At 34.0% G+C, this 72,089-nt stretch overlaps 2 protein-coding genes and 1 pseudogene across 2 annotated transcripts; 1 reads left to right on the top strand and 2 right to left on the bottom strand.

Moving 5' to 3' along the window:
• Positions 1–11,292: 11,292 nt before the first annotated feature.
• Positions 11,293–14,593, top strand: LOC129895432 (protein EXPRESSION OF TERPENOIDS 1-like). The gene is made up of 2 exons (XM_055971152.1): positions 11,293–12,215; positions 14,067–14,593. The coding sequence occupies exons 1-2, from the start codon at positions 11,684–11,686 to the stop codon at positions 14,477–14,479; spliced, it is 945 nt and encodes a 314-aa protein (XP_055827127.1). The 5' UTR covers positions 11,293–11,683; the 3' UTR covers positions 14,480–14,593.
• A 34,126-nt stretch (positions 14,594–48,719) lies between these two features.
• LOC129896084 (peroxidase 72-like) lies at positions 48,720–51,544 on the bottom strand. The gene is made up of 4 exons (XM_055971906.1): positions 51,329–51,544; positions 50,834–51,025; positions 50,232–50,397; positions 48,720–49,135 (listed from the first exon to the last, which is right to left on the bottom strand). Exons 1-4 carry the CDS (start codon positions 51,542–51,544, stop codon positions 48,720–48,722), a joined length of 990 nt encoding a protein of 329 aa, XP_055827881.1.
• Positions 51,545–52,832: 1,288 nt separating this feature from the next.
• LOC129895900 (peroxidase 72-like) lies at positions 52,833–70,855 on the bottom strand (annotated as a pseudogene).
• Between the last annotated feature and the right edge of the window lie 1,234 nt (positions 70,856–72,089).

The raw sequence follows: 72,089 nt of genomic DNA, 5'->3' as shown, positions 1-72,089 counted from the left end.
TAAATATCGAATACCGAGCGGTATAATTATAAATCCCAAATACCAAAACTAAAATACCAAATTTTAAACTTGAGTACCGAATACTGAACTGAATTACCGAATACTAAAATAGCTAATTCGGTTCAGTAATTCAATTTTTGATATTTTATGCGCAGCCCTAGGTTTTTGGTTGCTAGAGAGTTTTCGCATTGTGATTTTCATAAATAACCGAGGTAGGGATAATGGCTACATAGAACTCGAGTGAGATGGAGAGTATGGTTGTGAGATGGATATGCCTCATGCTGAAATACAGTTAGACTAGGACTAGTGATGGTTGGGTGAAAACATTGAGTGGTTAAGGTTGTTAAATGAGAATTGTCATAGTGAATGAACAGTAGTGAGGTGGGTTCATAACCCAGAAGTCTTAAGTTATATCTAGAATGGTAGTGAAACTCTGAAGTTTAGAGTGGATACAATGATAATGTTTAATTAGTATGATATCTCTTTGTACTTGTTGGGTTGGGATGGATACAATGATAAAGTTTAATTAGTATGATATCTCTTATTTTTCTGTTCATATATTATGCGATACGTATCAGATTGAACGATGATGTCTACCAGTACATGTTGTTTATACTGATACTACTCTTGCTATGCCATTTGACATAGTCTGGTCGTAGGGTCAGTTATGTCTCTTAGGTGAAGACGAAGGCGATATTCTAGCAACTTCTATGTTTTCTTTGTTTTGGTGAAAACTGAGTCATTGGTCTTTATTTTATTTCTACTCTTAACAACTCTTATACCTGTTTAGACTAGTATCCTTGGGATTTTTTGTATAACCTTGTAAAAGTTAGATTTAATATAGTTTTCTTTAGAAATTTTGGTTTAATTATCCAAGTCTTTGATTTAACTTCTGCAATATTTTTTTCTAAAATGGTTAAGAGTTCTCCTACTTAGAGTGTATAGTGGATCCCCGCATAACCCAATGGGTTGGGTCGTGATAATTTGGTATCAGAGCCTAGGTTACCTATCTTTTTATACAAGAGCAAGTGTGGAATAGACTCCTGCGGATTAGTGTGTTGATGTCCACATCTAATCTTCAGGAAGCTATGAAGCATTTTAGGAAGTAGTTCCATTCTTTCTCTCTTATTCGTGCGGTCTGTCGCTTGTGGTATGGATTGAGTCTATTGATATCTTTGGATTCCAATTGGTATCTCGACGAAGTAAATTAGATGTCGTAGTCGGAGCTGAATGTATACAAGTAAAGAAAACTGGAACCAAGAAGGTTCCAATTGGTATCTTGCCTTAGAGGCGGTGAGAATACATAGATGATCAACTAGTAGTCATCTATGAAGTGGACTTCATTGATAGATTTTAAACTTGCTTGAGTTATGTAGTTGAATATTTGATTATGTGTGTATTAACTCCTAATTAAAGTGTGAAACATCTTTTCCTACATGCTGAAATTATGTGGTATATGTTTAATAGTAATTTTGAGACCTTAATGTCAGAAAAGAGTCATAAATGAATTATGCGCATTAGTCTTGTGAAAGCTCAAGGCAATTAAAAAAATGGATTCTGAAGTGTTAATTAATTTACTCATGTGAGGGAATGTGGCATGTAAATAGTGCATGGACTTACTATTGGTAATAATTGGTAAAGAAAATTGACAAGTGGAGACTGTGGAGAAACTCTGGTTTTGGGATAGTCGGAACTTGGTTGGAAATCAGGTGAGAAAAAGATATAGTCTTGTCCATTAGTCCAATAGTGATCATAAAAGATCCTTAGCATATTTCGTAACTGAGCTAAAATAATATGTTGTTGAATTGTGTTTATATGATATAATGGGTTGAACCATTAGCTTGAGTTAATAGGAACTTGATGCTGCAAGTACTTTAAATGATGCCCTGTTTATTTTGATGTTTGTGGTCTAAAGGGGAGTGACAATCTCCTATGTATAGTGCTGGGTTCGACTCTGGATAGTCCATGTCAAGATTCTCGTGGAAAAAAAATCAAAGGGGTAAATTTTAACCTTGGGAGTCTAAGTGGAAATATAGGGCAGGAAAAATGCCCAAGGGAATTCTCGAAGGCTACTGTCTAGGCGAATCCCACACCAGCGGGAATATCCCGCCAGAGCGGGCTCAGAAAAAGGGTCCCCTAGTTTTCCCTATTTTGTGAGGAACTCCTAAGCACTTTTGCCTATCTCTAATGTCAATATACTGACAACAAGGATTGAATATCCTTAAAAATGATGGTATTGATATGTACGAAGATGCAAGGAAATTAAAAGGCATCCAGTTCTTACAAAAATAGAAGAAATAGTAAAAAAAGCAGTAAATTATTTGTTTCTTATCCAAATGGGGCAAACCAATCCGATAACATGTCTAACAGGAAGGAGGGAGAGTGTCTTCATCAGAGTCCAGCCTCTCTGAAGGGTACTCTGCAGCCCAAGTCTCGTTGAGAAAATTGAACTCGCCAAAATCTCCGAGCTCCTAGGTAGGGATATCTCTCCCAGGAGCGACGCATGAGAAGATGGACTTAATGGTCTTCCACATCCGTATCATAAAGCAGTCTCTCTCTATGCTCTTCCTTCTCTCTCACTGCAACTGACGGCGAAGCATCTCCATCTCCATGGTTGTAATTAGTGGCACTAGGGTAGGAGTCTGGGCAAAGTGGCCTCTTAGTCGCCTCCGAACCGCAACTAAGTCCTCCTCCAAGTGAGGGTCGACTATTGGCTATAACTGAGTGGGAGAGGCAGCATCCTCGTTCTAGTCCCCTGAAGCTGCTGCTCGACTTCTCTCAGCTCTGTTAGTCCTCTGCTTCTTTGGTACCCGGGAGGAGGCTCTCCTGATAAGAAAGGGGTGGAAAGGGTGATCCATGGGGAGTATCTCATCTGAGTCCAACAGTGGCACCCCAACTGTCTTGCACATGGCAGTGATCAGGTCCGATAGGAAGAAGGCTTTCTTTTTGCTGCGGTAGAAAATCTTCCACTCTGACATAATCTGAGCCCCCACATTCAGGCGTATCCCCTGAATGTCACAAGCCACCACTAGAGCTCATAGAAAAGTCACATCCGTGCGGTTACTAGAAGGGCGGATCTTACTGGCAACCAAGTATATCCACATCTTAGCATCGTCAGTCCAGTCAATGCTAGTAATACCCTCTGTATTGGGACAATAGAATCTGCTCTGACGCTCTGGGACCACTAGCGTGCCTGTAACCACTCTAAGTTCATCTCCCTTAACTTGGCCTTATACCTAGCATTGGAGGCCTCGGGTAATCAAACACAACATTAATATAAGCAGGAATCAGGGGATGTCCACTCCTCGAATGTAAATGGAGGGTTTGGGGTCGTCCTAGAGAACTGTAGGGAGTATGGCATAGAGCTCCCTCCCCCAATCGGTGTGTGCTGAGGGAAGGGATTCAGTCAAAGGACCCTACCTGAACTCCTCCAGTCGGGCATAGAAGATAGGTATCTTGTCCGCCACTCCTAGCATGAGGAAGCCCCTATCAGAAAGGAATTTATTATTTCTAAAGTCGCGGTTCCTTTTTCGAGAGGCACTATCAGGGAACCGGGCAAAGGGGAGGTTGGCATCGTCGTGGTGAGCCATAGTGAGGTGCCTGCAAATTCGCAAAATTTCAGTTTGAATCAAATAGTGTAAGTGTGAAATCAGAGGTTAAAGGGGGAAAAAGGCCTCTATGGCGAGGCCATTGCCTGGAAAAATCCCACCAGAGCGGGCTTTATCCTGGATGAACACCAGACGCGATCCATGGCGCCTCCTTAACCCAATTCACAAATTTCTTCTAATTTTTTTCAGATCAGTACTCCTAAGTGTCCTAACAACATTATTTACAAAGGAAGTTGGTTCAAAAACTCCTAATAATTAGTGTAATCAAGGTTTGGGCCAAGAAAAACCTTTCAACTTCCACCCCCACATTCTAGTAAGATTTGGGTGAAATTTTTTGTTAACCTTACACCCAAGACATCAGGGAGACATTGTGGACGTTAGGGAAAGGTCCATGCTATGTTAATCTAGTAATGCAAACAATTTATTTCAAAAGAGTTGAAAACTACCCTATGGGACATTGATTCTACGAATTCTTAGCATGATTAAGCATTAGCATGTACATGATAGCCTTAAATTAAAGTTAAGGGAAAGTTTTTTATTGTAACCAGACGGTCGGAGTGGATAGTTTAAGAGAGTTTTGGCAAATTTTGAGGGAGGGAATGTGAAGAATAGGAGAAACCATTCTTCTCCCATCCTTTATTGATCGCTCTCATCCCTCTAGAGCGGCAGTGTCCTGCTCCAGTGGAAGTAAACCCACCAAAGCTGGATAAGGCGGGGCAGAGTGGTTTGCAAATGGGTCCACTTCTTTTAGGTAATTCTTATCGAGCGTGTGGTCGAGGTAATTTCTTTTGCCCGTAATTCAGAGGGCGTGAACTTCTACCTTATGCCCTAAACAGTAATGTATAATTTAAAGTGTGCCCCGATAAGTTAGTGCCTTATTCTCGTGTGTCGTTCGGGGATGAACGAAGGATAAATTGGTATCTATTATAACGACCTGAACCGTTGTTAATTATGATTAAAAAGAAATCTCAATAAATTACTTAACTGGGTCCCACCATCCTACCAGAGCAGGATGATCCCGCTTGAGCAGCGCCGCCAGAGCGGGAGTATAGCTGCTAGAGCGAGAGGTCGTGGGACAAAATTTAAGTCACGAATTTTTTATTTTCTCTACTTCTCCTAAGTGGAAGTTAGAGGCGAGGAGTTTCTACAAAACCCTCCAAAAAGGATACTTTTGACCTGTGGAGAAGAGGGGAGGGAGTTTCAGCTTTCGGAAGGCTCCAACCGGTGAAATTCAATCTGGTCCTGCCTGCAGAACACCTGGAATCAAGGAACTCAATAATATTATCTCTCCACAATTGCTTGGCTCCCAAGTAGGCTAGACTTCTCTTTTCTGAGTAGTAAATCTATACCCACTATGTAGTATAGAAAGAAATTTAGTGAGAAACCATATAACTAAACTGTGGGTAATGGGTTACGGGAAAAAAATTGATAGTATTAGTGTCTTATTCGAATGCGACCTGGTGAAAGGTGTTGTAATGATTGAAAAGTGTTGCTGGTGTTGGTATTTTGCATATAGACGGTTATTTCATAATGGGCATAGTATAGTGTATAGGAATACAAAATTAAGTAGAGATTGATAGTAAACCCTAAGGGTTTGGTGATATGGGTGTTGGTTAGGTTCCCAAAAATGTCTTAAGGGTGTAACTGTGTTATATATGATATGCTTAAATATGTACCGATAAGGGAAAATAAGTTAGTTTTATATAAATGATTACTTGTTGGCATGTTTGTGATGAACTTGTTCTTGGTGATAAAATATTTTAAATACTGAATGTATTTGTGATTGTGGTATATTTGGATTAGGTGTCACCTTCCGATACATAATTGGACCAGATGTCATATTCTAACACATAATTAAATTGGGTATTACGTTCCGATACATATTTGGATCGGGTGTCACGTTCCGACATAAAATTGATTATTTGTAGATACCCTGAGATGACCCTTATATGAGGTTATAACATGTGTGATATTTCTGAATAGGGTTGAACTTGAAGATATCTGTATTTCTATATACTAATAAAGTTAGTTGTAAAGGAGCCATGGACTAAGGATCCATAAGTGAACTCTTGATGTTGAGGGGTGTTAGTTATGACGAATGATGATCTTGAAACAACTTATTGGTGGATAAGAGAATGGGCCCTGTTAGGCCTGGATGTGATCTATATAATATAATCGTATTCTATATTTATACACTTAGAAGCTGAGGTTTCTGGTTTCCAAAGAGTTTTACCATTGTGATTTCCATAGATAACTGAGGTAGGGATAGTGGCTACTTAGAACTCGGGTGAGTTAGAGAGTGTGGTTGTGAGATGGATATGCCTCATGCTAAAATACAGTTGGACTAGGACTAGTAATGGTTGGGTGAAAATATTGAGTAGTTAAGATTGTTAGATGGGGACTGTTACAGTGAATGAACAGTAGTGAGGTGGGTTCATAATCCACAAGTTTAAGTTGTAGCTAGAATGGTAGTGGAACTCTAAAGTTTAGAATGGGGAACACCTTAAGGTGAGAGTAAGGAGTGTACTTGTTGGGTTGGGATAGATACAATGATAAAGTTTAATTACTATGATATCTCTTACTTTTCTATTCATATATTATGCGGTGGAGCAGCATAAGGAGAGGAAGAGGGACTTGCATATGGTATTCATCAACCTAGAAAAGGCTTATGATAAAGTCCCAAGAGAAATACTATGGACATGTTTGGAGGCTAAAGGTGTACCTATGGCATACATTAGGGTGATCAAGGACATGTACGAGGGAGCCAAAACCAGGGTAAGGACAGTAGGAGGGGACTCAGAGCACTTCCCAGTGGTGATGGGGTTGCATCAAGGATCAGCTCTTAGTCCTTTTTTATTTGCCTTGGTGATAAATGGATTGACGCGACAAATTCAAGGTGCGGTGCCATGGTTTATGCTTTTCGCGGATGACATAGTCCTGATCGATGAGACTCGCCGCGGAGTTAACGCTAAGCTGGAGGATTGGAGACATACCTTGGAGTCTAAAGGGTTTAAGTTGAGTAGGACAAAGACAGAGTACTTAGAGTGCAAGTTCAGTGAGACACCTCAGGAGGTTGGCGTTGAAGTTAGGCTTGGTGCTCAGGCCATCTAAAAAAGAAGTAGTTGCAAGTATCTTGGGTCTATCATGCAAGGCAGCGGGGAGATTGACGATGATGTCACACATCGTATTGGGGTAGGGTGGATGAAATGGAGGCTCGCTTCCGGAGTGCTATGTGACAAGAATGTGCCACCAAAACTTAAGGGCAAGTTCTATAAAGTGGTGGTTAAACCGGCTATGCTGTATGGGGCGGAGTGTTGGCCAGTTAAGACTTTTCACATTCAAAAGATGAAAGTTGCTGAGATGAGAATGCTGAGATGGATGTGTGGGCACACCAGGAGCGACAGGATTAGAAATGAGGCTATTCGGGACAAGGTAGGAGTGGCTTCGGTGGAAGACAAGATGCGGAAAATGCGACTGAGATGGTATGGACATGTGAAGAGGAGAGACACAGATTCCCCAGTGCGGAGGTGTGAGAGGCTGGCCATGGATGGTTACAGAAGAGGTAGGGGTAGGCCGAAGAAGTATTGGGGAGAGGTGATTAGACAGGACATGGCGCAGTTACAGCTTACGGAGGACATGACCTTAGATAGGAGGGTGTGGAGGACCCACATTAGGGTAGAAGGCTAGTTCATAGTCTCGTTATTCTTCTCTATTCATAGGTGTAGTAGTGCATTACGATCTCTTGCGCTTTGTCTTCTGATTTCTGTTATTTCTGTTATTATTTATTACTTTCTATGCTTTGATTACTCAATTTTACCTGTGACGCTTTCATTATTTATTTAATCGTTATTTGTTATTAGTATTTAGTTATTTGTATTTATTTGTTATCTATTCGTTATTTGCTTGTTGTTTTTCTCATAAAGCTTTTAATTTTCTATTCTTATCTAACATTTTTTTATGCATTTTGCTTTTACTGAGCCAAGGGTCTCCAGGAAACAGCCGTCCTACCTTGGTAGGAGTAAGGTCTGCGTACATTCTACCCTCCCCATACCCCATGTTGTGGGATTTCACTGGGTTGTTGTTGTTGTTGTATATTATGCAGTGGTTATCAGATTGAACAATGATGCCTACCAGTACGTGTTATTTATATTGATACTACTTTTGCTATGCCACTTAGCTTAGTCTGGTTGCAGGATCAGTTATGTCTCTTAGGTGAAGACGAAGACGATATTCTAGCAGCTTCTATTTTTTCTTTGTTTTGGTGGAAGCTGGGTCATTGGTCTTTATTTTATTTCTATTCTTAACAACTCTTGTACCTGTTTAGACCAGTATCCTTGGAGTTTTTTGTATAACCTTGTAAAAGCTAGATTTAATATTGTTTTCTTTACAAATTTTGGTTTAATTGTCCAAGTCTTTGATTTAACTTCTGCAATATTATTTTTCTAGAACGGTTAAGGGTTCTCCTACTTAGGGTGTATAGTAGGTGTCCGCACGGCCCGGTGAGTTGTGTTGTGACACCCGTGCACACGAACCATATATGCTACATCACTAATTCGATGTTTCGGACCCAATAGAATCGTCATAATTCGAATTTGAGGTCTCCTTGACCTGAAATTCGTTTAGTCGCCACCAAACTAGTTTAGGTTTCAAAAGATTAAAACCTCCTCAAAGCTTCCAAAAAATATACTGAAACTGAATCCAACGGAGTCGTCGGAATTCCATTCCAAGCCTCCGAACTCTGAATGTTGACCAAAGTCAATTTTAGGATAAAAAACATAGCAAATTCCAACTTAGGACCTCAAATCCATGATACCACTCCAAATCTGATTTCTTCAACTCTGCTAGGCCAAATTCCACATTCCGAGCTGATAAAATTGACAGAATTTCATTTCGAGATTCGAAACTCCGAATGATATCGGAAACCACTATTTGGTAATTTGAGCCTTCAAAACTCAAAATTTTTCAAAAACCTCAACTTTTCAAGGGACACCTTCAAAAGTATTCTAATAAACAAGTCTCAAAATCTAAGTATTATCCACTGTGTTAAATCAAGAACGGTAGGGGCTGTTTTTTCATACTTACTTACTATATACATACATATGTACAAAATGGGAAGGTTGGAAGTCACATTCAAATCTTAGTTTAGAAATTAAAGTGAATGAACAATAAGTAGATTTTTGGCCCCCTCTCATTGGCACACAGATTAAAACTAGTTAAAAGGTTATTTTTCTGTCAATTTTGCAGGTGTAGCTTATTAATGCAATTGATGTTGGTTGTTTTTTACATGCATTGATACAACTTTCATCCTAATATGACGTAGAGTTAAAATTTTGAATTTATGAGTTCTGAATTTTAGAAATATAATTTTTAGATTCTTGATAAATTGTGCATATGTATTAAATGAATTTTTAAACACAAATAATACAAAGCTTAAGCTAAATCTACTGAGTTATGTTAGCCTGATGGACAGAACGTGTAGTAAACTTAATTAGCTTAGAATTAATAATATATAAAATAAAGATTAGGATTGTAAAGTTCAATCCTAATTAAATAGAAAAAATATAATGAACTTACAATATTACTAATATAACTTATATTTTCTACTTTAATTTATCATTATTCAAGATTTACGAAATATAAATTGAGACAAAAAAATTACGAAATAGTAAACTAATTATAAGAGGTCATAAAAAGCTTACTATCCATTAAGACATGTTTTCTTATAATGTTTAATATTATATTCTTGGGGCTCTTTAATACTTAGATTAAATACTACACATCATTTCCTTATCAACAACAATAACATAATTAATATAACTTCACAAATAAAAAAGTCTGAAGAGAATAACATGCAGTTTTGCACAAAGTCTTACTTTTATCTTGTGAAATATCTAAATTAAATTTTGTCCATGATACAATAAACTTGACTTTTTCCGCCAAATTAAAAAATAATTAAAAAAATAAAAAAGAAATCTAGGAATAAATTTCACAAAAATGAAATAAAATATGAAGTGATAAATCTCATTATAAAGAGTTAAAGAAAATGGTCCCCTCAAATTCACTTGTAAAACCTCTAATGATGAATATTTTGAAAGTGATTCCCTAAAAAATAGGGGGATAAAAAGAAGTGTAAATAATTACACTATTTAAATGATTGCATTATCACTAGCATCTTTAGTTATTTGGCTTTCAACTAGTATTTCCAAACTTTATGTTAAGAGATAAAGGAGCAGTTGGAGCAGCATATTTCACAAAGGACAACTTAAAGAACCCCACCCAAAATTCAAGTCTAATAAATACTCACCCCCCTTTTTTATGACTTATTTTATATCATAATTTTTTTTTAAAATCGTATTAAATTAAATAAAAATTTATAGAAATTTCATTAGTTTAGAAGCTAATTATTTGGAGACATGTTAGTTTGCAATATTACGAATCTTATAATCAGATTTTGAACGTCGGATGCATATTTTTGGTTCAAGATATATGTATCTCGAATACATGTGGTCAAAATTAGGTGTAATTTGTTCTAGATACACCGTATTCAAATGGATTTACATTTATCTGATATGCATAGACAAATCTCGTTCGCCTCTCTCCCATCTCGCTCGCCTCTCTCCCATCTCTTTTGCGTATCTGATATTCCAAATACATGTATCTAGTGTGATTCGAATATATCTGAGGTACATAGACAAATTTCACTCGTTTCCATTCTGTTCTCGCTCGCCTCTCTATTTTAATGTCTGATAGCAAAAAATATATATATCTAGGTATATTTAATTTGAAATTTTCTATAAAAAATATTAATTAATAAGATAATATATAATTATTTCAAGCTATAGAGAAAATTAATAAATATAATAAGAATATTTATATAATTAAGTAATTTTTCCAAATTCCATATATATTGAAAAGAGAAGAGAAAGTAAAAATAAATTAAAACAAAGAGAATTAGTACATAACCAAATTAGTGTGGCTGCAAGCAGCACAGGGACAAAAGCCAGAGAGTGCAGAAAGGAAAGAAAAGAAAAAAGAGAAAATTAAATCTGCTGCTGTTTTTCTAAGGCCATTGGCGGCGGCATCACAATTTTATTTTATTTTTATAGGAACAAGAAAATAAGGAGGAAATTATAATATGGAGAATTAAATTCTGATTAATAGGATGAAATTTCACGTAGTTAATCCATTGAGTTACTCTTTTTTTTTTTAATTATTAAATTTTGATTTGACATATTTATTAAGTAAATAATAATTAGTATAGTAACTTTATCATTTTATCCCTATTAATTGTTAGTATTTTAAATATATTTATTCACTATATTTTTCAAAGACATTAATTTAATATTAATAAATTAAGAGTATAATAAGAAGAAAAAAATTATTTTTTTTAATTTGTCAAAATTGACAAATAAAGAGAAAAATTAAATTTAAAAATATTTAACAAGTATATAAAAACTGAGGGAGTCTTAAGATTTTCCGCATCCCAATTTTTAGGTACTTTTTTTATTCAAATTTATGTGATGTAATTTGATACGAAAAATCTTAATTTCTATATGAATAAAATATTAATAGTGTTATTAAATATCTGCCTATAAAAAATTATCTTTTTGAAACTGATTACAAAAATGTTTCATAAAAATTGAGACGAGAGGAGTACTAAATTATAAATGTTCACTTCTCCGCAATTACTCTCAGTTTCACACACTTACATAGTTGAGACTCAACTTTTTTTTTTCTTTCTAAAGACGTAAAAATTAAGGGAGAGTGAGTGAGAAAAAGACCACTATTTCTTAATTTCTCCTCTCTTTTTTTTCCCCAACCCACAAATCAAGAAAATCAAGATTACCTTATGAAAAACCAAAGCTTTTGTATTCTAAAGAAAGTACGATTGGAAGGCTAAAACTTAAAGAAATCGACGAGAAGGCATCGCCAAAATTGAAGCTTGCGGCATAATAATACAACAAAAGTCCTCTCATTCTTCTAAGAGCTCGTTCTTGATTCTATGGGGATTGTATCGTAAGTAGTGTAGCCATCCTTTGTACTATGGATTGTGAGTCACAATTAAATATAAAAAAATGGCCGGATTCTTTTCACTAGAAAGAGGAGGAGGAGGAGAAGAAACAAGCAACCAAGAATATCATCATCATCAAGAAACCACTAGTACTCACAATTGGTTCTTGTACAAAAATCATGATCATGAATTATCAACATACAAAGGTTTCGAACTATGGCAACAACAACAACAACAACAATCTCATAACGACGATGAGCAAAATTACCAAATTCTTCGAAACCCGATTATTAATCCATTTGGATTAGATATTGGGCCTAGTCATGATCATAATCATGGGCCTAATATGATGATGAGAAGTAGTACTATTACAATAAGTTGCCAAGATTGTGGGAACCAAGCTAAGAAAGATTGTCAACATATGAGATGTAGGACTTGTTGTAAGAGTAGAGGTTTTCAATGTCAAACACATGTGAAAAGTACTTGGGTTCCAGCAGCTAAAAGAAGAGAAAGACAACAACAACTTGCTTCTTTGCAACAACAAGAAGAAGATAATAACAAGCCCAAAAGACAAAAAGATGATCCAATTAATACTGGTAAAGTTTTTTTTTATCTTTCTTAATTTTCCTCTTCTTTTTTTTTCCAATTATCATTCGTTGCCAAAAGTTTCGTCATAAATTCTGACAAGGGAATTCAAAAATATTTGAAAATATCATACTTGGATTCCCCTTATGTTGAGGGGATCCAAGATTTTATTATACTCTCATCTTAATCCCTCGTTTTCTTTAATCGTTCTTCACTATAGTGATGGAGCTAAAAGTTTCGTCATTTTTCTATTGTTATCTTAATTCCTCATTTTCTTCAATTATTCTTCTCTCCAATGATGAAGCTAAAAGTTTTGCCACAAATTATGAAAAGGGAATTAAAAAAAAAAATAGAGAACATTACATTTGGATTTTTCCTTATGTTGAAAGGATCTAAGATTTTACTCTTATCTTAATTTCTCATTTTTTTTAATCGTTTTTTACTATAGTGTCAGAGTTAAAAGTTTCGCCACAAATTTTGTTAAAAGAACTAAAAATGTAACACTTGGATTTTCCTTGTGTTGTGGGGATCCAGGATTTTATATTCTTATCTTAATTCCTCATTTTTCATCAATCATCTTTTACTGTCGTCAGAAATTCTATGAAGAAAATTTAAATGCACCACATTTTGAGATTTAAACATATATGTTCCTTACGTCAAAGTGAATTCAAAATTTTGTATTCTTACATATAAAAGAAATTATTCTTACCCTAGAATTAGGAGATTGAATATGTTACCATTCTACCTATAAATTTGGTATTATAAATTTATAATAGCGTTACCATTCTACCTATAGATTTGGTAACATTTAATAATTTTAATTTAAAATTCATTTTTATGTTATAAAATTTACTTAATAAATATAAATAAATTTAATAAATTATTTTTTAAAAAAATCAAAAATTCATGTAGTGAAGTATGATTGACATTATTATGGTGATCAAAACTGAAAAAAACCTAACCTCCCATTTGCAGTAACAGTAAATTCCATCAGCTTTTTTCCCTTTTTTATTTGTCTTTATCTTTCTCATCATCACTGTATCTTGGTATTCCTGACAAAAGAATTTGTCCGTGATTAAAATTTATTGATTCGATTAAATCAGATTCACGCTATAGAAAGTAAGAGCGTAACTAAAATGTTATGTTATGTAAGGGTAATTTTGGTTTAAACCCTTTATATTTATTGAGCGCAATTTACTAAGTACTGGCGGAACCAGGATTTTGATTAAGAGGGTTCAAAATCTGAATAAGTAAACACACGAGCTAGTCGAAGGGGGTTCGACATCTACTTTATATACATAAAAAATTATTTTAATCATGTATAAATAGTATAATTTTCTGTCGAAAGGGGTTCGGATGAAACCTCTCGGCACAAGGTGGCTCCACCATTGCTACTGAGTACATATAATAATCTTTAGAACCAATAAACTTTAAATTTTTGATCCATTTTCTAATAAAGACGGAGTCAGAATTTGAAATTTATGAATTCAAAATTTTAGTCCTTTTGAATAATTGGATTCTAAATTGTTAATTAATACATATTAATTGAATTTCTTAGGATAAATATAAGATTTAAACTGTAGTTATTAATTCTACTTAACTCATTTTCCACACTCTAGCTCCGCCTATGATTTTTGATAGAAAATTACTATAAAAGTTATAATGCTTTTTATATTATAAACTTTTATTTTAAAGGCTTGAACTTTAGACTTCTAATAAAGGATATTCGTAAATGTACATGGTTTTATTTTGTCTAAACTTGGGACAATTCCATTTTACATGTAATAATGTTTACTTAACTAAACATGTTTTGCTTATTAATTAATTATCTAATGTTTTTGTTTTCTTTTTGATGTTTTTAGGGTTAGAAGTTGCAACCAATTTTCCATTAAAAGTAAATTCAACAGCTGTGTTTCAACGTGTTAGAATGAGCTCAATTGAAGAAAATGAAGATCAAATAGCATATCAAGCTGTTGTTAATATTAATGGACATATATTCAAAGGAATTTTATATGATCAAGGTGATAATAATCATGAGTACAATTATATGAATGGTGGTGACAGCTCATCGGGTGGCGATCCCGGGCCACGACAGCATAATCTTAATATTATTGGCACCACCGCCACATCAGCCGCGGCTGCATATGGTGGTGGTGGTGATTCCGTGGCGGCCACGGAAGGGTTACAATTTCTAGAAACTTCTCTATACTCTAGTGCTCCCCTAATTAACACTTTTGTGGTTGGTACGCAATTTTTTCCAACTCCAAGATCTTGAGATTAATTAATTACTAGTAATATTTTCGACAAAAAAATATTTGACATTTGACAAATTTTGTTTTTGTAATGAGACCTTGTTAATTAGATTTAATTAGTTACTCTTAATTACTTGAAGGATTGCATTGTTTGGATGGTGTAGTAGGGAAATTTAATCTCTACTTAAGGTTCATTAGTGTCATTCTTTACTTTATTTATGTCTTGTTGCACTACTTTTCTTTTTCACATAGATGACATTTGGCATAAGTTATGCGGAATCTATGTATTAGTAATATATGAATAAAATAATTAATTAAAATGACAAAATTAACTATTTATCCCGACAATCATGCATGTTATATAATTTAGTCACACTAGCACACTTCAAAATAGTACGAGAGCACATAGAGGTACGTTCAATTTTCACTATTACCGTTGATCAAATTTAATAGAAAAATTTCACGCGTTTGACAAATAAAAAGAAAAGAAGAATCGGGCTAATTACTAACACGTGAAGAAGCGTGTTAAGATATATAATATAATTAAGTAACTAAATTGTGTTATATTTCTAATAGATTAAACTTTTAATCGTATTGTAGGTGCATGTTTGAATTTTGCTAATAGGCTTTTGTGAATTTTGAACTTCGAAATTCTCCCCATTAACGCGTAGATAGAACTAATTTTCCACTTGAAATATATATAATAAGTTGACTTTGTTGTAGTATATATAAAAGAGATTGCTTGTTTCTTAGGACAATCTACAATGAAAATCTTTTCATCCTTATTTTCAGCATGCATGAATCATGTTCAAGTTTGAAATTTTGTTACAACCAAAATAAAAAATAAAAAAAATTGTTTGAAATTTTGGATAACACAATCTTCCTTTCTCCCCACATGTATATTGAAATGCCTTTTCTGTTGAAAAGTTGTGTCCATCGTATCTTGAATGAGCTATCCTTTATAAATGAGGATCTAACTTTTATATACTCTTTCCGTCTCAAATTATTTGTCGTTCTCAAATTATCTGTTATTTTTCCCATTTACATTCCCCGTAAGAAATATTACTACCGCCGTTTCAATTTGTGTGACCTACTTTCTTTTTTATTCCATTTAAAAAAGAATGACCGTTTTAGCAACTATTTAATTTCATCTACACATGACATGTTTAAGACCACTTTATTAAATGTCATTTTAGTACATTAGACATATCTTTAATTTTAGATCACAAGATTCAAAAATTGTCACGACCCGATTTCTCAGGTCATAATGACACCTACCATAACCCCTGATAGGTAAGCCAAACCCCCATAATTCGGAACTGCAAGTAATGGGTATAAGGAAGAAATATTAAACAGAACTAAGAGAATCAAACAAAAATCAAAATAAGGAGAAATTAGATAAATATATACAAAATACAAAAAACTGAATCACTCCCAGAACCTGGAAGTCACTAGTACAGAATTGATGCCAAAATTAAACGAATACAAGTCCCAAAAGTGAACCAAAAATATATACAACACCGGCTAGTCTCAAAAGTACAAAAGACGGGCCATCCAAGTCGAAGGAGACAGAAATGATCTTAGAACGACACATGCTCACCCTGATCTCCGAAACTTTATTTTTCAAATAATTAATTTTACTTTTTTGTAAAAATAATCATAACCTTTTAAGTAATATATATATATATATATTGTAAAGAATATGTGAAATAACACTTATATTTTGAATGTACTTAAATACAACTTCAAAATTAAAGAGTCATCAATTGAAAAATATATATATCCTCCACATTTTAAAACTTTGATTAAACATATATTATCCTCTAATTCCACATTTCATAAAGTGCTTATATTATATAAACTAGATAGGCATCTTTTTGGTAATATTTTGAGTTGTAGATTTTAGGTTTGAGAAAGTTACCCTTGATGAGATTCTTTCGCTACGATTGGTATAGAAGTCCTATCCACGGGGACGGATCTACAATACATATTACGAGTTGGACAAAATTCACTAATTATAATATAAATTAACTTTGTATTTGTGTTAGGAAATTCAATAATATATTAATATATAAAAAAAGATTATGTCGACAATGGCTATTAAATCTAAGATTTTTAAAGCATGAGCGCATCACTGAAAAAAAATATATTAAATGGAAATCGATAACTAATCATCAAAGAAAAAACCTCAACATTCAACTAAGTGCCTTCTTGTAATATGAATGGCAGAATATAATAATATATCAATATAAAAAGATATATACATAAAATATCTAATTTTATAAAGAAATTGCTAATTTACGTGTCCCAAATTTTGCCTAAAGTGAATGAGTATGAATTCAAAATCAATAAATTTAAAATTTTGCATTAGCCTTTGTTGTACTATTATTTAGATGAAAATACATTCACTTTTTTTTTCTTCTCTATTATGCCATTATGCACTACTAGTACATTTATCATTCTAGTAGTGAGATGTTTAAAAATTCTTTATATTATCAGTTTATATAACATAAATGCTTGGTATAGTTGGCAAGTAAAAATACTTATATCAAAGAGAAAGGAACAATTTACTTGCAAGTAGTACTTAATTTCACATATCTGCCAAAGTATTTAAGGACTCCTTTTCACATATATATTAAAACTATAGACTTTTTCATCGATAAATGAGAAATTTGTATTATAAAAAATATTTTTTTTATATCTATTTTATCAAATTAGTTCACTGAGAAAAGCATGGTAGAAAAACACATTATCATTGAAATTTAAGAATTTTTTAAATTTTTTCGTGTGATAACATTATAATTTTTTCTTTTTTTTCACTCATTCAATTAAAATATCTGTGAAACTAGCCATCAAATATTTTTCGGTGGGAAAATAGTGTGTGTGTGTGGGGGGGGGGGGGGGGGTTGAACAATATATTAGAGTTCAAAAATATAGGTTAATTATTATTTTTACCAAGTTTTTGACTATTTAATGTTAGCTAAATTTACTTTTAATTAACTTATAAACTCATTATTTTATTTAACATACTTGTGGGAATCAAAATGGTTGCATGCATTAGCAAGTAGAACTGTGACACACCAAGGGGTGGATGTATAGTATTAGTATAATCGAGTTTTAATGAACTCAATAATTTTAGTTTAGATTTTTTTTAATCGTATTTTATAAGCCAACAAAGACTGGGACGAACTCAACATCAGTTGGTTGTACGTTAGCTCTATATTTTCGTTTGTTTTTCTTTTTCCAACTTTTGCTCTATCTTTCACCACTATAAGATTATACCAAAAACCTAAAAATTAACTGTATCCTGAAAATATATACCTATCTAGTTATATATGCATTAAGAAATATATTAAATATTATGTATAAATATAAACTTTCCAATATAAAAACTCAAATGATCGGTGAATTTAGTAATATTTAAATTCATAAATTTTAAATCTTAAATTTAATTGCATCTTAATTCATCACTTCATCGTAATGATGTTTATATATACAAAATAAAACGGATAACTTACAGAAATCTCACTAATTTGGGAGTTAATTACTTAGATACATGCTAGTTTGCAATATTATGAATCTTATCGGATGTTGATGAGTCCAGATACATGTATCTTGTGATACATGGGGTCAAAAGTAAGTGTAATTTGTTCTAGATACACAGTATCCAAGTGGATTCGCATGTATTTGAGATACATTGACAAATTTCGCTCGTCTTCCTCCATCTTTCTCGCCACTCTCCAATCTCGCTCACGTATCTCATATCCCAGATACATGCGAATCACATTAGATATATGTATCTAGTGTGAATCACAGGTATATGAAATACATAGACAAATCTCGCTCACCTCTCTCCCTATTTCAAAGTATCTGGTAGCAAAAAATATGTATCTAGGTGTATCTAACTTAAAATATGGTATGAAATTATTAATTAGTGAGATAAAATATAATTATTTCAAATTATAGAAAGAATTAATAAATATGATAGAAATATTTGTGTAATTAGATAGTTTCTTCAATAAAAAATGATGGTGATATAAAAGTCAACCACCATATTACTAGTATACATAAATTAAAAACATGCTTGCATTTTTTTTTATTTTGATGCAACAAACTCTTAATGAATGATACATTTATTGGCACAATATTGCTACTAGCCTACTACTAAGTGCTACCCTGAATTCCACCCCCTTTAACTTCTTCCTTTTCTTAGTAGAACATGAAAGGAATAAACTTATATCACTAAAAATAATAATTATAATTAAGTATGAATTTTGTCGCTAATTTATTGCTAAATAACTTATAGCTAATATAATTGTTTGAATAGTATACAAGAAAGGAGGTCAGAAAGAAATAAGGAGGCAATCATATAAGTTACAAATTTAATGCTTTAGGTAATATATTGGGAAATGACTATACATAATAGTAAGGGTAAATTAGAAAATGATTATAATTAATAAATGGAACGAAACTAGTAACTTATTCCCTCCGCCCAATATTAATTTATCATTTTTTATTTTATACAATACTTAAGAAAGCATAAATAATGTAGACAGTGAAATTTTATTAATTAATCCATAATAAATTTGAATTAAATCTTAAATTCACGATATGTTGACCAAATCAAATTATTGGTTAATAAAGTTGGATTAATATTAAAGTTAAAATTATAGTATAACTTACATAAATCTCATACTGTTAATAGTTAATTACATCATATCCCTATTCTTTTCTAAGTTACAAAAATTCCTTGAAATTGATGTATTTCGGATACATCGCAATATTGTCTGATACATAGCTCGCCAATACATTACCTTATTTATTGTTGCGCTAAAAAGGAAAAGATATCAAATTACATATCAGTCTTACAAATCATGCAAATTAAATTGATATCAATCTCTCCCAGAATAGTTACAGTTTCAAACAATTCAAATTTCAATTTTCTTCACCCCAATTTATCCCAAATTGTAATAAATTTTCTTCTTCATCATCCATTTTTTCTTTCCGGTTCATCAGTTATCAATAATTTTTTATATATTTTTAGCCTTTTTATCTATAAATTTCTGATACATATGGATGATACTCTATCTTTTACTATTGTGATCACCCAATCATTCAAAGAAGGATGTCTCTTCGACTTTAAAATCGAATGCCCAAAAATGGAGGAGAAATCGAGTTATTGGTGGCTTCGGTAAGGACTTCGGATCGAGATCCATGGATAACTCCATTTGTTGAAAGTGAAGAAAAGCTACAGGAGTTAATAAAGAGCAAAGGAGAAAGTGTAGAATGATTTCTTCATCATTCTTTTTTGCTTTCAGCAGATCAACTTATTGATTTTTTTTTATTTTTTTTGTTGTTCATCTCTTTGTGATACATATTGGTTCAGATTTTTAATATATCTATTTATTTTTATTTCTTAAATTAATGTGTAATGCATGTCACGATCCAAGCCTAGGGCCTAGACGTGACATGGCGAATGAGGAACCCAAAAGTACCTCAAACAAGCCTCTTAGCATTCTTTTAGCCTTTCATAGGTAATGATGATAAATAGACAAGCGGAAATCATAATAATAAATCTTCAACTTACATATGTCCAACAATACCTCTAACTATTAGATTTAATGGGGCTAAGACAAGTTCCTAGCTCACCCTCAATCATAATAGAAGAAATGCCATAATAAAATATCTTAACATATCATAAACTAGAAAGATAAAGGAGTATTGTTCCCGGAACATGGGAACTCACCAAAAGTAGTCTTCAATGGAATATCAACTAGTCACGTGGAGGAGAACGAGGAGGAGCACCGATCCCTACATGGTGATATCATGTAGGCAAAAGAGTATGCGTTAGTACTTTGAATGTACTAAGTATGTAAGGATGCATGAACATTGTGAAAATATTATAACATTTATGTAATATGGAACATAATGTAATACATGCATAATAAATCATATGGATATCCTTTAAAACATTCATTTTGTGGGAAAATAACCATAACCGACATTAAGACCATGCGAGCTATTACATGGAATCCAACATAACCCCCTACGTTGGCCGGGGAGACTACTTGCCAGGTAGAACTCCGTCAACTTCATTCATTTATTTAACTTTAACTTTAAGGGCTATTTATGGATCCATTAGCCTAAGCCTACAAGGGCTCCTATGTTGACACATAGTTAATGAGACAAGGGGTTGCTACTAGGATTCCCTTACCGAATCCCACCTCAATGCCTCATTCGGTGCTAAGTCAATCCCACGGAATAGTTTAATACTTCAAAATATTCATAGCATATAACTTGAGAATTCAAACATCATATTCGGTAGAATAGCTCATTAAAACATTTGATAATTCAAATATGCAAGAATTGTCCTTATTGCATAAAGAATCCATCATTCATATCATTTCATCATTCTTTCATTTTATAAGACTCCCTTTTTTATCATAGATATTGCTTTCATAAATATTTATTTGGAGTCAAAGCTTTCAAGTCAAACTTTATTAAAAACATAGTAAAACTAGGTGGGTTCAAATCACTTCAACTTAAAAACATGTATGTAAATAAATATTCATAAATACTTTGAAATCCATTAATTAAAAGTCATGCTTTAGACAACCCACCATGAATTTCAAGAACCTTTAAAAATATAAATAAATAAATTACTTGCAATCCATCAATTCATACATATAAAATTATGTTGTATCAAAATAGACCAATAATCATTAGTTTAACCATGATTCATACTATTAGGTAAAAAAATAAAAATTACCATAACAAAAATATTACTTGAAATCAAGAGACTTAATTGAAAGAGTTTTTGGACTATATGGATGGAAGAATTCATGGATAAACACCACATAACTTAGAGTAAAACTTAAAGAAAATAAATATAATTTATCATCTAATCAAAATAATTTAGACATGAGAGTGGAAGGAATACTCTCATTGAAGCCTTACATACCTGGAGACCGAAGCTTTAGTTGGTACCGAAAGACTTAATGAACACTCTTGAGTCCTAGCTTCTCTCCTCGCCGGAACGTTTTGTGTACTACCCGGAGTATATAAATCACCGGAATAGTATTTCTTCACTACTAAGAACTAAACCTATATTTGAGAATGTGTAAAGAAGTGTATAGAGAGAAGATTTGCTTGAGAAAGCTTGATGAATAAAATGAGGAAATAAGGTGGGTATTTATAGGTGGGAAAGATGACCTAACAATAAATAAAATAATTATAAAGAAAAATCTGAAAATTTAGTGGAATATATTGATGTCATGGATGATGTTAAATGGAGGACAATTTATGTCATGAGTGATGTCAAATATATCTAGATCTTTCTATGGTAGGTGAAATGAGTTATCTTTGACAGAATACTCTTTTTCGGGAGCTGTGTTTTAATAAGATAAATTCCTTATTAGGATTTGGTGTCTTCATAATAATTGTAGATATGCAAGTCTAGTTTCATATCGTTCAAGAATCAACCAATTTGGATAAACCTACAGTGAGATATGATTTTTCTTCTTTAAACACTCATTTCCGTCACAGCATCCTACCTTACAAAAATTAATTTATTTGACCTACTTAACCTCCGAATCTTAAAATATGGTCTTCATAAAAGTTGTAGGTAATGATATTGTGGTTACCCAGAAATTTGAATCACTCCATTGGGATATTCCTATGAAAAGTTATGCCCAAAATACAGAGGTTGTATCATGTTTAGGCAAAAATTGAAATATCGTATACAATGATTTTAGGGGATGTTACAATGCATGTTTTTCAACATTATGATACATTACATTTTTATTATTCACAATGTATCGTGTTCGAATATTAGTTTTGATTCATAACCTTAATTTATTGAAACAAAAATTAGTATGTATATTGTTCATAGTTTTGTATCAAATACATAACTATTATTAGATACATACGCCCACACTTATTTAACTAAAAAGTTATGTATCTTTACACATTATCAATTGTTATTGTTTGATACATAAATTCTAATGTTTTTATAACAATATCAGTTTGTATCATATTCATAGTTATGTATATGACACAACATTGATAGAGGAACTAATTGATTTTTATTTTTGTTGTTAGTCTTTTTCTGATACATATGAGTTCTGGTTTATTTTCATATCAAAACTTGTGTGTCTCGTGCCTTTAATTATTTATCTGATACATAATTATTATAAATTGTGTAATCTATCATGTATGGTTGTTGTTATGTGTCTGCAGTCTTTAATTTTTGTTCAAACTTATTCAAATTAGAAGATTATGTGTCTGTGCACATTACCCAATAAATACACTTGATACATAAACCCTAATGTTCTATAGCTAAAACATTGTGTGTCAAATTAATTGATACGTACATGATACATAATATATAGCAAATTCAATAGTTTTTAAATTTTATTACATGTATCATATACGTATCAACTCACTATTGTGTTATGTATCACATAAAAAAAATATGTTATTGAAAACAATTACATGTCTAATGTATCATTTCTAAAATGCAGTATTTCTCAAACAAAATGATATACATAAATAGTAATAAATAGTAATGTATCATGCACTAATTTTTTTGGCATGATACATAAATTCAAATTTATACTAAATGCGTTTGATACATAGCGACTACCACACAATATGTATCACAAAAGATTTAAGATGAAAAACCTAAAAAAATAATTGAAAACTTGAACTGATTAAAAACGATCTACATCTTAAATAACTTGAAATCATTAATTGGAAAGAGAATATTTGAAATCCAAAAATAGATTAATGGATGTAACTGTAGAGAGATTTGTGGCGTGAAAAAATAAAGGAAAATCATAGGTATTGGATTTCGAATTGATGTATCCGAAAAAAGGAATGATTAGAGCAAAAGATGAGATTTTTGATATTTTTTGAAATAGTAGGGAGAATAAGAAAATATGATAAAAAAGAGTGTGTAGTTAAGTAATTTTTTCAAAATTATATGACTTAAATAAAGTCTAAATTATATTTGGGCCAGTCCGTTAAGTTGACAAGGCGAGCCCAATTCATGTTCTTCAAGCCTAGGGTCCTCTAAAATTACTTGAAGACCCAAATACCTCTAAAACCCTAGCTCACACCTTCATAAGACCAGAAGGACAAACAGATAAAAAGAAGAGACAAGAAGAAGAACAAGAAGAAATACGTAAAAAAGTTTTGCTCTTCAGTTATGGTTCGTAAGTCTTTCGCATTCAAAGAAGTCTTCGTTTCTAAGTTGTGAGCTATAAATTTCCATATCTCTGCAATTTTGATCTGTAATGACCTGTTGCCATTGTTAGGAATAGTCCAATGAAGAAGGATTTCAGGCGAGAAAAACTTCGGATAGTAACTTTGAAAAAATTGGGCCTAGGCCAGACTTGGACGAATTCTAAGCCAGGTGAAGTCTATGGTGATCATGTGAATGATGGAAGGTCAAATTTATAATTTTATTGGACAGACTGATAGCCAAGGCGATATGGAGCATTTACGGCCTCGCGGAATCACATTCGGGCAAGTAAAACTCCCGAAATCAAAGTTTGCATGAGAGGTATATTTTAATACGTCTTTGAAAGAGGGCGTGTTATGAAAAAAGAGCTTGAAGCAAAAACTCTGAGCTCACTGCTCCAGCATATCCCGCAAGAGGGAGATTAGCGAGATTATTCTCGCCAAAGCGAGACAGTCGCGGCTTAAATCGTGAAAAAGATCAGAAATGGTCTTTTCTGCAACATTCAATTTCTAAAGCCCCAAAAGGCGCCCTAGGGTGATTTTCACTGATTTTCTATGGATTTTCATGCTTAAGGTAAGGTTTTTACTTCCTAGATTCATACTTTGATTCTTAGAAACTAGAAGTATGGGTAATAATCATTGGGGGGAGGGGGTGGACTGAAAATCTAAGATGGAAAATAGCCCTAGAGTAAGGTTAGGATCATGAGTTTGGCCTAGGGAATGAAATTGTGTTATATTTCTTGATAGTTAGGCCATTATATTGATCCTTGATATGTATTTAATATTTCTAGACTAAGAACAAGAACGAACCCGGAAAGAAAAGGCTATTGCGTTGTAAGTTCTGAAAGCTTGAATTTGAGGAAGGTGATGGTCTAATTTTCCGTATGTGTTTCATATACTTGTTAAATTGCTTCATGATATGCATGTGTGTATATGAATAAGGAAACATGCTAGATTATGTGTCAAATGATCACTTACTAGCCTGTAATTGTGATGTACCCGTTCTTGGTAGTATAGATGTGTAAACTTGAATGTTCTTGTAATTGTGATATCTTGGGGTGGGGTGTCATATTTCGACACATAATTTGAATCGGGTGTCATATTTTGACACGAAGTTGACTGTTTGTAGGTCCCTTGAAAGGACCCTTGTGTGAAATTATAGCATATGAAAGGCATTGAGCTGTGATATTGAGATGTGGTTGACTTATTTGGTATAGCTATATGCCTATTGTGTTGAAATTTACTTGTCTATGATCCGCTTACCGACTAACCGCATAAATCCTATCAGTACACCATTGTTTTGTGTACTGATACTACTCCTACTCTGCCTTTTTATTGAGTATAAGGCATATTCAGTCGGTTGCAGAGAGACCTCGGTTGGAAAACTAATAGGGTTTTCAAAGTCCAAAGGTGAGATATTCTGTCATACTGCTGTGGAATTTTCTATTTATCTCAGTCCTTCTTTTGGGACTCAGATGTTCAGAAAGTATTTTTTATTTATTTACTAGTTTTTATTTGAAGTTGTACTCCTATTCTAGACTTGTTAGTTAGAGTTTCGATATGATGACTTTCAGTTCTTAGGATGTGTTTACTTCCTTATTTCATTATTATTAACTTGGTTGGCTAAGTTTAGGGGAACTCAGTATTATTTCTGATTTATTCCTGCTTTTGTAAGTTTTTAATTGTTATCTCCTAAAGTTTGATAAGCTGAGTTGTAGAAATGGTTCTCCTACTAGAATAAGTATTGTGGATGCTAGTCACGACAGATTGGAGTCGTGAGAAAGTTGCTTTTAGAGCCTAGGTTCGTTGATCTCGTTGTACCAAAATGAGTCTAGTAGAGTCTTACGGAATGGTACGAAGACGTCTGTACTTTTCTTCGAGAGGCTACAAGATTTTAGGAAAAGTTTCACTATTTTTCTTCTTTGGTGCTATAACTTGATTCCAACTGGTATGTGATGATCCAAATTGGTATTTAATCATTTTCACCCTCTTGTCCGCAGATGTTAACATGTGTTACAATAGTTTCTTGCTAGTAGCTTCAGTTGAGCCCGAGGAGGAGCCAGCCGTTCAAGGGCGTGACAGAGGAAAAGACAGGAGAGGTAGGCAAGGCAGAGGCAGAGAAAGGGCAACACCTGCCAGAGTAGAGGTCCCTATTGAGAAGTTGCTGGCAGGTGAGGCCCATTCGACTCCTCATAATGATTTTGAAGGAGAGGTAGAAGCTGAAGAAGAGCAGGAGCAGGCAGGACAAGACTAGGGTGCCCAAGATGAGGCTATTGTTATTCTCCTTCTGAATCTAATCTTGGCCCAACAGATCATGACATTTCTGAATGGGATAGCTGGCACTGGCGCTATCCCCACAGCACCAGCTTCTATTGACCATCCGATTGCTGTTGCAGTTCAGCCAACAGATGAAGTGTTAGGAACAGATGCATCATTCAGGCCCCTAATGGGTCTTATGATGACTAGTACTAAGCATGACATGATCACCAAGTTTTTCAAGCTCAAACCTCCAGTTTTCCAGGTATTGAAAATGAGGATTCCTACAAGTTTATTCTAGATTACTATGAGAGGCTACACAAGATGGGTATAGTGTATCGGGGCGTAGTAAAGATTGTGACTTTCCAACTGCAGGGAGAGGTCAAGTAGTGATGGAGGGCCCATGTGGAGTGTCGTTCGCCTGTGTTGCCCCTACTCACTTGGGCTCAATTTTATGTTCTATTTTAGATAAGTATGTGCCCCTCACTTTGAGGGATGTGAAGAAGGACGAGTTTATGGCCCTGGAGCAGAGAGGGTTATCAGTGGTTGCTTATGAGGCCAAATTTCATGCATTGTCTAGGTATGCTACTCAACTGGTCACTACTGAGAAGGATAGAATCAGGTTGTTTGTGAAGGGATTGGACCCCTAGTTTCAGGTACTTTCTGTTCATATTACTTTGTCTGGCAGGAGTTTCAATGAAGTCACAGACTTTGTTAAGAAAGTTGAAGGTATGGGGAAGGATGGGCAAGCCAAGGCTTTGTCTAAAAGACCCAAGAGTATAGGTAGTTTCTCAAGATCCTATTCTAGAGGGTCAGGCACGTCGGTGATTTCTTTCCAGCCAATTCAGTCAGCACTGTTCGCTTTCACTGCCAATTTTTTAGGTACTCCACAGCAGCATCAGGCCTATGAGAGTTAGGGAGCATCATTCCCAGGTAGTCACCAGTATTTTAATCGCGGTTGTTTTAACTGTAAAGAGCCAAACCATATATGAAAAAAGGTCCCCTCACCCCCGTGAGACAGTTTCATCACCCCAGCAGGCCCGATTAGTGGTCCCGACAGCTAGAGGGAACAGTGGCAGAGAACATCGACAAAGTGGGCGAGAAGGAAATCTGATAGGCCGTGAGAGCCGAGGCAGTAGTAGTGCAGGTCAAGGAGCAGTCCAGCCAAGCAGGGAGGTGATCCATCAGGATGACTAGGCTCAGTTCTATGCATTCCCAGGCAAAATCGAGGTAGATGCGTCTGATGTAGCTAGCACAGGTATTATTCTTATTTGTGACTGGATGACTACTATTTTATTTGATCCGGGTTCCACTTATTCCTATGTATCTGTAAGATATGCCTTAGGTTTTGATGCATTGTGTGATATGTTTGATGCCTCTGTTCATGTTTCTACCCCTATTGGAGAGTCAGTTATAATCACCTATGTGTATCGTTCTTTATCTGTTGTGTTTATGGGATATCAGACTTGGGTTGACTTAGTGATCCTAAAAATGAAAGATTTTGATGTGATCTTAGGCATGACTTGATTTTTTCCCTACGTTGTTGTACTTAATTACAATACAAAGCCTATGGCTCTAGAGATTTCGGGGAGGGAAAGGTTAGAGTGGAAAAGGGTGTACAAGCCTAAGCAAGCTAAGGTCATATCCTTTCTCTAGGCTAATAGGGCAGGGTTGTTTGGCCTATTTGGCTGATATCCAGAATGTGGAAGTAGAGTCTCCTTCTATTGAGTCTATCTCAGTAGTGTGTGAATTTTTGGAGGTTTTCCCTTTAGACTTGCCTGGTATACCTTATGACCGAGACATAGACTTCTACATTGATTTAGAGTCGGGTACTCATCTAATTTCCATTCCTTTCTACCATATGGCTCCGGCGGAGTTGAGAGAGCTTAAAGCTCAGATTCAGGAGTTTCTTGACAAGGGGTTCATTCCTCCTAGTGCTTCCCCTTGGGGTGCTCCAGTGTTATTTATCAAGAAAAAAGATGGTAGTATGAGAATGTGCATTGACTACCGATATATGAATAAGGTCACCATCAGAAATAAATACCCTTTGCGTCGTATTGATGACCTGTTTGACCAGCTACAAAGTGCTTCAGTATTGTCAAAGATTGATCTTAGTTCGGGGTATCATCAGTTGAAAATTAAACCTGAGGATGTGCCAAAAACAGTTTTTAAGACCAGGTATGGGCACTATGAAATTTTAGTAATGTCCTTTGGGTTGACCAATGCAACTGAAGCTTTCATGAGTTTGATGAATGGGGTATTCAAACCGTTCTTAGATTTATTTGTGATAGTGTTCATATATGATATATTAGTGTATTCAAAAAGTGAACAGAAACATGCAGATTATCTTCTAATTGTGTTAGGAGTTTTGAGAAGACAAAGGTTGTATGCAAAATTGTCTAAGTGTGAATTTTGGCTACCTTTAGTTGCCTTTTAGGCCATGTTATTTCAAAATAAGGGGTAATGGTGGAGCCACAAAAGATTGAGGCAGTTAAGAATTGGGCTAGGCCTAGTTCTATGATAGTGGTTAGAAATTTTGTGGGACTGGCCAGTTATTATCGCCGGTTCATGAAAAAATTTGCTTCTATTGCTACTTACTTGACCAGGTTGACTAAAAAGGAAGTACCTTTCGAGCGGACTGATAAGTGTGAAGAGATCTTCCAAAGGCTCAAAACTCTCCCGACCACAACATTAATTTTGAACCTGACGATCGATGGTAAAGATTTTATTATTTATTATGATGTTTCACATTCCGATTTGGGTTCTGTGTTGATATAGGATATGAATGTTGTAGCATATGCTTCGCGATAATTGAAGGTACATGAGAGGAACTACCCAATTTATGACTTGGAGTTGTCACTAAAAATCTGAAGACATTATTTGTACGACATCAAGTGTGAGGTTTTCACTGATCACCGCAGCTTACAGCACGTGTTCAGCTAGAAGGACTTGAATTTGAGACAGCGAAGGTGGATGGAGTTGCTTAAGGACTATAATTTCACGATCCAGTACCATCCAGGCAAGGCTAATGTGGTAAAAGATACATGGAGCCAGAAGCCAGTGAGCATGGGAAGTTTAGCTTGTCTGGGGGCTCTTAAGCGCCCCCTGACTAGAGAAATTTAGGCCCTGGAGGCCAGATTCATGAGGCTAGGCATCTCAGAGAAAGGTGGGATAATGGCTGGGGTTGATCTAAGGCCCATTTTCATATAAGAGATCAAGACTAAGTAGTTTGAGGATGTATACTTAAATGAAATTAGAGTGAAGGTGTTGATGGGCAAGGCTCTAGACTTAACACTAGATACAGGAGGGGTGATCCATTTTAGAGGAATGATTTGTATTTCCCAAGTAGATGGACTAATTTAAATGATCCTATTTGAATCTCATGGTTTACAATACTCTATTCAGCCTGGAGTGACTAAAATGTATCAAGACTTGAAATAGCTATATTAGTGAACGGGTATGAAGAAAAACATAGCTGAATATGTAGCCACGTGTTAGAATTGTCAATAGGTGAAGTATGACCATCAAAGACCTGCAGGTTTGTTGTAAAGAATGCCCATTCCTGAATGGAAGTAGGAGAGAATAGCCATGGATTTCGTGTTGGGACTTTCTTAGACTTTGGGAAATCTTGACTCTATTTAGGTGGTGGTTGCAAGGTTAACGAAGTTAGCACACTTCATTCCGATTATAGTGGATTATAATACACAACAGTTGACTAGGATTTATGTGAAAGAATAGTAAGGCTGCACGGGGTGCCCCTTTCTATCATTTCAGACGGTGGTATACAGTTCACTTCCAATGTTTAGGGTAGGTTACATAAAGAGTTGGGTACTCAACTCAGTTTCAACACAACTTTCCATCCATAGACAGGCGAGCAGTCTGAAAGGACTATCCAAGTGCTGGAATATATATTGAGGGCATGTGTGATAGACTTTGGGGGACATTGGGACAAGTTTTTGCCCTTGTGTGAGTTCTCCTACAATAATAGTTACCACTTCAGTATTGATATGATACCATTCGAAGCCCTATATGGGAGGGGATGCAGGTCTCTTATAGGGTGGTTTGAAGCTGGAGAAGTTGGGCCATTGGGGGTTGACTTAGTGAGGGATTCTCAAGACAAGGTAAGAAGTATCTAAGCTAAGCTTCTAGCAGCTCAAAGTCATCAGAAGGAGTATGCTGACTGAAAGGTAAGAGATATGACATTCGAGGCTGGTGAACAAGTACTTCTAAAAGTGTCACCCATTAAATGGGTGATGATATTTGGCAAGAAGCACTAACTCAGTCCTTGTTACATTGACCCTTTTGAAATTCTTGATTGTGTAGGGACAGTGGCATACAGATTAGTCTTACCACCTAGCTTGTCTGGATTACACCCGGTGTTCCATATGTCTATGTTGAAAAAGTAATATGGGGATGAGGACTACATCATTAAATAGGACTCGATGTTATTAGACAAGGAACTTCAGTATGAAGAAAAGCCAGTTGCAATTCTTGATCGTAACGTTCAAAATTGAGTACTAAGGAGATAAATATGGTGAAAGTACAATGGAAACATCGTTCGATAGAGGAAGTTACTTAGGAGGCTGAAAAAGACATGCGAGACAAGTATCCTCAACTATTCGATGAAACAACTACTACTATATCATTACTTTAGCCGTGTTTTCCCTAGTTAGTCACTCGGGGATGAGTGATGGGTAAATTGATATCTATTTTAAAAGCCTATTCCCGTCGTTAGAGATAGGCCAATGGTAAAAGATTTCGGGATAAAACACTTCAGATAGTAACTTTGAAAATTTTGGTCCTAGGCCAGACTTGGTCGAATTCTAAGTTAGGTGAAGTCTAGGGTAATCACGTGAATTATAAGAGGTAAAATTTATAATTTGATTGGACAAGTTGATAGCCAAGGCGATACAAGCATTTACGTCTTCGTGAAATAGCATTCGGATGAGTAAAACTCTCAAAATTAACATTTACGTGAGGGGTATATTTTAATATGTCTTTGAAAGGAGGTATGTTGTGAAAGGAGATATTGGAGCACAAACTCTGAGCTCAATGTTCCCACATATCCCACTAGAGCGAGATTAATCCCGCCAGAGCAGGATCTGTCCTGCCTGAGCGGGACAGTCGCGGCTTAAATCATGAAAAAGACCAGAAATAGTCTTTTCTGCAATATTTAGTTTCTAAAACCCCCAAGAGGCGATCTAGGACGATTTTCATTGATTTTCCATGGATTTCCACGCTTAAGGTAAGGTTTTTAATCCTTAGATTCATACTTTGATTCTTAGAAACTAGAATTATGGGTGATAATCATTGGGAGAGGGTTTGGACTAAAAATCTAAGGTGGAAAATAGCCCTAGGGTAAGGTTAGGATCATGGGCTTGGCCTAGGGAATGAAATTATGTTATATTTCTTGATAGTTAGGCCATTATATTGATCCTTTATATGTATTTAATATTTTTAGACAAAGAATGAGAAGAATGAACTCAGAAAGGCAAGGCTATTGTGTTGTAAGGTTTTGAAAAATTGAATTTGAGGTAGGCGATGAACTAGTTTTCTGTATGTGTTTTATATACTTGTTAAATTGCTTCATGATATGCATGTATGTATATGAATAGGGAAACATGCTAGATTATGTGTGAAATGATCACTTGCTGGCCTGTTATTATGATGAACATATTCTTGGTGGTATAGATGTGTAAACCTCGAATGTTTTAGTGATTGTGATATCTTGGGATCGGGTGTCATAATTCAACACATAATTTGGATCGGGTGTCACGTCCGACACGTATTTAGATGGGTTTCACATTCCAACACATACTTGGATCGGGTGTCACATTCCGACACAAAGTTGACTATTTGTAGGTCCCTTGAGAGGACCCTTGTCTGAAATTATAACATGTGAAAGGCATTGAGCTATGATATTGAGATGTGATTGACTTATTTGGTATATGTATTCGCCTATTGTGTTGAAATTTACTTGTCTATGATCCGCTTACCAGCTAACTGCGTGAATTCTACTAGTACACCATTGTTTTGTGTACTGATACTACTCCTGCTCTGCCTTTTTATTGAGTACATGGCATATTCAGCCGGTTGTAAAGAGACCTCAATTGGAGGATTAGGGTGTTCAAAGTCCAAGGGTGAGTTATTTTGTCATGCTGCCGTGGACTTCTCTATTTACTCAGTCCTTATTTCTGGCCTCAGATGTTCAGACAATATTTCTATTAATTTACTTGTTTCTATTTGGAGTTATACACATGTTCTAGATTTGTTAGTTAGAGTTTTGTTACTATGGCTTTCAGTTCCTAGGATGTGTTCACTTCTACATTTTGTTGTTATTAACCTGGTTGGCTGAGTTTATGGGAACTTAGCATTATTTCTGGTTTATTCCTTCTTTCACAAGTTTTTAACTATTATGTCCTAAAGTTTGATGAGCTGGGTTGTAGAAATTATTCTCCCACTGAAATAAGTATTGTGGGTGCCAGTCACGGCGGGTTGGGATCGTGACATGATCAAAGCTTGGCTCCGCATTCATAGTAAAGTCCGACAAGTATTTCATCAATCCAAAAATAAAGTAAAGCTCCTGAATTGATGACTATAAAGAGAAGTATTAGAGGATTCACAAGACCCTATTACCCCATGTTGTAATTAATTAGCACCAACTTTAATTGTATAGACTTTCTTCATTCACATGCTACTTAGCTAAGCATACTCAAATTATCACTGAATTATAGAGTGCATATTTAATGATAATAATATAATTATTACACATAATTAATTGTACTTCTTTTTTTAATTGGCTATAATGCATTTTTGGTGGCTTGAGTGTGTGTGTGGGTAGGGGGGGGGGATATAGAAAATATATAAGAGAGGTAGATATGCCTTACTTTAGGGGTATTCTTATTTGATACTCCCTCCTTTTCTTTTTATTTGTCAAATATTTTCTAATTTAATTTCTATTTTTACTTGTCTTTTTTGACAAATCAAGAAAATACAATTTTTTAAAATCTATTATACCCTCAATTTATTTAGAAAGTTAATGTCTTTAAAAATGTAATTTTTTTTGAAAATCTTCAATGAAATTTGGGACATATCAATTAATATGGATAAAATAGTAAACTCATTATATCAATCATTATTTTTTTAATAGGTGTACCAAGTAAAAATTTGATAAGTAAAAAAAATGGAGGAAGTATAAGACAAAATTAATTTAAATAGTCGTCGATCCAAGCGTTTAAATAAACATTAATCCTATAACTAATAATATGTATAAAATCAGTGTATAATTTATGTATATAATTAATATGTGTATGTATATAATTTATGTATATCGATAGAAAAAGTAAACGGTAAATTCAAGTAACTATTTATATATTCCCTCTGTCCTTATTAAATAAACACTTTCTATTTTACACGATAATTAAGAAATTATTAATATATTTGTTGAAAAAGTAGTCAAAAGTGGATGTTCATGGACCACTTTCACTTTAGTGAATAGTGTTTTTACTGTAGACGAACAGTAAATTCACTATAGACTCACGCGTTTTTACATTGTAGCTCGCCCTTTTTTTGTGTAAAATTTGTCTATAAAAAGACGTTCAATCTGTGAAAGAAAAAAGAACACAAATACTAAAATTCTCTAAACTCTCTCTCTCTCTATTGCTCTTTCTTTTACTGTTTCTCATTCTTATTAAATTGATAAGTTAGTTTATTTTATAACAAGATTGATCATGTTAATTATTTTGTCATTTGTTTATATCAATGCACATAAAAATAACTTAAAAAATATAAATAGAGTATAAGAATAACTAGTATTGGAATTGTTCACATTCAAAATGCCATTTTAATTGTAGGAATAAATTTTAATTAATACTGTCCTGATCTAGTTGTAACAACCCCTAAAATGTTGTATGTCGGTATTTCAAATCTCGACGAAAATAATACAACCTCTGTATTTTGGGCATAACTTTTCATAGGTTGGTCCAAATTAGGTGCTTCAAATTTCTGGGTAATCACAACATCCTTACCTACAACTTTCATGAAGAACATAACTTCAAATTCAGAGTATAAGTAGGTCCAATAAATTAATCTTTGCAAGATATAGTGCTGTGACAGAATTGAGTATTGATAGAAGAAAATTCATATCTCACTGTAGGTTGCTCCAAATCGATTGATTCTTGAACGAAATGAAAATAGACTTCCATATCTACAATTCTTATGAAGAAACCAAATCCTAATAAGGAATTTATCTTATTCAAACGTAGCTTCGAAAAAGAGTATTATGTTAAAAAGAACTCATCTTACCTACCATGGAAACATCTAGATACATTTGACATCATACATGACATAAATTGTCCTCTATTTAACATCATCCATGACATCAATATATTCCATTAAATTTTCAGATTTTTCTTTATAATTATTTTATTTATTGTTAGGTCCCTCTTTCCCACCTATAAATACCCACCTTATTTCATCATTTTATTCATCAAGCTTTCTTAAGCATTTCTTCTCTCTATATACTTCTTCTCAAATATAGTTTTAGTTTTAGTAGTATAAAAATACTACTCTGGTTATTCTTATACTCCGGGTAGTACACAAAATGCTCCGGCGAGAAGAAAATGCTAGGGGTCCAAGAGTGTTCCAATTCGGAGTAAACCTTCGGATTTAAGGTATGTAATGCTTTCATAGCATTGGATTGAGTTCGTCCATGCGCCCAATATTTAAATTTATTATAATTGAGTTATAGTTGAGTTTTATCCAAATCTTGAATTCTAGATGAATTAATTCTTCTTCTATTGAGTTTGATATATTTATGCATTAATATTATTATTATTGTTATCTCTCATATTATTGAAATTATTGTTCATGGCTACTTTCCCATGAATCCTAATTGATTTGATGTTCATGAATATTTTTACATATGTTTTGAGTAAAGATGTTGGCTTTTTATTATTTTCATTGATAAAAAGAAAGTTATATGAATTAATACTATATATGTATTTTATTGAGTTTTAAAAGAGCATAAGAGTTTAGTTTGAATAAATTTGAGCAAATGATATTTTGAGCAAGATGTTTTGATGAGATGTAAATGATGTTTTTTTGGAAGTGTAATGATTGATGAACATGAAATGAGACGAGTTTGATGATTTAAATTAAAGTCCAATGAGACTAGATGATGAGTTTAATATGAGCACATATTTTGGAAGTAGTATTGAGCACCGAGTTGGGTAAGAGTTTAATTGACTCAAAACCCAGAACTACGTAGCCAGCGTAGGATGGAGGCTATGCCTCTTAAGTCCCAAAAAGAGGACTTTGATGAGTGGATCCAAGATGGTGATGTCCTTTACCCTGGCAAGGTATTGGATGGATGTGGCAATGACATCGCTTCGTTGTATCATCGCTAGCTCATAAGTGATGGTTGTCGGTTAGAGAAACTCCCAACTGAGTAAGCATTGCTTATTACTATTATTTTTATTATTATATTTTAAACTTGCATTACATATTCATGTTGAGATGATGTTGAGTTCTGAGCTGAGATTTCTTGAGAGGAGTTTCTTGATATCTGTCCTTACCTTCCTGCCATTTTACATATTCGTACATTCCACGTACTGACGTCATTCGACCTGCATCGTTTTATGATGCAGATACAGGTGTTATAGATCCTCAACAGGCGCATCATTGAAGATCATTTCTTTTCAGCTATTTGGTGAGTCCTTCTTGTATTCGAAGGAACTCCTTATCCTTTTATTATTGTTGAGTGTGATGTTTCTTTTGAGGTAGCCATGTACATGTCATTGGCACCATCTAAGAGTATTAGAGGCTTCATAGACAGAGTCTGATGATGTAATCGGAGTAGTTTCCTTAGAAACTACTTCTTATAAAAATTATCTATTTTTCCTTTGATTATGACTAGCCCACATTAGTATTCTTAAGTCTTCCGCTGATGAATAAATAAGAAATGAGACCAAGTGGTTCTCTCGGAAGCCAGAAATAGTTTCTGAGTGCCGGCCACGCCTAGGGTACCCTCTCGGGGCGTGACAAACTTGGTATCAGAGCACAAAGTTCAAGAGTCCTAGGGTGTCTATGAAGCCGTGTCTAGTAGAGTCTTGTTTATGGGTGTGTCGTGCACCACACTTATAATCAGGAAGCTATAGGACATTAGGAATTATTTCACTTCTTTCATAATCTGAGTTCGTGCGATAGAGTTTAACTCTATAAAAGCTTTCTTTCTAATTCGTGCGTTTACACATTTCAGACATGCCTCCTAAACGTTCAGCTAGTCAGAGGAACGCTACCAGTACTGAGGGTCCACAGTCAGTAATGCCTCCACGGAGAACTAGGGGCCGACCTGCAAGGTCTACTGAGGTACCCCAAGTACCTACTGTTTAGACCACTCCTACTTCTGAGGAAGATTTTCGAGGAGCAATTGCTATGCTCACTCAGTTGGTGGCTGCTCGCAATAGTAGCCAAAGTTCACCAACTCCTAGCTCTAGTTATCAAGAGTCGTCTGCTGCCACAAGGATCAGAGATTTTCTGAGAATGAATCCGCCGGTCTTCACGGGTTCCAACGTTGATGAAGACCCCCAAAATTTCATTGATGAGATGTGGAAGATACTAAAAGCGATGCATGCTACAGAGATTGAAGGGGTTGAGTTGGTTTCTTATCAACTCAAGGATGTGGCAAATGTCTGGTATAACCAGTGGGAATAAAGTAAAGGTGAGGATGCAGAGCCTGCTCTTTGGGATGAGTTTGAAAGAGCATTTCTTGATAACTTCTTTCCCCAAGAGCTACGTGAACCAAAAATTGAGGAGTTTGTGAACCTCAAGCAAGAGAGTATGACTGTGAAAGAGTATAGTTTGAAGTTTATTCAATTGTCCAAATATGCCCCAGAAATGATTCCTCATGTGAGGTCTAAGATGAGGAAGTTTGTCTCTGGCCTAGGCAAACATGTAAAGAAAGAATGTAAGGCAATGCTAATGATTTCTGACATGGATTTTTCTAGATTGATGGTATATGCTCAGCAGGTTGAGGATGACAAGAAAAAGGACCGAGAGGAACACCTAAGCAAGAAGGCTAAGTCTGCTGGGTATGAGAATGAGCAGAAGCAAGGGAAAGGTAACAAGTCTTTCTTTCAAAAAAGGTCTTCCAATTATGCACCTTCCCCAACAAATGCTTTTACACCTAATACCAGGTATGATTAGAGATCTCTAAGTCACCAAAACTTTCAATCTCAAGGTTCTCAGTCCCAATTAAGTATGCCTCAAGGTTCTAGAGGAAAACCACCATGTGCTAGATGTGGGAGGCTTCATTTGGGAGAGTGTCGTGTGGGCACCAATGCTTGTTACGGATGTGGAAAGATAGGTCACTTCCAGAATGAGTGTCCTTCAAAGAGGCAGGGAGATAGAAGTAGTAGAGCTCAGTTTTCTTCTACAGCTCCACAGAATAGAGGTAATTATAGAGGTGCAGCTTCAAGTGCAGGTGGGGGAACCAATCGTCTGTATGCTATGGGTAGTCGCCAAGACCAAGAGAATGCACCCAATGTTGTTACTGGTATGCTCCGAGTCCTTTCTTTTGATGTGTATGCATTACTTGATCCGGGTGCTACATTATCTTTTGTGACTCCTTACTTGGCTAGTAAATTTGAGATCCTTCCTAAGTGTCTTCTTGAACCTTTCAGTGTGTCTACTCCTGTTGGTGATTCTATCTTAGCTGAGAGGGTCTATAGAAATTGTACTATGTCAATCTATCATAGGGATATCATGGCTGACTTAGTTGAGTTGGACATGGTTGATTTTGATGTGATTCTTAGTATGGACTGGCTTTATTCTTGTTATGCTTCAGTCGATTGTAGGACCCGAATTGTCAAGTTTCAATTTCCAAATGAGCCTATCTTAGAGTGGAAGGGGAATTCTGTAGTGCCTAGGGGTAAATTTATTTCCTACCTTAAGGCCAGAAAATTAATCTCTAAGGGATGTATATATCATATAGTCCGAGTCAAAAATATTAATGATCAGACTCCATCTCTTGAGTCAGTTCCCATTGTGAATGAGTTTCTTGAAGTCTTTCCTGAGGATCTACCTAGAATCCCTCCTGATAGAGAGATAGACTTTGGTATTGATGTCCTTCCTGATACACAACCTATCTCCATTCTTCCTTATAGGATGGCTCCTGCTGAGTTGAAAGAGTTGAAAGAACAACTGAAAGACCTCCTAGATAAGGGGTTTATTAGGCCAAGTGTCTCACCCTGGGGCGGTCCTGTCCTATTCGTGCGAAAGAAAGATGGGTCCCTTAGAATATGCATTGATTACCGACAACTAAACAAGGTCACCATTAAAAACAAGTACCCTCTCCCCAGAATAGATGATTTATTTGACCAACTTCAGGGTGCCACATGCTTCTCTAAGATAGACCTCAGATCAGGCTATCACCAGTTGAAAGTGAGAGATTGTGACATCCCGAAGACGGCTTTTCAAACCCGCTATGGTCATTTTGAGTTTCTTATTATGTCCTTTGGATTGACAAATGCTCCAACAGCTTTTATGGACTTCATGAACAGAGTATTCAAGCCATACCTAGATACGTTTGTAATTGTCTTCATCGATGATATTTTGGTCTACTCTAGAAGTAAGAGTGAGCATGCTAATCACCTTAGGATTGTCCTTCAAACTCTTAAGGAGGAGGAGTTGTATGCTAAGTTTTCAAAATGTGAGTTTTGGCTTGAGTCTGTAGCATTCCTAGGTCATATTATATCTGGGGATGGAATCCAAGTTGATACTCAAAAGATTGAGGCAGTTAAGAACTGGCCCCAACCCACCTCTCCAACCGATATAAGGAGTTTCTTAGGTTTGGCTGGTTACTACAGGAGGTTTGTTGAGGGATTTTCATCCATATCCTCACCATTGACTAAGCTGACTCAGAAGAAGGCTAAGTTTCAATGGTCTGATGCTTGTGAGAAAAGTTTTCAAGAGTTGAAAGCTAGATTGACTACTGCTCTAGTACTATCCCTACCCGAAGGAACAGATGGTTTTGTAATCTATTGTGATGCTTCAAGAGTTGGGTTGGGATGTGTATTAATGCAGAAAGGTAAGGTCATTGCCTATGCCTCCAGGCAGCTTAAGACTCATGAGAGGAACTACCCCACTCATGACCTTGAGTTGGCAGCTGTGGTATATGCTTTTAAGATCTGGCGTCACTATCTTTATGGTGTACATGTGGATGTGTTCACAGACCATAAGAGCTTACAGTATGTATTCAGCCAGAAGGAGTTGAATTTGAGCAGAGGAGATGGCTAGAGTTGCTCAAGGATTATGACATGAGCATTCTCTACCACCCAGGTAAAGCAAATGTAGTTGCTGATGCTCTTAGCAGGTTATCTATGGGGAGTACAACCCATGTGGAAGAGGAAAAGAAGGAGTTGGCAAAGGAAGTGCATAGACTTGCACGTTTGGGAGTTCAACTTATTGACTCTAGTGAGGGTGGTATAATAGTACGAAATGGAGATGAATCATCTCTAGTTGCAGAGGTGAAAGAAAAGCAAGATCAGGATCCCATTCTTCATCAACTGAAGGATGAGGTTCACAAGCAGAAGGTAATGGCTTTTACCAAAGCGGGAGATGGAGTGTTGAGATATCAAGAAAGATTATGTGTTCCAAGTGTTGATGGTATTAGGGAGAGAATCATGAAAGAAGCCCATAATTCTAAGTATTCCATCCATCCAGGTTCAACAAAGATGTATCATGACTTGAGAGAAGTATACTAGTGGAGTGGAATGAAGAGAGATATAGCAGAGTTTGTGTCTAAGTGCCCTAATTGCCAACAAGTTAAAGTTGAGCACCAAAAGCCTTGTGGAGTGGCTCAAAATATAGAGATCCCGAAATGGAAGTGGGAAATGATCAATATGGACTTCATTACCGGTTTACCACGAACCCGCAAACAACATGACTCTATTTGGGTGATTGTGGATAGGATGACTAAATCGGCCCATTTCTTGCCGGTTAAGACTACGAACACTGCAGAGGATTATGTCAAACTGTATCTTAGAGAGATTGTTAGACTGCATGGAGTTCCTTTGTCTATCATCTCTGATAAGGGAGCTCAATTTACTGCTCAGTTTTGGAAGTCATTTCAAAAGGGCTTGGGTTCAAGAGTGAACCTTAGTACTGCTTTTCATTCGCAAACAGATGGCCAGGCAGAGCGTACGATACAGACTTTGGAGGATATGTTAAGAGCCTGTGTCATTGACTTCAAAGGTAATTGGGATGATCATTTACCTCTTATTGAGTTTGCATACAATAATAGTTTTCATTCGAGTATTCAAATGGCTCCTTATGAAGCTCTGTAAGACTACAGAAGTGCATAGCTCTATCCACCATAGAAGCCGAATATATTACTATCACTGAAGGTGCCAAAGAATTACTTTGGATAAAGGAATTTATGAAAGATCTTGACTTTTAACAGTCAAGGTTTGTCTTATTCTGTGATAATCAAAGTGCTATTTATATCACCAAGCACTCCACCTTTCATTGTAAGTCCAAGCATATTAGTAGAAAGTATCATTGGATTAGAATGGTCGTGGAAGAGAAATTATTTGAGGTTAATAAGATACACACTCATGAAAATTCTTCAAATATGCTTACTAAAGTGGTGATCGCATAAAAACTTGAGTTTTGTAGAACAGCGACAGACATGAAGCCTATCAAGAGTTCCTCCACTTGAAGCCCATTTGGCCCCTTGGCTGGAGGAGGAGTTTGTTGGGCTATGACCCATGTTTCAGCCAAAGTCTTATGGTCTAATCCTATTTGTAAAAGGATTTGAATAATTCTCCTAATTTGGTTTCCAATTCTATTTGGAAAATGATTGGAATTATAATCTTAATTGGAGTTGGTTTTGGCTTCAGAAAAAAGTACCACTCTATAAGTAGGATAATTTGAGAGAATTATGAAATTGATCATTGGTAGTGTCTTTGAGAGATATTAGGCACATAAGAGAGGTTTTTGAGAGAGCTTTCAACGAAAGAGAAGAGAGAAGAAAAGAGTATTTTCCGCAAGAGTTTTGCCTCTCCGATCAGAAGCCTTCAAATTGCGTTTGCCGATTCATTAACCGTTGAATCGGGCTAAAGTTTTTACTGAGTATTCCTAACATTTTAGTGTTTGATTTTAACAGTGAAGATCGGATTTGGAGGTCAGCAACATCCCATTTTAGGTCCCAAACAGTAGCTCTATTTTGAGTGATTTTCTTCCTATTACTTTTGTTGGTATAGCTATTGCTTCTCCTTACTTGGCAATGTTGTGTAGCCATTTAAGAGAATATTTATAACTCTCTTATTGTTATAGTAGAGCAATTCGGATTTTGAAGATCCTGTGGTTGTTACCTTCAATTTGAAAGGTTTTTCCACATTAAATTTGGTGTTATTTATTTTTCTCTATTTTTGGGTTTGCGTCCTTCTGTCATAACAAGTGGTATTAGAGATTTGGTTGTCTATCAAGGATTTTTTTGATGGAGGGTAATATGAGCAAGATGGTGTGTTTAAATGGTAGTAACTACAACATATGGAAGAGCAAGATGAAAGATTTACTGTTCGTGAAAAAAATGCATCTTCCCATTTTTGCTCCTCATAAACCCGAGAATGTGACAGATGAAAATTGGGATTTTGAGCACCAATAAGTATGTGAATATATAAGGCAATGTGTTGAAGATAATGTTCGCAACCATATTGTGAATGACACACATGCTAGAACATTGTGGAAAAAGTTAGAGACGCTTTACGCTTCAAAAACTAGCAATAACAAGTTGTTTTTTCTAAAGTAATTGATGACCTTTAAATACAAGGAGGGCAGTCATATTCTTGATCACATAAATGATTTTTAAGGTGTTCTTGATCAGTTGTCAGGAATGAGTGTCAATTTTGATGATGAAATACAAGGGCTTTGGCTTCATTTACTAGTATTTATCTCTATGAGATTTTTTGTTAATTATTAATGAAAGGCCACTAGATACACTATGTAGTGATATGAATTTTGAAAAAAAGAGAAAAAAAGAAAAGAGAAGTCATTCTAAAGAAGGATCTTGGGACTAATTGGGTGTTTAGATTGACATATTTTAAGTGGATATTAATCTCTTTTTTAATTTTGGAAGTATTTGAGAAATACAAATCTTAAACAGAAAAAGTACAAAAAAAAGCCAAAAGTTTGGTGTTCCCAACATATGACTTTTAACTGTTAAGGTATAAGTCACTAAAGAAAAATTTTAAAAAGGCTAATCCAAACACTCCATATTCTCAATCCTAAAAGCTAGTTCACGAGTGGATAAACTCTTAGATGAGATGATCACACACTTCAACATGCTATCAGAGCAGACACAGGTCTTGAGAGCGAAACTCACCTCCACCCACATACAAAAATAGAATTTCTACATGCTTGGCCGATGAAAAAGAATTAGTCACGTGTGGAGGAATGTTGAGAATACAATTAACTAATAAAAGTGTGCTCGTTCTAATAGCTTAAGCTTTTAGATGCGACAGTCACACACTTCAACAATCATATGCTTGAAAGAGTTCTGCTTCATTGCATGTATAGAGACCCCCCCAAAGTCTTTCAAATTAGTATTTATATTAAAATAACATGGTACAAGAGAACTTAGATCAAGATCTGGGTTTGAGTATTACCTTCACTCATATCGAAAAGAAAGAACACTGCGTGCTTGGTCCATAAAAAATAATCAGAATCGCTGGCAAGAAGACATAACTGGGTTAGTTAGCTCAAAAATTAAAATTATGTACGCTCAAGTAGTTTAATTAGATTTTTAGATGAGATGGTCATATATATCACATACACAACTTATGAAATAGGAATTAGTTATGAAATTCATCGCTAAATAGCTCATAACTAACGTGATATTCTTTTAATCATTAGTTATGCCGTCGTTTAAAAGAATTAACGATGAAATTTTATTGTTTAGTAACATAAGTTGTTCATCGTTAATTCTAGTATATTTAAAAATGCAGACTCTTTTTGTCACGGTTCGAACTTGGATGTGATGGCACTTATTTCAATCCACCGAGACAAGTCAGCCTGATACTCAACGAAAAGAAATTATGAAAGAAAATAAATGAATCAAACTTCTACTTAATCAAGAATACGAACAATAAAATCAAAATTCCCAAGATTGGTTGTCACGTGTATAATTTACTAATACATTACCGAAGTATGAAAGGAAATATAGCCACAATGTATTTGTTTTTAGAATAGGAATAAAACATAATAAAAGAGTAAGAGGTGTCTGTTAGATGGACGTACAGCTACCTCAACACTCGAAATGATAGCCCCAGATGTAGTAGGAAATACTAGGAGATCAAGCAGGTTCGGGTCCAAAACCTACACAAGTGTAGAAGAAAAGAGTGAGTACCAAACAACACGGTACTCAGCAAGTGGACAACTAAAACTAAGCAAAGCTAAGTAGATACAAGCACTTCTTTCATCCTGACCGAACCTCCTCAACTACAACCTGCATAAAAATCAGCCCAACTCTACATTTTGTATGGTAATAATACGTAATTCACGAATACTCAGCAATAATATCACCAATTAAACCATATCAAGTCAAATCCAGCAATTACGGAGCAATTAAAGGTAAACACGGTTCACAAATATCATAAAGGTCCAATGCAATGCAATGAGATAATGCATATCTGTCTTATCAGTACACATCCGCTGAATCATAGTCCAAAATCCATGGGGAATATTTTTGTCCATATAACCTGCCGCGCAGTACGTGGCCCGTCTCCTCAATATACATATCCTGCCATAGAGCGTGTTCCTCGATCCCTTTATTTCATAATACCTGCTACGAAGCGTGTGGCCCGACCTTTTTGTTATTTCATATCATTTTCAGTCTCAGCACAGTATATCAGAATTAATGCAATCAATTCATGTTCATATAATTCACGATAATAACATGATATCAACAACAATTTTTACATCTCATATCAATATAGTCATTTCACATGTCCAAGATAAGTCAATAATCTCTTCACATCGATCACACCAATACACGTCATTAGATTGCCATTTATACCCCTCATCTTCATTTTAAGGTTAATCATACAGTCAATAACCCAGTCCAATTCTCCTCACTCCCCAATGCACATAACAAGAAAATACTAGCATCTACAAGTTTAAACTAAGGTTTAGAAGTTTATTTTCCTCAAATAATCAAGCAATCACTACGGGACTTGAGTCTTTCCTTTTCGTTGGGCCTCCAAATCAATGTAATTTAGTCAAATAAATAATCACAATAAGATTTCGAAACTGACAACACCCATATTATTATTTATCTATCCTAAACCCAAAAACTCACTCATATCTATAATCAAGTTCCTAATGTTGATGTCAAATAACATGTCAACTCTCATATTTTCCAAATTTTAAGCCTAGAGTTAAGTTCCAATTTCCCTAATATTATAAATTTAATAGAATTCATAAAACATAATACACCTAACATTTAATTACCTATCTCAATATATCAAAATTCGAGAACTAACTCATCCTAGGTCAGTGATGCAGTAATGATACCACTGAAAAATTTGGCATACTATTCAAAGGAAACATTAAATAACTTGTTAAAGGCAAGAATCAGTTAATGACATTCCTGTAATTAGGGGTGCTCACAGTTCGGTTTGAATCAGTTTTTATTTAAAAAATAACCAAACTAATTTAGTCGGTTATTCAAATTGTCAAACCAAACCAAACCAAACTATATTAATTTTTACTATTTGGGTTTGTCAGTTTTTATCGGTTTTTAAAATACCTTGTAGTCACTATTTGAATTTAAACTTATTTGAAATAGTATTGCCAAGAATAGTCACTCCTAAAACTAAACTCCGGAGCATAATTATTCTTAGCAATGGGTAGTATTTCCAAGAACAGTAGAGCTAGCACAAAATAAAAATTGAAATTGTTAAAGTCATTCCTCAAATAGCAAGATGCCCCTTCAGTACCATAGTCCATAGTATCTCATGGCTTCAGCAATCATACTCTTTTGCTTATATTTATAAAGCTTATACAACAAAAGAATAATAAATCTTTTACTTTGATTCCAACCATGCAAGATGGGCTCATTTCATTAGAAGTCCATCAAAATATTTTGATCCAATCTAGTATAATTCAAAAGCATGGCCCAAGATCAAGAATATAAAAATTCAATATAAATTATATTTTTTTCAAAAAAAGATTAAAATACACACACATATATATATACAAATTTAATTTTTAAAATATGTATATATAAAGTTGGTTTGGTTCGGTTTTTTCGATTTTTTAGACTTGAAACCAAAACCAAACCAAATATAGTCAGTTTTTAAATTTAAAAACCAAACCAAATAAATGTCGGGTTTTTTTTTCCGATTTGGTTTGGTTATTGGTTTGATTCAGTTTTTTGATTTTTCGTGTTCAACACTACCTGTAATTATTAAGAAATCATCACCCAATCATTGCCTAAGCACTAACTTTTCGATTTGCCCTCCCATTCTTTATGTACCCATCAATTGAAAAAATTGTGTCTGGCAGCAACATCAATTGCATCTACCCTTTAGTATAATAAATACTCACTACCCTCTAAGCAACAATGCTCGTACTCAAGGAAATTGAGAAATTTGAAGCCACTACCTGAAGGTGTCGCCACTTTGTATTGACGTGCAGGTAAGGTTCTCATCTTTCTCGCTTATTCTCCCTTTTCTTTCTTTTCTTAATTAATTAAGTATTAAAAGAGACAAGTCCACTACTTATTTTAATATATATGGTATATGATATTAAATAAATTAACAATATAGTCCTTGAATTAAACTACTTATCTGAAATCACCCCTCAACTACTTAACCGTAGTTACTGAATGGTCCACACTTACCAATTTAAATATATGGAAATGATCTTTTGTGAAAGAGGAAGGACTCGTTATCGAAATGACCTAACGGGTCATTACACAATTACCCATTCACACTCATATTATGTAAGATATAGTTTATTATTAGTGTTTTTAAAAACTCACCAATTATTACGACCCAAAGAAGGAGCATGAAAACAACAAATTGCTTTTGAAAAGAAGCCATCAAATTTTATGCAAGTAAGTATATAGATATGAAATTTTAGAAAATTACTTTTATGTGCTTTAAGTGTAACGATTCATTAGGTCGTTTTGAGTCCTAAAGTTTCTTATTTCATAAAAGACTCATCCCGTAAATTTTTAATGGATATTTTGTACTATTCGATAACTACGATTATTTAATCGAGGGGTAACTTTAGATAACTAATTTAATTAGTAGGCTAAAGTGATAATTTAGTTAATATTATACAACTTGTTCCATATTTATTAAAATAAGTTAGTAGGTTTTGTCACTTTTAGTCCACAATTAATTAAGAAAAGAAAAGGTAGACAAACCCTGGCGGACGAACTGTCGAAGCAAACATCACACTTTCTGCAGATTGGGAACATTCTGAGGCATCCAAGAAAGGAAAATCACTTGTGAATTAACTTGCTTGACTTCGGTTCTTCGGTTGAGGTAGGTTATGGTTTATTCTATATCATAGAGAGACTCTTAATAGCGATCAATAGTCGTTGAGTAACATTGTGAAGTTTTCTATGAATTTAATTATTGTGGTTGAGATTGTTGATATGTTATTGTGATTGGTCTGCAATTCCAAGATCGTTAAATTAATAATCTTGAACTTTTCCTATCAAAAGTGATGTCTTGAATAAAGAAGGTTTGATGAAATATTGTTAATAAAGTGGAATATAATAATAAAGAATGATAAATTAATTATATTTAGATCGGGTGTCATGAGTCGACACGATATATTTAGATCGGGTGTCACGAGCTGACATGGTATATTTGAATTGGGTGTCATGAGCCGACACGATATATTTAGATTGGGTGTCACAAGATGACACGGTATATCTGGATCGGATGTTATGAGCCGACACGATATATTTGGATCGAGTGTCACGAGCTGATACGATATATTTAGATTGAATGTCACGAGACAATACGATATATTTGAATCAGCTATCATAAGCCGACACGATATTTGGATCGGGTGTCACATTCCGATATGATAATATTAAAGGAAAACAAGTTAAATGACTTAATACTACCAACCTCAAATAACTCATTTCCCAAAAGACCGTGGTGTGGAGGCCTGAGTCCTCATGTATACTCTTTATATGTTGACTGATTACGTAAATGTTTCATTGTGTTGTTACTTGATCTTGATCTTGTTGTTTGCCTCCTGTTAAGTGTTGTAGTTGATTTCCTACTGTTACTTTATGCATATTGATTTCTATTTCAAGTCGGCCGATGATACCTACTAAGTACATGTCCATGTACTGACCCCTACTTGTATTTTTTTGTTTTATCTTGTGGAGTGAAGCGAGTGTACCATCGACTTAAACTCGCCCTCAGTTCTAGCTAGTGTCCATCACGTCATATTTCAGGATGAGCTATGTTTTCTAGCTCGTGTTGGATTCCTTTAGTCATGGCATAATGTCCTAAGTTTCGGACACAAACTAATTTATTTATCTATTCTGGTATTTGATACTCTTGGACTTGATATTTGAGATTAGATGTCCTTGATGTGATGACTTTCAAATTTTAAGAAATGATATGCAATAGACTCTAGTGGATTTTTATTTGTTACTTTAATAAGATTTGAGATTCTGCATTAATATCGTATTTCATAAGTTGAACAGCTAATATAAGTTGGGGTTTGTATCGTTGGTTCGCCCACCTAGGAGGTTAAGTGTGGATTCCACTCATGGCCCATTTGGATCGTGAAAAACTTGATATCAGAGCTTTATATTCGATGATCTCATCACAGAAGGACAGGTCTAGTAGAATCTTGTGGAACGGTACAAGAACGTCTTTACTTTTCTTCGAGAGCTACATGATCTTAGGAAAACTTCATTTCTTCTTTCTTTCGTGCTATTACTTGAATCCAATTGGTATCTAGGTGATACAAATTGGTATCTGACCTTCTTCACTCTATTTTCGCAAATGTTTAGAACTAAAAAAATCATCATCTTATTCTTCTCCTCTTTTTTTAATTCATTTTCTTCCTCTGATAAGTAACTAAAAAAAAGCTCATTTATTGCTATTATCATTTTGAGTGAAAGGGTGGTTGTAACTTTTGGGTAGGGGCGACTTATGCTATTTTTGTAGGGGATGAAATCCAAAAGACCATTATTAGAGTGTAGTAGATTGGCCCGAGTGCATAATAGGCCAGTCGAAAAGAAATTTCTTACATTAATCGCCTAAAGTCAAATAATTGAATGAAGGCTTTAAAGTTTTTTTAAAAAAAAAATATGAAATGTATTATATATTCAATCCATTTAATTTTTCTTGCGATATAGTACTTTCAATGTGACAAATTTCTTCTAATTGGTAACTTTGTGCTAAATGTGCAAGGTATTACGTACTCTTACATTATACACTATAGTCTCATGTAAAACTTCATCAAGAATTCTCACTGGTATATGAGGATGATTACAAACTGACCATTAAAATAAAAACTGAAAATATTGTTAATAGAACAATTTTTTTTTACATATAATTGAAGCACAATAATTAATATTTTCTTTTTAATAAGTAGAGGTTTATTACCTCTCTCAAATTGATAAGATGAGGATTTTATGTTAATTACTAATAAAAGGCCACCAGACGTCTGTGTAGTGGTTATAAAATGTTTTTTTTTTTTTTTTGAAATTCTATAGTTTTAATAGTTTATTTTCCTGCAATTCTTCCTGATCTCTCCTTTATATCCCGTTAAAGGTGAAATATTTCCCATTTTCACCATAGATTTCGCGAATTGGTCGAAGAAAATCTCATTATTTCCAGCATACAATGTCACCAATTGTAATGATGCCATATTTTGTGTCACAAGAACTTGATCTGAATTCAACAAACCCCTTAAAACCAACAAGTTCTTGAAGTAGCTGTTATCAAATTTTGTTGGTGAGGCATAATCCAAGAAAAATAAGTTTTGGTCACCACCAGATTTTGGGCACATAGTCCTCAATTGTGCAGCATAGAATTGATCTAAGGTGTAATCTGGTAAACTGTAATTCCTTGATTGACCATATAGTCTTTGTTTGAAGCTGGTGCATCTAGAATTTCCAATTGTATGGGCCCCTGCAAAGAATACGCACCAACAGTGTAAAAAATATATATAACTAGTTTATTTTAGGGAATTTTATATGAATTGTGGGTCATAGTGGCGGAGCTAGAATTTTGAATAAAAAGATTTAAAATCTAAAGAAGTAGATATACGAATTAGTCGAAGGGGTTCGACATCTACTATATATACAAAAAAAATATATTTTAATCATGTATAAATAATATAATTTTCTGCCGAATAGGGTTCGGATGAACCCCCTAACGACAAGGTGGCTCTTCCACTAGCCGGTCAGATATTGTTTACTTTTTCTAGCCGGTATACATAGCTTATGCATGATCATACACGTATTATTCATTTATTAGTTTAATTAGTTTGGTAGATGACTATTAGGTTAACTAGTTTATTTTAGGGAATTTTACACGAATAGCCGGACAGATTTAGTGTTTATTTTTTTATAGTCTGTATACATATATTATACACTCATTATACATGACCATACACATATTATAGATGGATTATGTGTATATTATATATCTGCTAACTATTTTAATTTAATCAGTTGGGCAAACAACTATTTAAATTGATTCTTCTTTAGTTTAACTAAATTTATTTTTATGCATTATTAGTATATATATTTACACTATCTAGTAACCTAAAAGATAATTTGAAATTAAATAAGAGTCCATGGAAAGTTAAATAAGTAATTTGAAAATAAGATAGGTGACGTGTAACAATCGTAAACAAGTTAGATCTACTTTAACTTATTGTAATCGGTTACATGTCTTTTAGGTTATTAATCTCCATTAATATAGATGGTTATCTATAATTATCTTTTTGATAATCTAATAGTTTAAATTTATTTGTCGAGCACGTAAAAGTTAAACTCGAAGTGAGGGATGATGACAAATAAGGGATTAAGGGTGATTAAAGAAAAATAAGTACTCCCTCCCTCCGTCCTATTTTACGTGATATTATTTAATTGAATACAAAATTTAAATTATATATCAAAATATTTTATATCTAAATATATAAAATGATATTATTTATTTTGCGATCGATTAAAAAATAACGTGCATCACATAAATCGAAAGTTGGGATAAATTTTTTTACCAGATAAAGCAACAAGGTCAACAAGATCAAGTCCTCTTAACTTGAATTTAGTGAGAATAGTATTAAATGTGTTGTTTGGAGCAGGAATATGTTTGTTGGAGCCACTTAAGCTAGCATCTCTTGAGTCTCTTCTTCCTAATGGAACCTCCCAGCTTGGTCCACCAGCCTGCATAAATAATAATCGAGTTTAAAATTTTATATACTGATAATATAATTTTTTTAAAAAATTATATAATAAGATAAAGATAATTATAGATAAATCAAGATAAGATTTATGTAATCTTGTCAAAATGGTAACTTAACTTACTGAATAATAGAATCTATTTAGTCTAATTAGATATGTTATTGAATTAAATAAAGTGATTTCGTTTTGTCAGTCTTTTTTTTTTAGATTTCGAGGATGAGTCCGTCAATTATAACATTATTTATAAGACAGAATCCAGATTTATGTTTATGAGTTTATTTACCACGAATTCATAGCTCATCTTACTTGCTGGATTCACAATTATGTATTTGTACATGTTTAACAAAATTCTCAATATATCAATTATACAAGATCTAAAATAAAGTTATTGAGTTCGTTTGAATCCGTCAGTACTTACTAAAACAGTAGAATCCCTTGCAGCAAGTGCTATTATATCAGCACAAGAAACAGTTTGAGGGCATTCCTTTTCAAGTGCAGATTTAATTTCATCAATTACATCAAATCCACGTGCCGAATTCCTATTGGCATTTGATAATTTTTCACTTATTATTTTTCCACTGCTGTCCAGAAGCAAAGATGCATCACAACCCTGCATGATCATATACTATATAATGAATTGTTAAGGAAAATATTTTCCACGAACTATTTTGTCCGAAAAATAAATGGTTTTCTTAATCAATATTCATCATTTGTGTTCGGTAAACAAAATGGGAGGTGGGGTTGAGGGTTCAGATAGGTGTAATATGTTGCAGGATGAGAAAAAGTTGATCAATATAGACTGACATTTATTAAAATTGTTTACTTATAAGTTTTACTAGGAAATTAAGTCACCTTTTTTCTTACTTTACAAAAAATATTTTCCTTTTGTATCGAAAAACATCAAATAATTTACCTTGACAAAGCAATCATGAAATTGAAGCCTCAATAAAGAGGCAGCCATTCGTGCTTCTTTGGCTACTGCCTTAGCAACAACAAACTTGACAATTTCTTTTCCTTTAGGGCATGACAAATCATAAAATTGTGGATACAAGCAAGATAAGCATAATATTGGTGCAAAAGCAAGAACAAATATTAACATGAAGAATAAACTCCATCTTATTTTAGCCATGATGACTTAGGTTCTAATATTTAATTAAGAAACTTTTAAATATATAAGAAGGCTAGATTTTTTAATTAAAATTGAGACATAAACTTCATGAGTATATATAGTGTTCGATGAAAGTGCTCCAAGTTTGAGGTGCCCGTTTGTTCCTAGTAGCTTAGAGTCTATTTCTATATTAATTAATATTTCCCCGGTTTCAATTAATGTGACGAAATTAGAATTTTAAGTGTCAATCAAAAAATTTTATTGAAATATTTTATATACCTTTTAAATATTTAACTATTATGATTTATACTACTTTTTATGTAGTTTTTACGCATATATAGATTTTCTTTTTTTAAAAAAAAAAGTTAAGGTTTTTATGTCTGAATTTACAATCAAAATTTAAAAATTTGAATTTCGAAATTTCAAATGTGCCACGTAAGTAAGAACGGACGTTCGTAGAGGGAGTATTCAATTAGTTGTTGTTCATTTAGATGGAGTTGGTACGTTTTTTAGTTAGGATTTATAAAAATTAATTTCCAAAACACCTTGCTTAGCAAAGTACAACTTGTGCTTTATTAGTAATGATAATGTTTAATTTGATCCGTCTTTATTCAGCTATGTCTAATTTTCAAATTTTATTAACTCATTTTTAATGCATTATAGATAACCATTACGACTCATCTTAGTACTTGAGTTAATATATATATATTAAAAAATATTTTCTCTGGAAAATTAAACTTTCTATACATAATTAAAATTATTATCTAATAATATCTACTGTTTTTGTACTTTGATTATACTATTGTTTGGACCATTTTCGTTATCTACTTATTTACTCTAATATTCTTGTCTGACATTTTTCTATGCTTCTATTGAGCCGAGGGTCTTTCGGAAACAGCCGTCCTACATTGATAGGAGTCAGGTCTGCGTACACTTTACCCTCCTCAGATCTCACGATGTGGATTTCACTGGGTTGTTATTGTTGTATACATAATTAAAATTATTAATTTTTATATATATAGTAGATATTGGACACTTCTTCATGTGTTTGAAACAACCTTAGTAAAAATTCCGACCCCTGCTCTTAATGAATCTCTTATAATTAGATGGTAAGTGGTTCAGATGAGTGTATATGAAACCATCATTAACATTTAGCACAATATGACAAAGGCAACCCAAGATGAACTTGGTTTATGTAGGATGAATACAAATTGACAATTAAAAAGAAGAAGAAAAAACTGAGAATATCGATAAAATAAAAACATAAAAATACACCAAATAAAGACACAATATAATTGTTTTATATATCTTAGTTCATTTTTCTGCAATTCTTCCTGATTAAAGGTGAAATATTTTCCAATTTCACCATACATTTTCGCGAATTGCTCGAAAAAAATCTCGTTGTTTTTAGCATACAATTTTAGCAATTCTAATGATGTTTCATTCTCTGTCACAAGAATTTGGTCTGAATTTTACAAACCCTTTGAAGCCAATAAGTTCTTGTAATAGTTATCAAATTTTGTTGGTGTGACATAATCCAAGAAAAATAAGTTTTGGTCACCACCAGATTTTGGGCACTTAGTGCGCAATTGGGCAGCATAGTTTTTATTTAATGTATAATCTGGTAAACCATGCCCTGATTGATTGTAGAGTCTCTGTCTGAAGGTAGTACATCTTGTTTTTCCAATTGTATGGCTCCCTGCAAAAATTCACTAAGTTATGATCAGTGGCAGAAACAAACTTTTCACTAAGAGGCCGTTTGGATTGACTTATAAGCTGTTTTCAGCTTTTTTTGAGTGTTTGTCAGATCAACTTAAAGTTATTTAGTGCTTAAAATAAGCCTCAATAAATAGTTGGGTTTATTTGGATGAACTTATTTTAAGCAGTTTATAAGTTGAAAACAACTTATAAGTCAAAAAAAAAAAGTTAGCATGCACCTACTTTTTCCTTTTAACTTATAAGCAGTTTTCAACTTATAAACTGCTTAAAAACAAATCAATCCAAACAGGCTATAAGAGGTTCAAAATATGAAACATGAAGATATCATGCAGGCGGGGGGGGGGGGGGGGTTAAAATATATTATAAATGCATACAAAATAATTTTAATCATGTATAAATAGTATAATTTCCATCGAAGGGGGTTCAGATGAACCCTCTAGCCCCAACATGATTCCGCCCCTGGGTATGACACCAGTGGCGGAACCAGGATTTTCATCGAGGGGGTTCAAAAAAATAAGTAAACACGCTAATAGTATCCACAAATAAGCAGATCGGATCGGTCATATATGAACAGGTCGGATCAAATATAAGCAACTAGATAAAATTCAACTTTAGCTCAACACTAACAATAAAATAGAGAAAGTACGCGTTTGACATAATATTAAAATCAATATGAGAAAATGTATTTTTAAAATTTTAATTATGGGTTCTGTCGCCGTCATTGTTGTATAAATACATTATTCAATTTTTGAAACTAAATAAGGAACACAAAAGATTATACTATCCAAAAAAATATATTAAAATAAGAGAAATAATTAAATGAAAGTTTAATAATGAGGATTTTCTTAATTCTTGATTTGTACGTTAAAGGCATATTTTTTCTTAAGTTGTGGTCACTAATCTGTAGTAGAAGGATAAGAGAATACTTCCAAAATCCAATCCTATTTATTTAATCTTACTTATAATCATATTATTCCTTAATCAAATAAAAATTAAATGTTTGACTTAAAATGAGTATGAGAGAATTTTTTTTAAAATTTTAAATATGAAAACTCAAAAAAAGTTATAACTTTTACTTAATTTTATAAAAATAGAAACAATTTTATTGTAAAGTGTAATTCATTTTATGTTGTTCTCTAAAATATTAATGTAAAATAATTAAACACATATAATATAGTTTAATATTACAATATTGGGGTTGGACGTTTCATTTATTAAGCAAATAAAAATTAAAATTGACTGAAACTAAAATATGAAACAAAATAATGTTGCTACCCGAGCTCGAACCCGCAGACTTAGCTCCAGAATTTGCAATTTCGTGAACCCCTTTACCGCTGGACAAAGTCTTTGACTTGTGTTCAGGGGGTTCATTATTTGATATATACTCATAAATCAACAAATTGATTCTATACATACGGTGTAATTTTTCGACGAAGGGGATTCGGATGAACCCCCAGGCTGCATGTAGGTCCGCCCCTGTATGACACTACTTAAAAAGTAAGATTTAAACAATAGACAGATTTCGTAGTTAAATAGTAAATTGTGTCGCTAATCCTACTTAGCGGTGGATTTCTATTAGCTATGAGCATATTAACAACATATTAGTGACGAAATTCATAGTTATTGCATTTTTTTTAGTTTAAGTAAAAACTAACATCAAAACTTATATACGCTAATAGTGAAAAAAAAATTGGAAAAAAAGTAAGGGATTTAAGGGTGGTTAAACAAAAATATTAGGAGTAAATTTTACCAGATAAAGTAACAAATTAAAGTCAACAAGATCAAGTCCTTTTAACTTGAATTTAGTGAGAATGGCACTAAATGTGTTGTTTTGAGCAGGAATGTTATTGCAATTGTTGGAGCTACTTATACTAGCATCTCTTGAGTCTGTTCTTCCCAATGGAACCTCCCAGCTTGGTCCACCAACCTACATAACGAATAATCGAGTTTAAGTTTTATATAGTGATGACGTAAAAAAGAGTTACACAATCAAATTAAGATAGTAATAGATAATTAATCTCTAATATAAATATTGTATTTGGTCACCTTGTCAAAATGGTAACTAACCTATTGAATGATAGTGTAACCTTTGTTTTATTTTCATCACATAGGCGGAGTCAGAATTTTAGGGATCATTTGATTATTGGGATTGAATAGACAAAGGATATTTCTATATGGGATAGCTAAATCCATCATTTTAACATAAAATGTATCTTAAGATTTTATTAATATTCATAATAAAATGTATGATAAAATAATATTATATTTTATTCTGAAAACGTTATCGCTATCTCACCGATCGAACAATCCCTAATTAAGTTTAATATAGTTTTTGAACTCAACGCAAATTCATAACTCGTCTTAATTACTAAGTTCACAATTATATACATATTTAATAAACTTTTTAATATAAATAAAAAATCTAAATAAAAGTTATCAAAATTCGTAGCTGATACTCTAGCTGTATTCTGACTACTTTTTGCTAGGCTTAAAGTAGTTGTACTTACTAAAACAGTAGAATCCCTTGCAGCAAGTGTCAATATATCAGCACAAGAGACAGTTTGAGGGCATTCCATTTCAAGTTTAGATTTAATTTCATCAATTACTTCAAATCCACGTGCTGAATCCTTATTGGTGTTTGATAATTTTTCACTTATTAAGGCTTCACTGCTGTCCAGAAGCACATATAGATGCATCACAAACCCATATGATCATAGTATAAAAAAAAACAGTTAGCCATGTGTATGCATCTAAATTTTGTAGGACTTTATAATACGAGTCTCATTTCAGTTAGAATTTCTTGAAAGTTATTCTATTCTAAATCTTAGTTCATGTATATTAAAGAATATTATATTCCCTTGAAAAGACATCTCGAAAATTCTACAAATTCATGAAATATTCACAAAGAGATTAAAATATGTCAAACTCTTCTTCATAATTAAATATTTAAAGAAGATTTCCAAATTCTTTCATAGAGATCAAGTTCAAATCATCCTACCTAGTTCGAGAAATACGCCACTAACGATTCTCGAATCACGATGGATATCAAATCCAAATCATCCTAGTTCGAGAAATAGCCACTAACAACTCTCGAATCAAGGAGAAAATTCAGATAGAAGAATCAAGAGAACAAAAATATTTAAATCCACATATTTTATTAATAAAATTATATTTCTTCATATTTTATTTATGATTGAAATTTATTTTCTATCACTTTAAAAATTATTGCAAACACCATTATTTTGTATGAAGTATAAAAAACTAATCTTTTTTAGATAAAAATGACTTAGAGGCCGTTTGAGTTAGGTGATTATAAATAGCTGATAAAATAATAGTGCAAATTTTGATCAAATCGAAAGTTCTTATAAGTTGAAAATCAGTTTATAATTTTTGTTTGATTTTGACTTAGTTTGAATTGCTATCAAACATGTATCTATATATAAGTCAAAAAGTACATATAATCAAGTTTAACCAGCTTATAAGCCTAGTTATACTACCTCTTATATTTTCTAGAAAGTATTTTTCCTGGTATCTCTGGTTAAAGTAAGGAAATCTTTGTTTTTTTTTAAAAAATAATTGTTATTAAAGATCGATAATAATATCGGCAAATCAAATAGTGTTTGACGGAATTTTTGAGTATTAATATTAAAAATAGTGTCCAAACGTCAGTTAATGAAGTGATTTGTAGTAAAAAAAATAAATATAAATAATTGTAAAGTAAACTGACTATCGCCCAAAAATGAGAAAAGTGTTATAAAATAAATTAAACTTAGCAAAATAAGGAGAAGAGAGTGAGATAAAGAGAGAATTGAGAGATATTGCAGTATCTATATATTCATTTCAATTGCCAAACTTTGGCAATTTATAGCCAAAACAAGATTAAAATTAGTGGGCAACTTGCCCACTCATGTAAAGAAAAAGGAGCAACAAGTGGACAGCCACTTGCTCTTCCTACTTGCTTTCTAACACTCTTCCTTGGATGTTCACGTGTAATGTGCCTCAATAAAAACTTTACAAGAAACAATATACATAGTTATTCTGAACACTGATTGATGTTGTGCCTCATTAAAACCTTATTAGAAAAAACCCAATGAAAAAAGTCTAGTGAAGGAAAAAAAATATATACATCTGGTAAACGTCTTGAGTGCTGCCTCCTTAAAAACCTTACCAAAAAAATCTAGTGGGACAAAACCTTGGTAAGGGAAAAAGAATGCAGCGCGTATTTTACTCCCCCTAATAAAAATTTCATTTGATATCTCGAAGATGTCGCATTCCAATTTTGTATCTCATTTTCTCAAAGGTTGAAGTCGGCAATGTCTTAGTAAACATATTTGCTAAATTGTCACTTGAACAAACTTGTTGGACAACTATTTCACCTTTTTTTGAAGATCATGACTAAAAAAGAATTTTGGTGAAATATATTTTGTTTTGTCTCATTTGATGTATCCTCCCTTCAGTTGAGTTACACATGTAGCATTATCTTCATACAATATTGTTGGAACGTCTTTTCTCAAAGAAATGTCACATGTTTCTTGAATGTGTTGAGTTATTGATCTTAACCAAACACATTCTCGGCTTGCTTCATGGATGACTATTATTTCTACATGATTTGAGGAAGTGGAAACCATAGTTTGCTTTGTTGAATGCCATGATATAGTTGTACCACCACATATAAATAAATAGTCTGTCTGTGATCAATCTTTATGGGGATCAGACAAATATTCTGCATCTGCGCAACCAATCAATTGTGACGTGGATTCATTTGAGTAAAACTATCTCATATCAATGGTCCCTCGGAGGTATCTGAATATATGCTTAATTCCATTCCAGTGTCTTCATGTTGGAGAAGAACTAAATCTTAATAACAAGCTTACAGAGAAAGCTATATCTGGTCTAGAATTGTTGGCAAGATACATTAATGCACTAATTACACTAAGATATGGTATTTCAGCACCAATAAGCTTTTCATCAATTTCATGAGGTCGAAAAGAATCTGTATTAATATCAAGAGATCTCACAACCATTGTGGTACTCAATGGATGTGCTTTATCCATATAAAACATCTTTAAAATAATTTTACTATATGTTGACTGGTGTACAAATATCTCATTTTTAAAATGTTCAATTTGTAGACCAAGACAAAATTTTGTCTTTTTGAGGTCTTTCATTTCAAATTCTTTTTAAAGACATTTTACTGCCTTTGGAAGTTCTTCCGGAGTTCCAATAATACTCAAATCATCAACATATACTGTTATAATGACAAATTCAGATCCACACCTTTTCATAAAGACACAAGGACAAATTAGATTATTTTTATATCTTTCTTTTAGCAAATATTCGTTAAGACGATTGTACCACATGCGCCTTGATTGTTTCAACCCGTATAAGAATTTCTGAAGCTTTATTGAACAAGTTTCTCGAGAATCTTTGTATGCTTCAGGCACTTTGAACCCTTCGGGAATTTTTATAAAAATATCATGGTCCAATAAGCCATATAAATAGATAGTGACCACGTCCATTAGGTGCATTTCAAGCTTTTCATGAACTACCAAATTCATTAGATACCTGAAGGTAATTACATCCACCACAGGAAAATATATTTCCATACAGTCAATGCTAGATCCTTTGCGAAAAACCTTGGGCTACAAGTCGTGTTTTATATTTTACGACTTCATTATTTTTATTTCGTTTACACAAAAAAAACCATTTGTACCCTACTGGCTCGCACCTTCAGATGTTTGAATTATTGATCCGAAAACTTCACATTTTTTAAGTGAAATTAACTCTGCTTGAATTACATCCTTCCATTATGGCCAATCATTTCTCTGTCTATATTCGTCGACACATTTTGGTTCAAGATCCTTATCTTGTTGCATTATTTCAATGGCATCATTATAAACAAAAATATTATCGATCACAATCATTTTGGTTCCACCATTTTTCTGTCGAAACATAATTTATTGAGATTTCTTCATTCTAATTATTTTCAGGTACTTGGACCTCCTCGATGGTATCACCATTTGTTATGTCTCTGGGCTCTCCTTGAGCAATTGCCCCCAAATTATGATTATCTTGATTATTTATTCTTTTTCTTTTTCGAGAATTTTTATCTTTGGAACCGATTGGTCTTCCATGTTTTAAGTGTGGCCTAGACTCATTTGCCTGAACAAGTTGTCCTATTGGGACATCAACTCAAACTTGAGCATTAGCAGCTGAGATATGCGATTTAGTAACCCGTGGAAGGTTAGTAAATTCATCCGACAGTTGATTTGCAATATTCTGCAAATAAATCATCTTTTGAAATTCTTGCTCATATTGATTTGTTCAAGGATCTAAATGAGATAGTGATAATGAATTTCAATCTATCTCATTTTTCAATTGCTTATGTTCACCCCTAATGTTGGGTATATTGATTCATCAAAATGAAAATCAGTGAATCTTGCCGTAAATAAATCTTCAGTCACAGGTTCCAAATATTTTATAATAGAAGGAGATTTATACCCAACATATATTCTCAACCTTCTTTGGGGACCCATCTTTGTGCAGTGCGGTGGAGAAATTGGAATATATACCGCATACTCAAATATTCTATGATGGGTTATATTTATCTCCCTTCCAAAACTCAACTATAATGGGAAAAATTCATAAACATTTGTTGGCCTTATGCGCACAAGTGCTGCATGCAAAAACACATGCCACCATATCGAAAGAGGAAGTTTTGTCCTCATTAGCAATGGTCTAGCTATCAATTAGAGGCGTTTAATCAATGATTCTGTTAGACCATTTTGAGTATGAACATGAGCGATCGGATGCTCAAATTTTATTCTAATAGACATACAATAATCATTAAAGGATTGAGATGTAAATTCACCAGCATTATCAAGACGAATTATTTTTATTGCATAATCTGAAAATTGTGCTCTTAACCTTATAATTTGAGCTAACAATCTCGCAAAAGCTATGTTGCGAGTTGATAATAAGCACACATCTGACCATTTTATAGATGCATTTATCAAGATCATATAATATTTAAATAGTCCACATGAAAGGTGAATTGGAGCACATATATCACCCTGTGTACAATCCATTAACGCAGGGGATTCAATCCCAATCTTAGTTGTTGATGGTTTAATAATCATTTTTCCTTGGGAACAAGCAACACAAGAGAATTCCTTAAATTGATTTTTTTTCTATTTTTTCAAAGTATGTCCATGTGAATTCTCAATAATTTTGCGCATCATATTATAATCGGGATGACCCAACCGGTTATACCAAATGATAAAATTATTAGAATTAGTAAAAATTTTGTTTACTATGACATGTGATTCAACAGTACCAATATTTGTATGATACAATCCAGAAGAAAGTGCAGGTAATTTTTTGTGCACAATTTTCTTCTCTATATTTATTGTAGTAATATAAATGTATTCAACCTTTTCTTCATTCTCAGTCTCGATATGATAGCCATTTTGGCGAATAACCTTGAAACTTAACAAGTTTTTTTGAGACTTACTACAATACAATGCATTATTAATTACCAATAACATTCCTCCAGGTAGTAATAAGGCCGCTCTTCCAGAGCCTTCAATCAATTTTGTACTACCGGATATTGAATTGACATAAGTCTTTTTCATAATCAAATGACAGAAATATTTCTTTTTTTAATATCGTATGAGTTGTGGCACTATCCAAAAGACACATATCTACATTACTCATCTTGGATCCAATTGAAGACTGAGAAATTTATTTATCTTCATAAAATAAAAATTCATTATAAAAGATAAAATAAGTAACAATATTGCTTGAAAAACATAAGTTATTTTTTCTTCTTTTCTTTTAAATAGATAAACGTAAAAACATAATAATCAAAAGTACATAAAAACGACAACATATTGTAAATCATATAATGAAATTAAACATGAATTATAATCCTTAAAGAAGTCTTCAACCTCCAAATGAGTAATATCATTGAGATCATTAAAATCGTTATTCTTCAAAGCCAAATTTGCTTCAATATTATCATTATGCGAAGGTCTTGCCTCAACATTATTTTCAAATGCCAAGTGTGATTCTATCCGAGCATTAGAAGAAATGGCACCACCTCTATTTGTCTTTCTTTTGAAATTTTTTTAATAAAGCCTTACAAAATGCTTAGGTGTTCGACATTCATTTTTTCAGTGGATTTTCATGCCACAACAATGACAGTTACTTTTTGAAGGGACACTTTGAGAACTCATATTGTTCTTCCTTTTTTGTTGACCACCAACACGATGATTATCATATCGTCTTCTTCCATTGTCATGTCCATGCCCATTATTGCGTCCTTGATTTTTATTTTGTCTTCTTTCAAACTGGTCATGTTCTTCTACCACATTTCCTTCCAGTAATGGAGCAGTGTCAGTGGGATGTGCTTCATGATTTTTCATTAAAAGAACATTATGTTGCTTAGCCACCAAAAGGCATGAGATCAATTCAAAATATTTTTGAAAATCTTTTTTACGATATTGTTGCTGTAATATCATATTAGAGGCATGAAAAGTAGTTAGTATCTTTTCTAACATGTCATCATCATTTATAGTTTTTCCACATAATTTTAATTGGAAAGCTATTCTAAATACAGCCGAATTATACTCAATTACAATTTTAAAATCTTGAAACCGTAAGTGCATCCACTCATAACGAGCCATTGACAATACCGTTGCCTTGAGGTGGTCATACCTCCCTTTTAAATCTTTCCACAATTTAAGTGGATCATTCACTGTTAAATATTCAACCTTCAGGCTTTCATCTAGATGATGATGAAGGAAAATCATAGCCTTCGCTTTATCCTGACTTGATATTTTATTTACTTCGATTATAGCATCACCAAGATCCTTAGCAGTAAGGTGGATTTCAGCATCAAGTACCCATACAAATAAGTTTTTCCAGAAATATCAAATGCCACAAACTCTAATTTTTACAAGTTTGACATGATAAAAAATTGAGATAGAAATTAATTTAGAAATAACAAAGACAACTAAAATTAAATTTCTTCAGTAGATACACCTAATATAAAAGTTAATTTTATGCAAAAATAAATTAAAGCCTCGTGCTGATAACGTGTTATAAAATAAACTAAACTTAGCAAAATAAAGAGGAGAGAGTGAGATAAAGTGAGAATTGAGAGATAATCCAGTATCCATATATTCATTTCAATTGCAAAACTTGGACAATTTATAGCCAAAATAAGATTAAAATTAGGGGGCAACTTGCCCACTCATGTAAAGAAAAGGGAGCAACAAGTGGACAACCACTTGCTCTTCCTACTTACTTTATAACAAGAAGTCATTTTCCTGTCTCTTCTATTGAAATTGTTCATGAAACATATTTTCTGATGATTAAACATTGGAAAATAACTTATTCAATCATATCAAAAGTAATAATATTTACTCAAACACTATAGTAAAAATTGTGTTAATTAATCAAACCTACAATAAACCTTTTTATTATGGGCTCTTTCTAATGAGTAAAAATTTACCTTAACAAAATAATCGTGGAAATAAATCCTAAGAAAAGAGGTAGCTGTAGACACGTAAATTTATTAGATTTAATTCATACAAATTTTGGATTAAATTCATGTTCATTTGGGTTGAATAATTAATTTGGACTTCACAAATGCATAAGTCCATTTTATTAAATTCAAGTCCAAGGTTCTTTCATCTTGAGGCCCAATCTCATGCCATATGTCAAGATGACTTGGCATCCCAGTCAAGTTAAACACCAACCAAAAGATGCCACTTGTTCAAATGATGTGGCGATCCTGGTCAAAGTTCAACAATCAATCAAAATGCAGCCTTATCATATAATATTTGTGATAAACTTGAAGACTTATAGGAACCAATCAGGAAAAGGCAAAAGAGTTCATCCACATTTGAATTGCCTCCCTCCTACCACTATTAATAGGAGGGTTATATAATTTTTTGAGGATTTTCTGCAAGCATTAGAGAAAAGCAACAAAGCCAACTACATAGTTTTTCGAAGGAGTGGTCAACTGAGTTCTTTCTGGAGATTAACTTGAAACGATGAAGTGCTGCCCGATATTTTCCAAGATCAAACACATCTCAAGGAAGTTTACATCATCCTACATTCGAGAAATACGCTACTATCGGCCCTCGAATTACAAAAATATATTAGGAGAGAAGAATCAAGAGAACAACAGAATTGTACTCACAAAGATTCATCAATAAAACTACTTTTTCTTTTATTTATTTTGATTGTAGTTAATTTTTAGCACCACAAAATTTATTGCAAACAAATTTGGCATACCTAGTGGGACCAGTTCTTCTCTTCATCTCTTCCTCCTGCATATTTAAGAACTACGAACTATGGACTTTGGAAAAATCAATGATGCTTCATGCAAGGACACTATTGCTACTACATTTATTGACCTTAGTCATGCTGGACCCATCACTCGATGCAGGTTCAAAACTAGTGGTCTGGATGGATCGAATAATTTACTTCCTTGGATCTAGCAAAAAGAGTAAATCTATGATGACGACTGGAATTGCGACTTTTGGGCTAACCTTGTGTCCATGTTGTTTGATGAACTCTCTCATACTGAACTCAACTTTAGTGAATCTAAGGGTTCAACAGATTCTCCATCTTAAATGAAGGTCAAAGCCTTGATTGCTGATGCAACTGACCTGGACGAGAAGTTTGCAATGATGAAACAAACCATTGAGGCTTTAAAATATTCCATTGATAATAAAGATCTTCAAATCGCTCAACTTATGAACAACATGGAGGCTTTCGCACTCGGAGAGTCGAGTCATTTCCCCACTTGTCCACCTAGATTTGTTCCATAATATAAGGATCTGTTAAGTCACTTGCTAGGTCCAAATTTCAAAAGGAGAAACAATCTACTTCAATCATGGCGTTATCTGTTCAACAGTTGCAAGACATGATATCCAACTCCATTAGGGCTCAATATGGCGGAGCACCACAAAATTTTTTGTACTACACCAAGCCTTACACCAAAAGGAATGATTGTCTACCCATGCTAATGAACTATCAACCACAAAAATTGCAACAGTTTGATGGCAAAGGAAACCCGAGCCAACACATTGCCCACTTTGTTGAAATATGTAGCAAAGTTGGAACGCATAGTGATATTTTGATAAGACAATTTGTTCGTTTGCTTAAATGCAATGCATTTTACTGATATATCGACCTAAAGCATGATTCTATTTATAGTTGGGAGCAACTCAAAAAGGAATTTCTCAATCATTTCTACTGAACTCGACTAACTGTCAGCATGATAGAGTTGACTAGCACTAAGTAAAAGATGGACGAACCTATGGTGGAATACATCAATCGTTGGAGAGCGTTGAGTTTGGACTTCAAAAATCGTCTTTTTAAAATATCTACGATGGAAATGTTCATTCAAGGAATGTATATATTCTACAAAGGATCAAACCACGAACCTTTGAAGAACTCGCTACGTGAGCACATGAAATGGAGTTGAGCATCGCATGTCATGGGAAGATATTTCCTTTTACTGATTTGACAAAAGAAAAAAAGGAGTTCAAGAAAGGTATGACCTCAAAGATTCAAACTAAAGAATCTATAGAAGTGAAGGTAACTTTTGAAAAGGTCACAACCAAGAAAAAATTGAAGGAAGAAGAAGCCCCGAGGCAATACCCCAAAGAGGAGAAACGTAGTCCAACATTAAGGAAACTAGAGGCAAAGGCTTACCCATTTCCTGAGTCAAACATACTTATAATTCTCGATGAGTTGCTATCCAAGAAAGTTATTGATCTTCCTAAATCAAAGAGGCCCGAAGAAATCAACAAAGTTAGCCACCCTAGGTACTGCAAGTTTCACCGCGTCATTGGTCACCCGATGAAAAAGTATTTTGTATTGAAGGAGAAAATCTTGATGCTGGTGAGTGAAGGGAAAATCATCATTGAAATGGATGAAAAAAAGAAGCAAATCATGCTAGTGTAGTACCTAAGTTGGAGATGTATTCCAGGTCACATTTTATGCCGAATACCATCTTTTTGCAATTTGGTAATTTCACGTCATTGAAGTCGATCGCTCAAGAAGGACTTTTGAAGGTGTATTAAAGGTGGAGGACAAGCCTAAAGACAATGTAGATAACAGTTGGACTCTGGTTTCTCACAAGAAATGAAGGCATCAAGAAGTCCTAAAGATATGACTTCCTAAGCTGAGAGTAGTGAAGAATGATGTGAATCAAGCACAATCACAAAAAAATGTCCAATCTCATACTAGCAGGAAGATCAATAGTTCTTTTCCATAGAAAATTCGAAAGGCGATTACATTGCATGAATTCTTTCCTAGAAAGTTCCTTCAAGAAAGTTAAATTAGTTCAACACATGTGATTTCTAGAGCTGATAAAATAAAGGAAAGTGAAGATGGGCTTAATCTAATGATACAACAAGAACGGCATGCTGATGGAAAGTTATCCCATGTTATGTTGCAATTGCATTCACTGATGATGACTTATTGTTAGGTTCTAAGCCACATAATAGGCCTTTGTTCGTTGTGGGAGCTATCCGCGAGTAATATCTCAATCGCATATTAATACATGGTGGTTCGACAGTCAATATAAGGCCAAAGATGGTGCCGAAACAGTTAGGAATCACCATTGATAAATTATCCAAAAGTAACCTAATGATCCAAGGTTTCAATCAAGGTGGACAATGAGCTATAGAAATGATTAGCATAAAATTATCCATTAATGACATGGAATCGAATACTTTGATTCATATTATAGATGTCAAAACATCATATAACTTATTGTTAGGACGTCCTTGGGTTCATGAAATGAAGTGGTGCCATCTACTTTGTATCAATGCATGAAGTACATGAAAAATGAAGAAATAGTCAAAATATATTAATTGACTCGGACCTATTCTAAAAAAGTCAAGGTATTTTGAATTGTTTGTTGACACGGACAAAGTCAGAGAAAACCTCTAAAATTATTTCAATATTGAACCTTGGACATATAAGAGTTCCTAATCGAATCTCTTTAGAAAGAAGATCTTTTGTCTCATGGTAGCCTGCTCCAGTCCCCTTACAAAACTTTTGTTATTGGGTTAGCCATACACTTCAATGTTTCTAGAGATTCACATGGCATCATCAAATGATACAAGTCTTGGATAAGAATCTAAACGCACTAGAACGCCCTTGTAGATGATACTTTACCCCGATAGCATCTAGGGTTCCTCGAACAATGTGATATCTCACACCGGGTAAACCCTTTGTGAGACAAAGTTCTTGAACATTATAGAAAAAGGTTCTAACTAACCAGTCAATTGAAAGGAGCCCTCTTACCCATTCCCCTTTCCCCCAAACTGAGTCATATTTTGCAGATGCAAAATTCTATTAGAATCTTGTAAATCAAATACGGAGAAACCCGCACTTGTGGACCCAATTGATGTTGATTCAAAGAAAGAGAATAAAGTTCAATGGACCGTTGTCAAGGTATCTAAGAAGGGAAATTAAGGAGTCTCCATTAAGCTTTCGCTATCTGAGGGATATATATAGACAAAGATTGATGATAATCATCTTGGTTTTTGCTACACTCCACGTGAGCGTTGAAGAGAGGGGAAACCCCTACTGGAGGAATGTACTCAGAAAGTTCACCCTGTAAAGAAAGAAATGAGTCATGATTTATTCTAAAATTTGAAGAAAAGTATGACTGTCCCAGTTACACAAGTACCGGCTATGACTTTGGGGTCTTCTAAAGGCAATACACAAGTTGATAAGATAAAAGGGTATTTTGATCCAAAGATCTTCGCACTACTTAAATAATCAAGCTACGACTTCTGAAATCGTGTGAGATTATGAGAGATCAAAGATGAAGTAACTGGTGAAAAGATACATGGACTTACGGAGTCCCAAATAATGTTGAGAAAGCAAGGGCATTATATCACTACTCCAAGGTTTGGGATTGGATTCAGCGTAGTAGAGTCCCTATGGATTTCATCTAGGAAGGAAATGGTTTCATCACACCACACCTCAATAAAAAAGACAGAAAGTTGAGGACAAGAAACCATCGCAATGGACTTCAGTGTTCGACTGCATATAAAGATCGACACCTTGCGTCTCTGTATTTGAAAGATTAGGATGCAATGGGGAAAGTGAAGCTTTTAAGCATATAAAAGGATATGTCACCGCCTCAAACACCTCCATCTTTCATCGCTTGCGAAATACAAAGAATTCATTAGCAATACAGATGGTAGAGCATGAAAAGCAAGATTTTATGAAGAAAGTGATGACAAAGAGATTCATATTGTTGTTCCATCACACCTGAGGAGGAAGACTATTTTATCAATCACCACTGAGGGTTCATTAAAGGTAAAAAGAAGCACCATTATTTTCACTAACCAATTTTGTGGGAGAAAAAATGAGAAACAAGAAGTAGGCATCACGACGTCTTTCGAAGGAAGCCAGAGGGAAGATTCGAACTTTATGCAGACATCATATCACATAACAATAGAAGATAGTCCATGCCTTGATAATGTGAAAGATGGTGTTCAAGAGGCTCCACCTGAACTCTAAAATGGCGTATAATCAACTGTAGATGAACTCAAGGAGTTGAATCTAGGAACTTTGGAAGATCCACATCTAACCTACGTTAGTGCGCTACTTATATCTCAAGAAGAAGGAGAATATGCCAAGATATTAACCGAATACAAAGACGTGTTTGCTTGGTCATACAAAGAAATGCCAGGCCTTAGTCCTAAGGTAGCTATTCATCATTTGGGGATTAAAAATAGAGCACGTCCTGTAAAGCAGTCACAACGCATATTTTGCTCTAAATTGGAATCGCAGATTGAAGCTGAAGTCAACAAGCTCATTGAGGCTGGATTTATTTGAGAAAAGAAGTACTCATCATGGATCTCAAACATTATACTGGTCAAGAAGTAGAATGTTCAGATACGTGTTTGTGTTGATTTTTTAGACTTGAATAAAGCATATTCAAAGGATGTTTTTGGTTGCCTATCATTGAACTCATGGTAGATGCTATAATTGGACATGAAGCTATGTTATTTATGAATGGATGATTTGGGTATAATAAAATTAGAATGTCTTTAAAAGATGAAGAATGCGCTGCCTGACGGACTCCAAATGGAATATATTGTTATAAGGTAATGTCTTTTGGTCTAAAAAATATTGGAGCCACCTACCAACGTACGATGCAACACATTTTTAATGACATGCTTCATAAGAGGGTGGAATGTTACGTTGATGACTTAGTAGTACAGACAAGGCATATGCACAATCATCTTGAAGACCTTTAGATTATCTTTGAACGATTAAGAAAGTTTGACTTGAAGATGAATCCACTCAAATGTGCAATTGAAGTTACTTCAGGAAAGTTTCTTGGCTTTATTGCATGCCACCGTGGAATTAAAGTTGATCCTGCAAAGATTGATGCTATTCAGAAAATGCCCACGCCAAGATATTTGGGAGAGATTCATAGTTTACAAGAAAATTTGACATTCATTTGAAGGTTCGTCTCTAACTTGGCTGGACGATGATAACTCTACAACCATCTAATGAAGAAGGATGTCTCTTTTCACCGGGATCAATCATATCAAAATGCTTTTGAGAGCATAAAAAGGTACTTGTCGAATCCACTTGTTTTAGGGGCGCCAATACCTGGGAGGCTATTGATACTTTATATTACATCACAAGAGCGATCACTTGGAGCACTATTGGCTCAAGAGAATGACACTAAGACACTATTTTGAGGCATATACCATTAAGCTAATTTCTTGAGCTGATCCTGTAAAGTTTGTAATAACTCGATCAGTTCTCTCTGGACGTCTGGCAAGATGGTCTATATTGTTCAATCAATATGACATTGCATACACACCTCAGAAGGCTGTAAAAGGCAAGCACTAGATGCATTATACATCGAGGAACTATCAATATGGACGATGCTTTTTGATGAAACTGCATGTTGAGATGGTACGGGGGTAGGAGTTGTGCTGATATCCCAAAAAGATTAATCTTACCATTTTTATTTACTCTTGGTGAAACATTATCCAATAATGTTGCAAAATATCAAGCTATGATTATTGGTCTTGAAATGGCATCATACATGAAGATCCAACAATTGTATATTTATGGCGACTCTAAGCTAATCATCAATCAACTCTTGGGGAGTTATGAGGTAAAGAAAGAAGAACTTTTTTCATATCATTAATATGTTGTCTGTTTGCTTGACAGATTCAATCAAGTGTTCTTAAACCATGTTCCAAGAGAAGAAAATCGTATGGCTAATGCTTTGGCTAACTTGGCTACAATAATGGCACTAGGGGAGAAAGAATTAACAAATGTGTGTGTGTTATCGATGGGTTATTCCTGGACATCTTGATCTTCAGATCAATGAAAGCCACCATATATCCATTCAAGTTATTGAATAAGAAGATTGGAGACAACCACTAATTGAATACCTTGAACATAGAAGGTTGCCTGAAGATCTATGAAGGACTATTCCTACGGTGTCTTGATAAAGAAGAAGCTTGACAAAAAATGGAGAAAGTACATTCTGGAACTTGTGGACACACCAATTAGGGCCTAAATTGTATTTTTGTATCAAGAGGATGGGATACTACTGACCGACAATGGTGATGGACTGTCTAAAATATGCCAAAAAATGTCAAGCGTGTCAATTCCATGCCAATTACATACACCAACCCCCTGAGCCTCTTTATGCAACCGTGGCTTCATGGTCGTTCGATGCGTGGGGACTTGATGTCTTTGGGCCTCTTCTAAAGTTATTAAAAGGGAAGATGTATATCTTGGCGGCCACTGATTACTTCTCAAGGTGGGATGAAGCCATTCCATTAAAAGAGGTGAATAAGGAAACTGTTGTTGACTTCATCAAGTTAAACATAATTTTTAGGTATGGCATACTAAGATACATAATTAGTGATAATGGAACACCTTTTGACAACAAGCTTATAAGGTGTTTGTGCGAGAAATTCACTTTCATGCAACACAAGTTCTCAATCCACATTTGAACTATCTCCCTCCTACCACTATAAATATGAGGGTTACATAATTTTTTGAGGACATTCTGCAAGCATTGGAGAAAAGCTACAACGTCAACTACATAGTTCTTCGAAGGAGTGGTCAATAGAGTTCTTCACGGAGATCGACTTGAAACGACAAAGTGCTACCCGATATTTTCCGAGATCAAACATATCTCAAGGAAGTCTACATCATCCTACATTCGAGAAATACGCTACTAACGGCCCTCGAATTACGGAAACATATTAGGAAAGAAGAGTCAAGAGAACAATGGAATTGTACGTACAAAGATTCATCAATAAAATTACGTTTCTTTTATTTATTTTGATTAAAGTTAATTTTCAGCACCACAAAAATTTGTTGCAAATCGCAGCCATTCGCGCTTCTTTGGCTACGGCCTTAGCAACAACAGACTTGACAATTTCTTTTGCTTTCGGGCATGAGCCATCATAAATTGTGGGTACAAGTAACTATAATTATAATTGTTCTTGCTAGATAAACATAATATTGGTGCAAAAACAATTAGAAGAGGACCATGAAGAATAAACTCAAAATTTTAGCCATGATGACTCTAGTTCTAATAAGGACTTGTTGTTATATAGAAAAAGAAACTTTAATATGTAAAAGGATGGCTTGTTCATGAGTATATATAGTGTTCAATGAAGATCTAGATGGATTTAATTAGTTAGAATTATTACATCTTGTTTTTCCTATGAAATTGATTAGTGGGGCAACTTCTAATATAATTAGCTTAAAATGTATTAAAATATTTTCAAGAAGTAATTACTTAATATCTTTTGAAGAAAATAAAGGAATTTTTTTTTATTTTTTAATGTGCTCAATTATATTAGGGGATTAGGCGCGAATTCAGAATGCGGGTTCTAGACCACGTGAAACAAAAAATATTAAAATTAGAGGATTAAGAAGAGCAAAATGAGAAGGGGCTAAATTTGTCCTGAAGTTTTGTGATTTGTATAAGACCCTATATTATTCATGAAGAGAGAATTATTTTCATGTAATTATCACAAATTCATAAAATGCCAAAATGTTTCTAATTTATAATATTCGACAAGTTGAAATTGCTTCACATACTTTAAATCATACTTATTAGTTTATAGAATATTAATCCACTTTTATATTTTATATTTGTTAAGATTTTGCCGTACTTTTTTATTTTAGTTTGACAACTGTACACCCAAATAAATGAACACACGTTAACAATATTGTCACGATTCCTGAGCAATAAGTGACACCCACACTTAACCTCCTAGGTGGGAGAACCAACGATACAAATCTCAACTTACATTAACGATTCAACTTATAAACCACGGCAATAATGCGAAAGCTCAACCTTATTAAAGTCAGAAATAACAAAAGTGTAACACCCCTCAAAATTTTCCCTCAGATTCGGGCCTTCTTTGTATACATGTGGGGCCCATCGTATTTATTTCGAAGTACGTGCTTGAGTTAAGATGAGTCCCTGAGAAATTAGGAGCGTTGGAGGTGATGTGGGGTCATTGAGGACCCCTAGGACCGAGCTAAGTCCAAGAGATCCGTTGTGGCTAAGTTTAGGACGAGTTTATGTAAGGGTCGACTTTTAACGACCCTATCTTTTGAAAGGCGTCAATATGGGTGGCCCACGACCAATCAAATTAAAGGTCGTCGAGTCTTCTTTCCAACGCCACCAAGAACGTAAATTTTGGAGTTCGGAGTCAAAAGATATGACGATCCTAAGATGAACTAGACGATAGGAATTTCATTTTTTGGCCTGAGTTGCAACTGCTGGGGAAATGGCCTT

Source organism: Solanum dulcamara, chromosome 7 (genome assembly GCF_947179165.1).
Source record: "Solanum dulcamara chromosome 7, daSolDulc1.2, whole genome shotgun sequence".
In the NCBI taxonomy this organism is placed as follows: Eukaryota; Viridiplantae; Streptophyta; class Magnoliopsida; order Solanales; family Solanaceae; genus Solanum; species Solanum dulcamara.
The sequence above is the reverse complement of the archived record's forward strand: the minus strand, read 5'-3'. Positions and strand labels throughout refer to the sequence as shown.

What these genes read in the sequence shown, in the direction of transcription:
- LOC129895432 (XM_055971152.1), top strand. Translation starts at nt 11,684, where the DNA reads ATGGCCGGATTCTTTTCACTAGAAAGAGGAGGAGGAGGAGAAGAAACA. An exon ending in AGATGATCCAATTAATACTG is followed by an intron (nt 12,216 to 14,066) that starts GTAAAGTTTTTT and finishes TGATGTTTTTAG; the next exon opens with GGTTAGAAGTTGCAACCAAT.
- LOC129896084 (XM_055971906.1), bottom strand. Translation starts at nt 51,544, where the DNA reads ATGGCTAAAATAAGATGGAGTTTATTCTTCATGTTAATATTTGTTCTT. An exon ending in TTCATGATTGCTTTGTCAAG is followed by an intron (nt 51,026 to 51,328) that starts GTAAATTATTTG and finishes ATGATCATGCAG; the next exon opens with GGTTGTGATGCATCTTTGCT. An exon ending in CAAGGGATTCTACTGTTTTA is followed by an intron (nt 50,398 to 50,833) that starts GTAAGTACTGAC and finishes TTATTTATGCAG; the next exon opens with GCTGGTGGACCAAGCTGGGA.